General features: G+C 43.2%; 1 protein-coding gene across 1 annotated transcript; it reads right to left on the bottom strand.

The window, feature by feature from the left end:
• Positions 1-28,233: 28,233 nt before the first annotated feature.
• LEMD1 (LEM domain containing 1) lies at positions 28,234-61,955 on the bottom strand. The gene is made up of 5 exons (XM_074322282.1): positions 61,832-61,955; positions 61,118-61,240; positions 58,331-58,401; positions 29,894-29,970; positions 28,234-28,976 (listed from the first exon to the last, which is right to left on the bottom strand). The coding sequence occupies exons 1-5, from the start codon at positions 61,911-61,913 to the stop codon at positions 28,778-28,780; spliced, it is 552 nt and encodes a 183-aa protein (XP_074178383.1). The 5' UTR covers positions 61,914-61,955; the 3' UTR covers positions 28,234-28,777.
• Positions 61,956-72,089: the final 10,134 nt, after the last annotated feature.

Below are 72,089 nucleotides of genomic sequence, written 5' to 3'. Positions count from 1 at the left end.
GCGCTTTGTCTGTACCTGTGTTAGCACTTAGGACTGCCTTGCATGATAATAACCCCCACCGATATTTAGAGCACTATGCTAAATTCTTTACATGTTTTACATAATTTGAACTTCATACGAATTTAGTAATAATAATAATAGTAGTAATAGTTAACAAGTATATATGGTGATTGTGGGGACAGAGCCCCAGAAAGCAGTTTCCAGCCTCTCAGCCTCACATAGAAAGGTGCTGGCTCAGGTAGTAAATGGCCATCAACTGTGATTGGATGGCCATCAGCTGTGGCTGGTTGGCCATCAGCTGTAACCAGTGGGCCATTGGCCACTAATATAACTGCTGTGGATACGCTAGCAGGAAAATGGGGGCTAGCAAGAAGATGGTGGCTGGCAAGTGCGGATTGCAGTTAGGATGGCTGGTTGCGGACAGTGTGGCTCCTGCTTCCTGTGTCTCCAACCCAGCCGCCAGCGAGAATATAGTGGTATGACTCCCCTAGCTATGGCTCCGTGGGTGTTCCTTTTTGGCCTCACCATGTCCTGCGTTCTTATGTGGGGAGCGGGAGCTGAGACCCCGCAGGCCGCCCCGCGTGACAGTGATTATTGTGTGTCATGAACTAGTCTAAGTGTGTGTGTGTGTGTGTGTGTATTTCATCTGTAGCGTAGGCACTGAGACTTAGAAGGGTTAAGTGATCTGCTCAAGGTCACAGCCAGATTAGGCTGTGAAATCCAGCTTGCTTGACCCCAGCGTCTGCATACCCATCTGTGTAGATATTTTATCGTTCTTTCTAGATGGTAAGCATTTTGAAGGAAGGAACTTGTATGTCATTCTTGCAACCCCTTCAGAGCCAAGCAAAGCAACTTGTACACAGTTAATAGTCACAAACTGAACTGAATTCAGACCAGAAGGCAGTTCTGGATGTTGGCTGTGTGTTGGTCAGTCTGCACCTGAGACAGTGATCTTTGAAGTTAGTGATCTGGGTTCATACCTCCTGGGAAGGAACCTCTGATTGCAAAGCCAGAGAGGCCCCAGCTGAGGAAGAAAAGCACTTAGAGACCCTCCTGCCTCCCAGTCCCAGGCCAGCCCGTCTGCTCTGAACAGGCCTCCTCTCGTTACACCACTGCCTGTCTCCCTAGCAGCAGGACTAGGAAAGCCAAGGCAACACGCTGCATAGATGGATTGAAAGAAAACTTACTTGACCAAGGAAAAAGGGTCATCAGGTGATCTTCTGCCAAAAACAATGGAGGGGAGGGAGCTAGAGAGGGGAGGGCAGGGCTTGGCTGGAGGCTTCTCCTAGGGGCAGGCTGGGGGCAGTGTTGGCAGGGTCTCTTCAGCTTCCTCCACGATTGACATGAGGAGTCCACTGCTGCTGTCTCTGGCTCATGAACTGGCCTAGAGCCAGGCCCTATGCAGAGGACCTCATCCCAAATACCCGGAAGCGCATGGGCCCCTGAGCTCCAGGAGGCACAACCCCCGCCAGGAGGACCTCAGCCAGCTCGCCAGAGCCCCAGGATCCCTGCTGCCTCGGCTGTGAGAGCCTGCTCAGTAAGGAGAGAGGGTGAGGGGTGGGCACGCTTACACAGAGACAATAACTGCCATGGAAACTACCAACAAAAAGAAGATTTAGGGAGCAGATTCCTCTACCAGATGGGAGAGAACGAAGGGGGAGAGAAAGCGATGTCCTTTGCGGTGCTGTCAGGGCATTCATGCAAAGGGCAAATGTCCAATTGAGCCCCAATCCACTAATTGCAGGTTTCCCCCCTTGAGGGTGGTGGGACTATGGGTAAAAGGCAGGGGGTGGGTTAACCTTTTTGTGTTAGTGTCGTGTGGGAGACCCTGCTCGCTGCGCCATTTGTCGTGCGGGAGACCCTGCTCGCTGCGCCATTTGTCGTGTGGGGCGGCCTGCGGGGTCTGTGCTCCCACTCCCCACATAACGCAGGATATGGTGAGGCCAAAAAGGAACACCCACGGAGCCATAGGTAGGGGAGTCATATCACTATATTCTCTCTGGCGGCACTATACTCTCCCTGGAGGCTGGATCCACACTGTCCGCAAACCGCCATCCACGCTTGCCAGCCCAGCCGCCATCTTCTTGCTAGCCCCCATTCTTCCTCTCTCTCTCCTAGCACAGCCACAGCAGTTATATTAGTGGCCAATGGCTCACTGGTTACAGCTGACGGCCAACTAGCCACAGCTGATGGCCATGCAATCACAGTTGATGGCCATTTACTACCTGAGCCAGGCACCTGTCTATGTGAGGCCGAGAGCCTGGAAACTGCTTTTTGGGGTTCTGTCCCCACAGTTAGCATCTCAAATAGCCGGACCTCATACCTTTGCCTTTGTATGCACAACTAGGGCAACAGAGCTCAGAGAGGGTGAGCAGCTCCTCTGGAAACACAGCACTGCTGGCAAAGCTAGACACATTCTACCAGGTCAAGCTGAACTTTTCAGGGCTATTTGGATCACTTTGCTTGGAGAGATGGCTCGCAGAAGTTTCTTAGATGCATTTCAAGGGGTCACAAAACAAGGCTACTTCTTAAGCCCAACCGCTTCTGTCCATGAGATAGACTGTCCAAAGCTTAAAGAAAACAAGTTTGGTGGCTCAGAGATGAGATACATGTGGCTTCTTCTTTCTGTGACTTTGAGTTCTGTTTTGGGGGGATTGTCTCTCAGGAGTAAAAGAAAATCTGACTAGGGAGATATTTCTTTTTAATTCTCTGAGGAGAAGGTCCTGGTGGGGTAAGAATATAAACCGAGCATCAGAAATCCCACTCCAACTATTCAGCTGTGAGACCTTGGGCAAATTTCTTCATCTGTAAAATAGGATTAATGGTGGTGAGGAAAGGATTAAATGAGGAAATATGTGTAAAGTGTAAGGCTTGCGGCGAGATAATGAGACTGAGAGAGTCAGGCGGGTTGAGCAAAGTGAGTGCTTTATTCTGCGCCCCCGGGCAAGGTTCACCGGTCTGCAGATGGGCCGTGAAGTCGCGCCCAGGGCAGAGGGAGGGAGGCATATATGCGATTTTTGGGGGTGGGGGTTGGCTGAGTGAGGTGGCAGATGAGCAGGCACCCCCAGCGCAGATCGGGCGCGAGCGACTGCATCCGGAGCTGTTTATTGCACCAGGGTCTGCTGCCTTTTCTGGGAAACGCCAGGGGCCCCAGTTTCTATCATGCGAGGAGGGGTCTGACTTGGCAGAGGGGTATTTTTGGCTTCTGGCCGCTTTGACCATGCCCGCAGCTGCCTAACATAAAGTACTTAGAACAGTGCCTGGCCAATAGTGTTTGTCATTGCTATTGCTGTTATTATTAATCTTTCTGGTCCTCTGTTTCTTCAACTATAAAATTGAGCCAATAACACCAATCTACCTCATGGGGATTCAACGTGACATTAATTATGAGATTATACTCGATGAGGTAGTGGTTATATACATTTGTCAAAAACCGTCAAACTGTGGATTTTATTGTATGTAAATTACACCCCAATTTTTATATAAGTTTATATAACCAGGCACATCACTCCTGGTGTCTAGAACATAGGAAATATTAATTCATTCCCTTCTTATCCCTGGACTTCTCCTGAGGTAGAAAGGAAAGAGAGAGTGAATGCTAGAAGATGGGGAGGATTGCATAAAGAGGAGATGTTTGTACCGAGACCATATTGATTTCATAGGTAATGGGCCACCTATGGAGACTCAGATCTTCTAGATGCTTCCTGAGGCTTGATCATCAATGTCTTAGCTGCAGAGGCAACACCTGTGTAACTGAGCTGCCTTTATAAAACCAGGTCCTGATTCCATAACCTGGTATAAGAAAGTGAACTGCACTCCAGTTTGCTTTCTACGTCTGTTCCAAGAGCCATTTCAGCAGCACTACTCTGCCATAAAGATCCCTTTGTCTACCACACACCTCGAGCTGCACTTTGGCCCCTGAACAGGGTGGCGTGGTGACCACTGCCTGCAGGCTGTCACAAATAATGAAGCATTGGTCCGGGGAGCCAGTTGCCCACCAGAACAGCCCAAGAATGAACCGTGTGCTGCATTAGAAACGCCTGAGAAAGATTGCTACAGCCCAATTAAAAGGGAATTGTGTGCCTGCGTGCGTGCGTGTGTGTTTGTGTAAAGGGATTAGAGGGAGTGGAAAGGAGAATATAAATAAGAATCAAGTAAAACTGATCCCTGGAGACAGATTATAGACCACAAACAAACAGCTTGCCTGAACGATAGCTGCTTGAGTGATGCTGGAGATTGCAGCCATGTTGCCAAATGGCCCCAAACCGAAGGGAAGCTGGTTTGTCCCTGTTTGTCCTAGGGGGTGATGCCTATAAATAAATACATTCTGTAATCCATAACCTGAGAATAATTTTGGACTCAATCAGTGACTATCCATTCTAAGCAAACGTTTGGGGCTGCTGGCTATTCTTTGGTCATTTACTCAGCCCTGTAACCCAAACAAAACAATGTTAAGATGGCAGGGTGAAGATGCTTCATGTATGAAATTCTTTCAGGATCACTTCCCTCAGACCTCCAGACTTGTTCACATTTAGGGACCGGGAGGGAAAGAGGATGAGTTGAGATTGCAACAAGTAAACTAGCCATTAAGAGGATGGCAACCCTAAATTACGTTTCTGAGTGTGAAATCCCGGTGATGAGAAGGTCTCATTTCAGCCTGGAATCTTCCCAATGATGAGAACAAGCGCCAGCTTTTTTGGCAGTGGTCCAATATTAGGTGACGAAATAAAGCAAGCATGTTCCAGTTACAATTAGGGTCCAGGTTAAAAAGCAAATGAAGGAAGGCAGCCCAGAGGCAGCTGGGGTTTGGGGATACAAATAAGTCACAAAGCTGGGTTTATCTGCAGGTGTCAGGATTGATCAGCCCAGGGTCTATTTCCAAGGCTCTTCTCTATTCAGCTACACCCGCCCCCCACCCTCAAAAAAAGAGCCCAAGCTAAAATACAAAAAGATGCTGGATCTGAAATCCTGCCTAATTTAAGCTCTGCTCACAAAAGAGGCCACAGAGCACAGGGAGGGTGGAAATCAAGTAAGTAAATGTCAGCCCGGCGGTTGGGTAGAAGCCATTAGCCAGGCACAGCAGCCAATTAGAAGCCACTGAATTAGAGCAGTAAGAGAGGGGGCTGACATCAGAGGGCACTGCGGGGAGGGACAGCGGAATGGGCAGGAACCAGCGGTTCCACAGAGGATTACCCTAAGATGTGCAAATGGCAGGAGCAGACGCCTTGCAAATGACAGGGCCCCCAAGCCAGACACCCTTCATAAAATGCCCACACAATTCCTTTGTCCTCCCCTGAATCCTGTCTCAGGGAGCCCAGCCATCTCAGGCTGTTTTGGAAAAGATTTCTCCCTTCTGCCTGAACCCAGAGACAAAATGGGCAGCTCTCAGCCACTCCAGGATTAGAAAAACAGACAAAGGAGAGGAGCAAATCCCTTGGCAAATAGTGCCCGGAGATTTCACTTTTCTGCTTCTCAGTACAACCCTGCTCAAACAGATGCTGAAATACATGTCTGCCTGTGCACGCAAGACAAGAGAACTTTGTTCACATGGAGGCATTTTCATTTAACACTACAATAATTTTTTATTTCGTAACCAGTGGTTGCCAATGCTGAATCTTTTTCCTAAACTCTCCTTTCCTTGTGCAGAGAAGAAAAACATTAACATTTTTTTCCCTTTCTCCAAAATTGGAAGATTTCAGATTAAGCATCTGAAAAGCCACATGTGTCAGTGATGCCCATGTGCCACTGACTCCAGGATTTAAGGCAGGGGTGGTGGTGGGGGGTGGTGGAATCTACTCTGAAAATGAAAATAGAAAGTAGCTCTGATTTAGGCCAATTGAATTTCTTTTTCTTTTTTTTCATTTAACAAATTGCTAATGGGCCTATCCTCAACGGCATGCTAGATATGGTCTGTGTGCTCAGGAAGCTTCCAGGCTCCAAAGGGGTAGGGCACAGGACATACATCTCCACAGTGGAAGGAAGCATGTGTTAAGTGACACCATCAGTCTGCTTTCTGCACGTTGGGAGTGGAGAGGAAGAAGAAATCCTAATTGTACGAAGATACTGGAGGACCCCTGGGAGAGGAGGGGTTTGAGCTAGGCCTTCAAAGGGGTGTCAGATTTTGGCAAAGGGCATTCAAACAGAGACAAAGGAGATCCACATTTGTAGACTGGGGTGTCATTGAGACTGACTCTAGGGTTGCCACATAAAATACAGGATGCCCAGTTAAATTTGAATATATAGGAATACTTACACTAAACATTTTTTTTTTTTTCAGATAAATTTCATTTATCTGAAATTCTGATTTAACGGGGTGTCCTGCATTTTATTTACTAACTCTGGTAACCCTGTGATGGGAGCAAATGACCACTCTCATACCTCAAGTCCCTGCAATGTTTCAAGTGCTTAAATATGCTATTTGTAACCCATTGCAATGCCCTCTGCAAGATGGGTATCAGTATGCCCATTTCACGGGTGAAGAAACTAAGACTTATATGGTTTAAGCACTTGTGATGCTAGTCAAGAAGTTAAGAAGTGGCAGTGACAGGATTTCTAGGCCTGATTAACTCCAAAGATACTTGTGAGTACTGCAAGGTCAAGTGAGCTGGAGACTGGGTGCGCTAGAGACAGCCCTTGGTTGAATGCCAGGCTAAGGAGCTAGGCTTCTCAGAGGGCAACGGGGAGTCCTTAAAGATTTTTGAGCAAAAGAGTGAAATGATCAGAGCAGTGTTTTGTATATTAACCTGGCCGCAGACTGTAAAGTGGGTTTGGTCCAGGTGAAGAGTTTAGCGATAAGGAGATCACGCAGCCTTCCTCTCCGCAGTGGTTTGTGGAGTGTCTACTGGGTGCAGGCATCATGCTGGGCACCGAGGAGGGTGTGGTGGTGAGGAGGAAAGGCATAGCCTCTGTCTTATAGCCTAATACAGTAACAAGCAATTGATTTCAGGAAAGGGTGATGAGTTGTATGAGAGAGGATCTTGACCTACTTAGAAGATTATTGAAATACCTTACCAGTGAGGAGATGAGGGCCGAAATTAGGGTCATGGAAATGGCAACGTATGGTGCTTCTGTGAACCAAGATTTTAAAAACTATGCAGGATCTGTCCAAGTGATTTAATTTTTAATTATAAGGATAGTTGAGCAGAAGAAACACAGATCATTAAAATCTAGAGATAATTCCAAAATCTACTTACTCAGGTGTTTCACACTCCCTCCCTCCATGGGTTGTGAATGTATGTGTGTCTATTCACACACAAAACAGTAAAGCATAGTGGTTAAAAATAAAAGCTTCAAAGACCTAAATATAAGAGCTAAAACTGTATAATCTTAGAATAAAACAAAGGCATAAATCTTCCTGACCCTGGATTAGGCAATGGTTTCTTTTTTTTCAGCTTTGTTGAGCTATAATTGACATATAACATATGTAAGTTTAAGATATACAGTCATGATTTGATACCTATATATTGTAAAATGATTACCACAATAGGTTAGTTTAAGACCTTCATCACCTCATGTAATTACCCTTGTGTGTGTGTGTTGAAAACGTTTAAGATCTCTCTCAGCAACTTTCAACTATGTAATACAGTATTATTAACTATAGTCAAGCAGGGGGTATTTATATTATCTTCATATCCTTTGACTGGAATTCTATGACGATATCTTTGGTAGGCATGTGATTGACTGAAAGAAGGTATAACTAGGACCAGAACAGCAAGGAAAATTTTGACTACAATTTCTATAGCCTTTACATGTTTATTTTCTGTCACTTAAATGTAAACTGTGAAAATTAAACTCTTGTATTTATACAGGCAAGTTATGCCATGAAAGCATAAGTGCCTATGAAGTAGTAAAAAACTTGTATAACTAGTTCGATTGGAAAATAATGTAAAAAATTATATAGCAATAAAATAAATCATCTGGAGTAGCAACTTTCCCCCCCCCTTTCTTCCACCGCCCCCCACTCTAGTTTAAGCCGTTGTTTCTCAGTCTAGTTTTGTAGGACACAGCTCCCTGGCCCATGCTGCTATTATGAGCCTTGCGCTCCCCCTGGCTGAGGCAGTCGGTCGCCAGTGGTCGGTAGGCCGCTTGCAGCAGCTCAGGGCACCTCTTGCAGGCTGCCAGACTCTCACGGTGGCTGCGGGCCGCTCACAGCAGCACACAGCAGCTCACTGCCGGCCACTCATGCTGGCCACCGGCCACCCATGACAGCACATGGTAGCCCACGGCAGCGCATGGCAGCTCATGCCAACCTCCGGCTGCTCACAGCAGCCCAACTCCAGGGAGAGCCGCTGTTCACAGTTTTAGCTGTAGAGCGGCCTTCAGCATTAGGAGAACGGCGCTCCAACCGCCTGAGCTACCAGGCCGGCCCCTAGAGTAGCAACTGTAACAGTTTAAATTTCTTCTAATTCTCGTGTCCAACTTAAATGGGAAGGGCTTACAAGTGTAGAAAAGGAAACCAACCAAAAGTATCTCAACAATCTCAGTTATTAACTGCTTGTATTAATAATAACTACTTGTTTAATACCTACTATGTACAAGGTACATATTATCTACTGCACAAAACCCATGCAGGGGAGATATTTTAACTCACATTGTACAGGTGAAAAAATGGAAGGCTAGAGTTAGTTTCCCATGATCATGGAGGTAGTCGGTGGCAGCACCAGAACCTGAGCCAGAGTCTGACACCATATTCCTACAAGTTTCTTCTTCTACTACATCACTGGGGCCTTGCTAATTCTTGGCCTGATTCTCTAGTGAAGACGAATCTTAAAGTCACGCTGTTTCCTCTTCTCTGAGCTCAATTATTTGAAATCTTCTGACCTTCTTTAAGTGGTCATCACCCAAGGCAATTCATTTCCAGCCTTGGCTGCACTGATGCACCCCTCCCCTGGAGAGTCTGGTGTAATTGGTCTGGGGTACAGCCTGGGTCAGACAGCACTTAAAAGTTCCCCATGTGGTTCTAATTGGCATCCAGGTTCAGGTCCACTGGATTAGGGGACTCTGATTCTGAGACTGCAATCCAAACCTGCATCCTGAAGGACTCAGAGGCGATGCCCCATCTCCACTTAGCTTTGGCCAGATCAGATTTGCCCAGAAGCTGCTGGACCTAATGATAAAGAAGAAAAATTCTCCTTTACTAGGCCTAAAGGCAGCCCATCAAAGACTTTCATTGTAGGCTCCTGTTAGACAGATAAGAAGAACAAACTGGGCTCCAAGCCAGCGATCCCAGGGTCAGGCAGTTGTTTAACCAGTTTAATTGTTGTGGGAACAAAAGCTAGCACTGCAGCAGTTTGTGGAATTTGATCTCAGAGAGACAGCTCTCCTCCCACCCTGCCTGGTGGCCTGAACAGTAGAGACAGCTGATTAAGCAGCCTAGCTCTCTCTCATCTGGCTTCTGCCGGACCCTCCAAGAGCAAGGGAGGACTGACTGGGCCCAAAAACAGCCAGGAAGAATCTGTGTCATTTCAGGAAACAGACAAGAAAGACATCAAAGGAGAATGACAGCAGGGTGATTCGGAGCTGTTACGGGAGACAAAACACCCACATGGCTTTTCCCTCAGGTTTCTCTCTATTGTTTGCAAAACTCACAATATTAAGACACTGTGCCCATCATGGGGATCGTGGAAAAGGAAGCAGAATCTGAATCTTCTGAGGTTTAGTCATGTTAACTAAACTGAAAGGTAAAAATCATCCTCCGCATTTCCCTTTCAGTATCTTCATGCATATTAACACCTATTTTAATTTCAAAATCATTTACCCAGAGGCCTCAACTATCCAGAAAGAAAACTTATGGACTTGACTTGCATAGCAGAAGTTCATGTCTTTATTTTGAGCCTCTTTACTTACATTTTACTTTCAATCCTTATTAAAATTGTGTTCCAGCTAGCATTTATTGGATCCCTACTATCTGCTAGCATTAGGCTAAGTGTTAGAGATTGATCAATGATTAAGCTATCGTCCTTGCATTCAGTAAGAGGTCACAATCTAGTCGAGAGCTACACATCTACAACTTAGCATGTGACAAGTCGGATGGGGCCAAGAGATATAGAAGCAGCAGCAGTAGTAGTGTAATAGATTATAATAATACCCAATCGTTCTAATAAGTCTGGTTAGATGGTTTCTCTATCCTACAGCAGATTAGAGTCAGAAAGTTCAATTACTCAAGATAGCTGACAGCCTGAGAGCAGAGGAAAAAACAAATAATACCAACTCAGAAAGCACAGCACTCTGGAACGATTTAGTGTAGGGCAAGCTGTCATTTTTTCTCCCTTTAAAAAAATACTTGGGGACGGCCAGTTAGCTCAGGTAGTTAGAGCGCAGTGCTCTTAACAACAAGGCTGTCGGTGTGATCCCCACATGGGCCACTGTGAGCTGCGCCCTCCACAACTAGATTGAAACAACTACTTGACTTGGAGCTGATGGGTCCTGGAAAAAAACACTTAAATAAATAAAAATTTTAAAAATATATATTTATTTTTAGTTACAGTTGACATTTAATATTATTTTATATTAGTTTCAGGTGTATAGCATAGTGGTTAGACATTTATATAATTTATGCAGTGATCTGCCCCGGTAAGTCCAGTACCCACCTGGCACTATACATGGTTGTTGCAACACTATTGACTATATCCTCTAAACGTTACATCCCCATGACTATAACTACCAAGTTGTGTTTCTTAATCCCTTCACATTTTGCACGCAGCTCCCCAACCCTCCTCCATTCTGGCAACCATCAGTTTATTCTCTGTATCTATGAGTCTATTTCTGTTTTGTTTGCTCATTTATTGTGTTCTTTAGATTCCGTATATAAGTGAGATCATATGGTATTTGTCTTTCTCAGTCTGAAATATTTCATTTAGTATAATACCCTCTAGGTCCATCCATGTTGTTGCAAATGGTAAGATTTCGTTCTTTTTTATGGCCCAGTAATGTTCCATTGTAAATAGGTACCACATCTTTTTATCCGGTCGCCTACTAATGGGCACTTGGGTTGCTTCCATTGCTTGACTATTGCAAGTAGTGCTGCAACGAACATAGAGTATATAGCATACATCTTTTCAAATTAGTGTTTTGGATTTTTTTGGACACTCAGAAGTGGAGTTGCTGGGTTATAAGGTAGTTCTATTTTTGATTTTTTGAGGAAACTTCATACTGTTTTCTATAGTGGCTGCACAAATTTGCAACCCCACCGAGAGTGCAGGAGGATTCCCTGTTCTCCACATCGCAACCTCACCAACATTTGTGTGTTTGTTAATTTATTGATGATAGCCATCCTGACAGGTGTGACGTGGTATCTCATTGTAGTTTTAATTTCCATTTCTCTGATGATGAATGATATTGACCATCTTTTTATATGTTTATTGGCCATCTGTATGTTCTCTTTGGAGAAATGTCTATTCAGGTCCTCTGCCCATTTTTTAAATTGGATTGTTTGTGTTTTTGGTGTTGAGCTGTATGAGTTCTTTATAAATTTTGGATGTTAACCCCTTATCAGGTGCATCATTGGCAAATATCTTCTCCCATTCAGTAGGCTGTCTTTTCGTTTTATTGGCAGTTTCTTTTGTTGTGCAAAAGCTTTTTAGTTTGATGCAGTCCCATTTATTTGTTTATTTATTTATTTAATTTTTGTTTCCATTGCCTGAAGAGATAGATCAGAATAAATATTACTACGAGCAATGTCAGAGAGTTTCGGACTATGTTTTTTTCTAGGAGTTTTATATGGCTTCAGGTCTTACATTTAAGTCTTTAATCTGTTTTGAGTTTATTCTTGTATGTGGAGTAAGAAGGTGGTCCATTTTCATTTTTTTGCATGTGTCTGTCCAGTTTTCCCAACACAATTTATTTAATAGACTATCTTTACCCCATTGTATGTTCTTGTCACCTTTGTCATAGATTAAACGACCATATATGTGTCGGTTTACTTATGGGCTCTCTAGTCTGTTCCATTGATCTATGTGTCTGTTTTTATGTCAGTACCATGCAGTTTTGATTACGATAGCCTTGTAGTATAGTTTTATATTAGGTAGCATGATACCTCCAATTTTGTTCTTCTTTCTCAATATTGTTGAGGCTATTTGAGGTCTTTTGTGGTTCCATACAAATTTTAAGATTATTTGTTCTAGTTCTGTGAAAAATGCCATTGGTATTTTGATAGGGATTGCATTGAGTCTATAGATTGCTTTGGATAGAATGGACATTGTAACAATATTAAATCTTCCTATCCATGAGCATGGTATGTGCTTGCATTTATTTGTATCTGCTTCAATTTCTTTCTTTAGTGTCTTATGGTTTTCCAAGCACAGGTCTTTCACCCCCTTGGTTAAATGTATCCCTAGATATTTTATTTTATTTTATTTTTGTTCAATTGTAAACAAGATTGTTTTCTTAATTTCTCTCTCTGACTGTTCATTATTGGTATATAAAAAAGCACCTATTTCTGAATATTAATTTGTATCCTGCTACTTTTCTGAATTCATTCATCAGTCCTAATGGTTTTTTGGTGGAATATTTAGGGTTCTGTACATATAGTATCATGTCATCTGCAAATAATAGCAATTTTACTTCTTCCTTTCTGATTTGGATGCCTTTTATTTCTTTCTCTTGTCTGATTGCTGTGGCTAGGACTTCCAATACTCTGTTGAATAAAAGTGGTGAAAGTGGACATCCTTGCCATGTTCTTGATCTTAAGGAGAACATTTTAGCTTTTCCCCATTGAGTATGGTGTCAGCTGTGGGTTTGTCATATATAGTCTTTATTATGTTGAGGTATGTTCCCTCTATTCCCACTTTGCCGAGAGTTTTAATCACAAATAGATGATGGATTTTGTCAAACACTTTTTCTGCATCGATTAATATGATCATATGATTTTTATCCTTCATTTTGTTTATTTGGTGTATCACGTTACTTGATTTGGGGATATTGAACCAACCTTGCATCCTAGCAATAAATCTCACTTGGTCATGGTGTATGATCTTTTTAATGTATTAAATTCAGTTTGCTAATATTTTGTTGAGGATTTTTGCATCAATGATCATCAGGGATAGTGGCCTATACTTTTCTTTTTTTGTTATGTCTTTATCTGGTTTTGGAATCAGGGTAATGGTGGCCTTGTAAAATGAGCTTGGGAGATTTCCTTCCTCTTGAATTTTTTGGAACAGTTTGAGAAGGATAGGTGTTAAACAGTCTTCTTTGAATGTTTGATAAAATTAACCTGTGAAGCCATTCTGTCCAGGACTTTTGTTTGTTGGGAGTTTATTATTATTATTATTATTATTATTATCATTATTATTACTGATTTGATTCTGTTAGTAGTAATTGGTTGGTTCAGGTTTCTGTTTCTTCTTGACTCAGTCTTGGAAGATTGTATGTTTCTAGGAATTTATCCATTTCTTTCAGATTGCCCAATTTGTTGGCATATAATTGTAATATTTTCTCATAGCCCTTTGTATTTCTGTGGTGTCTGTCAGTTGTCACTTCGTTTTCATTTTTGATCTTGTTTATTTGGGTCTTCGCTTTTTTTTTCCTTGATGAATCTGGTTAAATGTTTATCAATTTTATTGATCTTTTCAAGGAACCTGCTCTTGATTTCATTGATTTTTTTTTTTGAAGACTCTATTTCATTTATTTCCATTTTGATCTTTATTATCTCCTTCCTCCTACTCACTTTGGGCTTTGTTTGCTTTTCTTTTTCTAGTTCCTTTAAGTATAAGGTTAGATTGTTTATTTGAGATTTTTCTTGTTTCTTGAGGTAGGCCTTTAATGCTATGAATTTGCTTCTTAAAATTGCTTTTGCTGTGTCTCATAGATTTTGGGTCATTGTGTTTTCATTTTTTGTTTGTCTCCAGGTATCTATTGATTCTTTTCTTGATCTTGTGGTTGACACATTCATTATTTAGTTATTTAGCCTTCTTGTGTTTCTGTGTTTTTCAGTTTTTTCTTGTAATTGATTTCTAAAAAAATCAGGTTTTTAAAAAGATTTTTATTAGGGAAGGGGAACAGGGCTTTATTGGGAACAGTGTGTACTTCCAGGACTTTTCCAAGTCAAGTTGTTGTCCTTTCAATCTTGGTTGGTTATGGAGGGCACAGCTCAGCTCCAGGTCCAGTTGCCATTGCTAGTTGCAGGGGGCACAGCCCACCATCCCTTGCGGGAGTCGAACCAGCAACCCTGTGGTTGAGAGGACGCGCTCTAACCAACTGAGCCATCTGGGAACTTAGCTGTAGCTCAGCTCAAGGTGCCATGTTCAAGCTTATTTACGGGGGTCACAGCCCACCACCCCTTCCAGAAATCTAACCGGCAGTCCCATTGCCCAGAGCTCATGCTCTAGCCAACTGAGCCACCCATCCGCCCCTTGTAATTGATTTCTAGTTTCAGCCTATTGTGGTCAGAGAAGACACTTGATATGATTCTAATTTTCTTATATTTAACAAGACTTGTTTTTTGTCCTAACACATGGTTTATGTTGGAAAATGTTCCACATGCACATGTAAAGAATGTATATTCTACTGGTTTGGGGTGAAATGCTCTAAAAATATCAATTAAATCCATCTGGCCTTTTAAGGCTGCTGTGTCATTTAAGGCTGCTGTTTCCTTTTTTGGTTTTCTCTCTGGAAAATCTGTCCATCGGAGTCAATGGGGTGTTTAAGTCCCCTACTGTGATTGTATTACTGTCTGTCTCTCCCTTTATGTTGGTCAATATTTGCTTATATATTTAGGTGCTCCTATGTTGGGTGCATAAATATTTAAAGGGTTGTATCCACTTATTGGATTGATGCCTTTATCATTATGTAATGTCCCTCTTTATGTCTTATTATAGCCTTTGTTTTAAAGTCATTTTGTCTTATATAAATGTTGCTAGCCAGCTTTTTTTTTTTTCATTTCAATTTGTGTGAATTATCTTTTTCCATCCCTTTACTTTCAGTCTCTGTGTGTCTTTCGATCTGAAGTGGGTCTCTTGTAGACAGCATATGCATGAGTCTTGTTTTTATCCATTTGGCTACCGTATATCATTATATTGGAGCACTTAATCCATTTACATTTAAAGTGATTATTGATAGATACATAGTTATTACAATTTTATTATTCATGTTTATGTTCACACACACACACACACATACTACTTTCTTCTTTTTAAAGAAGTCCCTTTAACATTTCTTGTAATACTGGTTCGATGGCGATGAAATCCTTTAGCTTTTTCTTGTCTGGAGAAAACTTTATCTCACCTTCAATTTTAAATGATAGCCTTGCTGGGTAGAGTAGTTTTAGTTGTTGGTGCTTACTTTTCATCACTATGACTATTTTGTGCCAATGCCTTTTTGTCTGCAAAGTTTCTGTTGAATAATCAGCTGACAATCTTATGGGAGTTCTCTTGTATGCAACTAGTTGCCTTTCTCTTGTTGCTTTTAGGATTCTCTCTTTGTCTTTAACCTTTGCCATTTTAATTATAATGTGTCTTGATGTGGGCCTGTTTGGGTTCATCTTGTTTGGGACTCTGTGCTTCCTGGACTTGTATGTCTATTTCCTGCACCAGGTTAGGGAAGTTTTCAGTCATTGTTTCTTCAAATAGGTTCTCAATCACTTGCTTTTTCTCTCTTCTTGTTCTGGTACCCCTGTGATGCGAATATTGTTACTCTTGATGTTGTCCTGGAGGTCTCTTAAATTATCCTCATTTTTTTCTCTTCCAATTAGGTGTTTTCTGCTATCTTGTCTTCCAAATCACTGATCCAGTCCTCTGCTTCATCTAGTCTGCTGATTCCTTCTAATGCATTCTTCATTTCAATTATTGTAGTCTTCATTACCGACTGGTTCTTTTTTATGGTTTCTATGTCATTTTTAATGCATGCTATATATTTTTTTAACTTTTTAAAATTTATTTTAAGCATGTTTTTCCAGGACTCATCCGCACCAAGTCAAGTAGTTGTTTCAATCTAGTTGTGGAGGGCACAGCTCACACTGGCCCGTGCGGGGATCGAACTGGTGTTACAAGCATCACACTCTGACCAACTGAGCTAATTTGCTGCCCCTAATGCGTGCTATCTTTTTGTTGAAGCTCTCACTAAGTTCCTTGAGCATCCTTATAACCATTATTTTGAACTCAGCATCAGGTAGGTTGATAACCTCCATTTCATTTAGTTATTTTTCTGGAGTTTTCTCCTGTTCTTTCATTTGGGACATATTTCTTTGTTTTCTCATTTTGGCTATCTTTCTCTGTTTGTTTCTCTGTATTAGGTAGATCTGCTATATCTCCCAGCCTTGGCCACGTGGCCTTATGTAGTAAGTGCCCTGTGGTGCCCAGTCACAGTCTCCCTGGTCACCTGCACTGGGTGCTCCAGAAATGTCCCTTGTATGGGTTGTGTGTGTCTTCCTGTTATAGTTGAGCCTTGATTGCTATTGGCACATGAGTGGAAGGAATTGGCCCTTGGACTGAGTGGCTGTGAGGTTTGGCCACATCCACAGCTTCTGAGCTGCTGTTGGGGGGTGGGGGTGACACTGTGGAGCAGCATCTGCCCCAGCAGGCACTGGTGCCCACTGAGACAAGTCTGTGCATGTGCTGCTTGTGGGGCTAACTGGGTGGTGCTGTGCTGTGGTCTGAAGCTCACCTCCAGGTTTGTTGTTTCTGGGGCCTCAGGGGAGGTGCTCCAGTGCAGGCCCAGGTCAGCCACTGTTTGTGACCATCCAGGGACTATCTGGTAGGAGCTATAAAGCAATTCCCAGTTGGTCACTGCCTATTCTAGACATGGAGGAGCGTTGGAGAGGCCACGCTGTGAACCGAGGATAGCTGCCTCCAGTACTGGGCCTGGAGTAGCTCTGCAAATAGCCCAGGACACCTGGATGCCTGCTGCCGCCTGCCGGCTCCTGTAAGCCTCAGACATTGATAGAACCTGTGGGGTACATGAGTTGGGTGAGATAAGGTCTGAGGGAGTCATCAAGGAGGGTAAGTGGTGTTCACCAGGTTAATGTAGATTCTGGTTGGGTAGCAGTGCAGAGCCTGGAGCTTCTCAGCAAAAGTCTCAGAGCTCACCAGGACCAGGTGCTGCACACCAGGGGCCCAAGAGTTTTCCAAGAAAGAGTGCAACATTGGCAGGGCTGGCTGTTGGCCTAGAAAGTCCCTCTGGTGTTGCTTGAGTTGGGTGGGGTGGGTCCCACGGAGTCACAGGGTAGAGCAAGCAGAGTTCATCAGGCCAATGTAGATTCTGATTTGGCCATGTGGGGCAGGGCTCAACACAGGAAACATGGTGCCCACCTGCCAGCTGCACAGGAGAAGGACTCTACACAGGAAAAATGGCGACTGTCCCTCCAGTCCCCTCCCTGAAGCCACATAACTCAGTTTCTCCCTGTATGTATCTGATGCCTCCTGAGCTGCACTCCCTCTTCGGAGCCCAGGTTGAGTGCCTGCAAGCGAGTGTGGCTACCCAAGGTGGGTATAACTGACCAGGAGAAGCAGTTGCCGTCAGATGAGGGCAATTCTGAGAAGGACAGGGGCACCTATAAGGCTTTAGCAGCCAAGCCATACAGCAGGAGTGGGTACACTGGCTCAGGGTCGGGTATCTGAGCAGAGCACCAAAACAGCATCCACTCACACACTCTGGACAATTTATAATCCTTTGCTTATGTCTCTGCTTCCCCCATTAGATCGTGAACTTCATTGTATCCCAGCTCCTAGCACAGGACCTAGCACATAGTAGGCTCTCCATAAATGTGAGCAGAATGATACACAGGAAGGAAATTGCCATCACTCTCAAAGAGCCAAGCTGTAGTTATCTGGAAAAAATTGCCAGCTGAATGTGGTATCACTGGGCATAAGGCCATGCTGGACCGCTGGAGTAGATAGACTCCCTGAATACAGGGCCACAAACTTCTCATCACCACCAGCGTTTGCTGAGAGTGCAGATCTGTTCCTCTAAGCAATACTTTTGCTTCCCCACTTTGGGAGAGCCTACCACATCAAAAAGAAGCTTTTGATGGCTTCTCACAAGCAGGAGACATCTGTGCTGTCACTGAGAATTAATTGTAGAAAGGCTAGCCTAAGGAAACGACCAAATTTCTCTTTTTTTTTCCCTTTCTACCAGATTTGATATGAGCAAGCAGCAGCCTGGCAGGTGATTAGTGATGTGCTCCCCAAACGGCCTACTTTTCCAAGCACCGTCCTACCTTTAAGTAAAGCTGCTAGCAAATGCAGAAAGCTGCCTATTGTTCTTTTGCCAAGTTGCAGTATTGGGCTTATAAGGGAAATACAGTACAGGTGACCTCTAGAATCTGCATGGTTGTTACTATTCCAATAAACTAAAATCCCTGTACCCTGAGACTTCATGTACTGGGATATATTTTCCACACATGTCAAAAATCAAGAAAGACGCATGATATCATCTGACTTCTGAATATGGTCATGAGAATGGACATCAGACACAGTGAGGAAGTTGATTGAGTTTAAAACAGAAATCAAGAGATGAATGGCATCGAGTGTGATGGGAGAGTTAAAGATCATCTCACTATGTCTCCATTAAAATAAGAAGAAGGAGAAGGAGAAGGAGAAGAAATAGTGGAGTTTGGGGCTATAACATGGACATAAGGGCCCCTACGTCTCTGATGGGCTGTGTTAGAACCACCACAATGTTGATGCCAGCACACCTGGTACCTAGGAGTATACCCTGCCTGTTCTGGCATGTTCTGGTTGGGTTCCCATGGGCACACAGTGTGGAAAGTCAGTGGGCTTATTCAGGTACAACTTGTCTTGGTCACAAGCTGTTGTTGAGGGAAAAGTGTGGGGGTGCAATCCTGACAAAGGAAGAAGGAAAGGGAACCAGATGGTACAGATCAGCTATCTACACAGAGGGCGGGAACTAGAGGCCTGCAAGAAGAATCTAAGTTATGGATGTACCTTTTTTGGCCCACAGTTTTTTGTTGTTGTTTTTTTTAATTTTGATTTAGTTAGGGGTGGCTGAATGGCTTAGTTGGTTGGAGCGAGAGCTCTGGACAACAGGGTTGCTGGTTTAAGTCCCATGTGGGCCGGTGAGCTGTGCCCTCCGCAACTGGATTGAGGACGGCGAGCTGCCGCTGAGCTTCAGTAGTGGCAGGTGGATGGCTCAGTTGGTTATAGCGTGAGCTCTCAGCAACAAGGTTGCTGGTTCAATTCCTTCATGCAATGGTGGGCTGCGACCCCTGCAACTAAGATTGAGGGTGGCAACTGGACTTGGAGCTGAGCTGCACCCTCCACAGCTGGATTGAAGGACAACGACTTGGAGCTGATGGGCCCTGGAGAGGTACACTGTTCCCCAATATTCCCCAATAGAAAAATTTTTTAAAAACGAGTTCATCTTTAAAAGAAGTTTTTGAATTAGTTGCCAATTTGAAAGGATTCAGGGATTTCACCTAAATATCCAGAACTTTCACTTTCTGGAAAGCTACCCACATTCCTACATGGCAAGTCTCGGCTTGGCTAGGGAACCCCTGACCCTCCTGTGTAATGCCATCCTGCAAGTCACTGGGCTCACATTTATTGACACAACTTGTTTGTCCCCTGTGGATATTTGAGTTTGAGACCCCTGACATTGTGAGCTAATGCTGTGGGTAATTGCTTTGCTACTTTTTTAAAGTTGTGGTAAAATACATATAACATAAAATTCACCATTTTAACTATTTTTAACTGTACAATTCAGAGATACTAAGCACACCCCCACTACTGTGCAACCATCACCACCATCCATCTCCAGAACGTCTTTCATCCTCCAAAACTAAAACCCTAGACCCATTAAAAAACAACTTTCCATTCTCTGCTCCCTCTAGCCCCTGGCACCCACCATTCTACTTTCTGTCTCTTTGAATTGGACTCCTATAGGTCCCTCATGTAAATGGAGTCATACAGTATTTGTCCTTTTGTGACTGGCTTATTTCACTGAGCACAATGTCGTTAAGGTTTGCTGTCCTTGTCACAGGCAACCTATCATTGCTTAGGTTTTGACTCAGAATTCTGGTGCCCATTGTACAAAGGAGGAAGCTGAGACTCCAGGAAAGCCCTTAATTCTCACAAGTAGCCAGGAGCAGACTTCGGATTGGAACCTGGATCCCCTGATTCCCTGCTCGGCACTTTTCCCCTTGTTGCCTTTTTTTTTTTTTTTTTTTTTAAGATTTTATTGGGGAAGGGGAACACGACTTCATTGAGGAACAGTGTGTACTTCCAGGTCTTTTTTCCATCTTAGGGGTGGAGGGTGCCGTTCAGCTTCAAGTTGTTGTCCTTTCAGTCTTAGCTGTGGAGGGCGCAGCTCAGCTCCAGGTCCAGTTGCCGTTGCTAGTTGCAGGGGGCGCAGCCCACCATCCCTTGTGGGAGTCGAACCGGCAACCTTGTGGTTAAGAACCCACTGGCCCATGTGGGAATCGAACTGACAGCCTTCGGAGATAGGAGCAAGGAGCTCTAACCGCCTGAGCCACCGGGCCGGCCCCCCTTGTTGCCCTTCTTAGACCAGGTTTCAACTCCCCAGTAATGTAAGTAGGAAAGATGTGCTCTTCATAGCGGCAGAGCCAACCTTATTCATCTAGGTTGTGACCTTGACCTTCTCCTGCTTGCCCATCGGAGGGGTTGCCCGACATCAGTCTTGTGAAAGGGAACAGAGCTGCCCTCTAGTCAGAACAGTAATGGACCCCTTCTCTGAAGGGCCAAAAAAAAAAAGACAAACTCATCCTGTCCCCTCCACATAGTGTTAGCTAATCCTTGAACTCCAAGGAAGATTTTAACAACAGCTCTTTAGGAACTGTAGTTGTCACACCGTTCCCTCGTTGCCAAGAAATGAGAGACGTCCTCATTCACATCTGCAGTGTACCCAGAGCAGCCCCCTTCCTGCTCACCAGAGATTGATTCATTAGGCAGCGTTGTGTTTCGGTTACACCCACACATGAGAACATTCATAGGAGCCCTCATTTTTCAATGACTGTGGTCCTGTCATGCGGGAGCTCATTGTAACGGTGCTGATTGGCGCGTAGCTCTAACACCTGCACAGAATTTTTCCCTGCTCTTCACTCACCTACTTTGCCAAAGTGAACTGGAAAGAAGCGTGACCAGGCTGCGCACCAAGGCATCAGGGAAACTCTGGATGACAGTCACGCTTGCCTTCGAGGACCCGCTTAACGGGCTCATTTCTTTTTGAGCAAGCTTGTTAAAAGCTAGTGTGGCTTGCCACGCTAATTGGCTTCCCTTTCGTTTTCTGCCATCCAAGTTTCTACCGGGAATCTTCCCCAGAATCAAATGCTGAGTTGGTTAGGCACTTCCTTATTTTAGTCTTGAAATAAGTTTTTGCTTCAGGAAAGAGTAAAGTTCTATTTAAATTCAAAGATCAGCACCTTCCGGCCGGCCCAGTGGCTCAGGTGGTTGGAGCTCCATGCTCCTAACTCCGCAGGCTGCTGGTTTGATTCCCACATGGGCCAGTGGGCTCTCAACCACAAGGTTGCTGGTTGGACTCCCACAAAGGATGGTGGGCTGCACCCCCTGCAACTAATAACAGCAACTGGACCTGGAGCTGAGCTGCGCCCTCCACAACTAAGATTGAAAGGACAACAACTTGACTTGGAAAAAAAAGTCCTGGAAGTGCACACTTGCAATATCCTGGACACAGCCAGGCTCTCTGGGCACAGCCAGTGTTTCTCAGGGCACCACCAGTCCTTCTGGGCACAGCCAGACTTCCTGGGCTTCGGGTACTACCAGTCTCCCCAGGCATAGTCAAGCCCTCTCAGGGCACTACTACTCTCTCTGGGCTCAGCCAGACTCCCTGGACTCAGCCAGGGCTCTCAGGGCACTGCCACTCTTTTTGGGCACAGCCAGACTTTCTCACATATTCTCCACGGCAACTGATCAAGACACAAAAGCAAACATCTGCCAGTTCCACTGCATGGTGGTAGGTTCCCAAGCAAACAGTCAAGCGGTCCATTAAATTAGGGATGGAGCCCATTCCCTATAGTCCATAGTCATTCACCAGGGCTGTGCATTGGCCCCACAACGTGTGCCCTCTCCGCAGGGCTAGGGCTCCAAGTCCTCCCCAACTGGGGGTGAGGGTGTGGGGACAGAGCCCCAGAAAGTAGTTTCCAGGCTCTCAGCCTCACGTGGAGGAGTGCTGGTTCGGGTAGTAGATGGCCGTCAGCTGTAGCCAGTTAGCCAATTAGCCGCTAATATAACTGCTGCGGCTACGGAGGAGAGAAGAGAGAGGAAGAATGGGGGCTAGCAAGAAGATGGCGGCTGGGCTGGCAAGCGTGGATGGCGGTTTGCGGACAGTGTGGATCCAGCCTCCATTGAGAGTATAGTGCCGCCAGCGAGAATATAGTGGTATGACTCCCCTACCTATGGCTCCGTGGGTGTTCCTTTTTGGCCTCACCATATCCTGCGTTCTTGTGTGGGGAGCGGGAGCAGAGACCTCGCAGGCCGCCCTGCACGACAGAGGGCCTCAGCAAGCACTTCCCAGCCCACAGGGCCACAACAACCTTAGCTTTCTCCGGCCTATGCTGGTTGGGGAACCGTCCACATCTTCCCACCCTTCCACGGGGGTCCAGCTCTCCGGCAGCTGCTCCTCCTGGTCTTCCTGAGACTGAGTGTTCATACGCACAAACTGCTCTACTGCCCTTCGGAGAGCTTTGGCCGGCACCGTGCCCTGCTCGCTGTGCCATTTGTCATGCGGGGCAGCCTGCGGGGTCTCAGCTCCCACTCCCCACATAAGAATGCAGGATGTGGCTAGGCCAGAAAGGAACACCCACGGAGCATAGGTGGGGGAGTCATATCACTATAGTCTCACTGGAGGCTGGATTCACACAATGTGCGAACTGCCGTCCGCTTTTCTGCCAATTGACCAACCCTATTCGCTAACTGCAGTCGCCCTTGCTAGCCCCCATTTTCTTGCTAGCCCCCATTTCCTGCTAGTGTAGCCACAGCAGTTATATTAGTGGCCAATGGCTCACTGGTTACAGCTGACGGCCAACTAGCCACAGCTGATGGCCATCCAATGACAGTTGATGGCCATTTACTACTCAAGTGAGCACCTTTCCACGTGAGGCTGAGAGCCTACAACACTGTTCCCCAATGAAGTCCTGTTCCCCATCCCCAACACAATATTAAAAAAAAAAAAAAAAAGATCAGCGCCTTCATGTTACTTTTTTTGACTGGGTATAGGGATGAGGTTTGGGGAGAGAAGCTGAAAAAAGCAAGAAAAGACACCTCTCCAAACATCAGTTCTCCTTTTTCTTGTATGTAAGAGTTATCATCAGCTACTATAGATATGAATAATGTGGTCTAGCGCTTCTTTATTTATGACTGTGGCAATGAAAATAACTTGGTACTTTACCAATTATTTTTAAGAAGTGGTAGCACAGTGTTTCTTTGAATGTCAAAAACCAGAAATAGAGTCTTTAAGAATTTCTTCCATCTGCCAGCCTGAATGTTGGCTGGGTAGAGATTTAAACGGTACATGTGTGATGGAATAGGCCTCATTGCCCCATATGTAGAACACAAGCCCGTGAAATCCACCCGCCCTGTGTGACACGCAATTAGCTGGATTCTGTTCCAGCCAGCACTCCACTTAACTGGTTGGCAATCAGAGGGAGAACACCCTTTCTGGGCGGCAGGTCAGATAAATAGTGACATTTACAGAAACAAGCACTACCAGCACTACCGGGGCCCTGGGAATGACAGCCTGTTAAAAGGATAAACACTGCATAATGAGATTGATTGGGAACGCCTTTCAGCAGCAGTTTGCTCATTTTAGGAACTTCTCACAGGAATAAATAGGAGGCAAAATCTGGGGTATTGGTTTTGTGGTTTCAAATGTCTGTTTGGGTTGGAAATGATTGGAAATGGCTTGAAAAGGAAGTGGGCTCGTTCTGGGGGAAGTGAACACTTCACTTTGAGAGGAGATCCAGAAATGATTAAGATACAGTCAGTCCCCAGTCCAAGGAGATCCAAGATTTGCACGGGAGGCAGATGAGTAGTTAGAAGTGGAAAATAAATCTCTATACCAATTCCTTTTCTATTACCGAGACTAGCTGGGGAGAGACGGTGCCTGGGAATTTGATTTGGCCCAAGGTCAAGAAAAGCTCAATGGCATGGCTTCTGTTGGATCAAGGTAGCATAAAGTGGGGTGGAGGTGGGTAGATGACTTGTTGTTGGGAAAGGCACCAAGGCAGGCCCAGGTTTTTCCTCCCCACATTTTAGCTTCCTCGTTATTTCTAAAATGTCAGAAAAGCCTGTTATACATACCACTGGCGTTATTGTATTATGGAGAATTTAGAGACAGGGCCACAATGGGAGAAGGGGCCTTCCCTGTCTCAGCCCTCTGCTGAGGTCAGCTTGGTGGCAACAGTTTCATATCAATGAAGGACAGTGGTCCTGGGACGACAACCAGCCCCACTCCCCATGTACACTTTCCCTGGATTACCTGGGGCAGGTGAGCCTTAAAGAGAAAGTCACGAAATACTTGGATCACATCACAAATATTCACAAAATGGAGCCAGTACAATTGTAGAGTTCTCTAGGCAGAGGTTTTTTTTTAATTGGGGAATATTGGGGAACAGTGTGTGTGGGTACAGAGTCCCAGAAAGCAGTTTCCAGGCTCTCGGCCTCATGTGGAAAGGTGCTGGCTCGGGTAGTAGATGGCCGTCGGCTGTTACTGGTTAGCCATTAGCCACTAATATAACTGCCATGGCTAAGCCAGCAAGTGCGGATTGCAGTTAACAAGTGAGGTTGGTTGGCAGAGAAACGGACGGCAGGCTGCAGATCGTGTGGCTCCTGCTTCCTGTGTCTCCAACTCAGCCGCCAGCGAGAATATAGTGGTCTGACTCCCCCATCTATTACTCCGTGGGTGTTCCTTTTTGGCCTCACCATATCCTGCATTCTTATGCAGGGAGCGGGAGCCGAGACCCCGCATGACACCCTCGTAACACTGTGTTTCTCCAGGGCCCATCAGCTCCAAGTCTGTGTCCTTCAATCTAGTTGTGGAGGGCGCAGCTCACTGACCCATGTGGAAATTGAACTGGCAACCCTGCTGTTCAGAGCTCGTGCCCTAACCAACTGAGCCATCCGGCTGCCCCTGCAGAGGGGTTTTAACGGTCCTCCTCAGCACTCCCCCCCAACCCCATCTGTGCCCTCCTCCTCTCCCTAGGAGTGCCTGGAAAGTACCCATGTCTGCTCACCAATACAAGTGTCTCAGCCACCGGTAGCATTTCCTGATGTCTCCTCTGTTTCCCCGTGTCGTGCGGGGAGTCATGTGGGGTCTCAGCTCCCACTCCCTGCACAAGAACACAGGTGTCGTGCGGGGCGGCCTGCAGGGTCTCTGGTCCCGCTCCCCATATAAGAACGCAGGATGTGGCCAGGCCCAAAAAGGAACAACCACGGAGTCATAGGTAGGGGAGTCATACCACTATATTCTTGCTGGCGGCTGGGCTGGAGAAACAGGAAGCAGGAGACACACAATTCGCAACCCTCACTACGCAGCTTGCTAGCCCCGCCACCATCCTCTTGCTAGCCCCCATTTTTTTTTCTGCTAGCGTAGCCACAGCAGTTATATTAGTGGCAAATGGCTCACTGGTTATAGCTGACGGCCAACTAGCCACAGCTGATGGCCATCCAATCACAGTTGATGGCCATTTACTACCTGAGCCAGCACCTTTCTATGTGAGGCTGAGAGCCTGGAAACTGCTTTCTGGGGCTCTGTCCCCATACCCCGACTCTTGCAGCATTGTCACATTTGCTGTCCTTGTCGTGGGCACACCCTTGACATGCATGTCAAAAAGTGTGCTGTTCCCACAGTGCTGGGCTGCCCACTGCTTTGGCTGCCAGCGCCCAGCACTTTAAGAACTGACCTGTGCTCCCAATGTCCCTCAGGGGTTTCAGCAAACAGCTCCTTTGGTTTGCTGAAGTCTGAAGTCTGGTTTAGAAGTCTCTGTCCCTAGTTTTCAGGGGAAGCCAGGGAAGCTGTGGAGACTGACATGGAAACTGCCAGTGGAAGACAACCAGGGGGACAGGGATTGTTAGAAGAGTTTCTTTTCTCAAGCATTGGCCTCAGGATTAAAGTTCAAACTCCTCAGTACGGTCCCCCAAATTGTCTATGACATAATCTGAATCCTGCCTTCTTTTCCAGCCTCATCTGCTACCACCTCCTTCTGTTTTCCTGTGGTCCCCACACTTGCCTGCTGTCTCTCATACTAGCCTCGTACATACTATTATCTCACCTGAAGACCATTCCTTTAGCCTTACCCACTTTTCTGAATTACACTCATCCTGCTGGGTTCAGTTATGACACCACTTTTTCTAGGAAGCTACCCATGTCCACTCCCAAAGCCTGAGAAAGTTGTCCTCTTATGTGCTCCCAGGACACCCTGTCTTGCCATCAATCATCAACACTGTAATGTCTGTTGTTTTTCCATCTCCCCTCCACACTGTAGGCTCCTTGAGAGCAGGGATTGTATCTTATATTGATTTTATTTGTCATTCTATTGACAGTACACAGTAGGTGCTAAGTAGTTAAATGAATGAATAGTGAAACAGTACCTGGGATCAAATTTGTATGCCTGAGACAAGTTTTTCCCGAAGGAGGAACCAGTCCCATCGTAACAGGCTCCTGGTGAGCCGATCCCACTCGTCCTCTGGCCTGACTCTTAGGTCAGCTGGGCTTAGGCTTGAGCTAGGTCTCCTCCTGCAGAAGCATCTGATGGGGACGGACCACAGCAGTGCTTCTCAAGCTTTAAAGTGTTAGAAGTCCTGGGATCCTGTTAAAATGCAGATTCCAGTGAGGGTGGGGCCTGAAATGCTGGTTGGGGACCCATACCTTGGCTAAATGTCTTGTGTCGTCTCTTTAAACTGATTACAGGATTCTGGTTTATAAGAATGAATAGGCAAAAGTTCGAAGGGTGAAAAAGCCTTTCTAGGAGAGGTTTATTTATTTTTTTATAATGCTTGATCATATTAAGAACAGAAGCATCCTTTTTAAACATTTTTAAAATATTTATTTTTATTTTTCAATTACAGTTGCACAAGTGTCATTTTTAAAGAACATGTGCCCATCACTGTGGGTTGCGTCCTCCTATTCTTATTCCTGATCCTCTTCTCTCTTCTCTGTCTAGTACAGAGGCTGCTAAAGCTCAAATGCTCTCTCCCAGCCTTCCTCATTGTTCTGGGTGAACAGAATAGTCACAGAATAGCTGCTGTTCAGTAAGTTCAAGCATCTCTTAATATCACTGATTTTCTAGTCAGTTTCAAATTTTCTTGATCGTACTTCTTTCCACAGTTGGTTCATTTGAATCAGAATCATATTAAATTTGTTGTTTTTAACAATAATATATACTTTAAGCTCCAAATTTCTTTTTATGAGAGAAAAACAAATTCCTATTTGTTTAAGCTGGCCTTACTAGAGTTTTATGTTCCTTGCCTCCAAACTGTAATACCGTATGCAATTTCTAAAAATTAAAACTTATTTTCTCTCATTAGCAAATTAACACACACTACTTATAGAAATATTAAAAAATATAGAAAAGAACTTAAAAAAAGAAAATCAGAGTCCCATCACTGAAGTACTGGTAACATTTTGACATGTTTTCTTCCAGTGTTTTTTGTACAGTTGTGATAACAGTCCTAACAAATTTGTGTCTTTTTTTGTCTATCATTACAAAAATGCATTGTAGGAATGATGAAAATATTCTAAAATTGATTGTGGTGATTGTTGTACAACTGTATGAATATACCAAAAATCATCGAATTGTATGTACACTTTAAATAGGTGAATTGTATAACATGTGAATTATATTTCAATAAGGCTGTTATAAAAATTTTTTAAATAAGCATTTTCTTTTATGATAAACTTAATATTTTTAATTATTGCAGAATCAAAGGCTATACTTCAATTTACTAAACTATTCCCCAACTGTTGGATATTTGTGTTGTTTCCACATTTGGCTACCATAAAAATTGCTGCAGTCAACCTCTTAGTACTTACAACTTCTCTGTATCTAAAATTAGCTCCTCCCAGAAGTAGAATTATGTGCCAAAGTGTAAGATTGCTTAAACATTTATTGAGCATTTCTTGGGGGCTTACTATCAGTCAGTATACCTGACTGATAGTAAGTACTAAGTACTTTGCATGCATTATTTCTTCAAATTCTTCATGACCCTAACAGATCTATTTTATCACTACTTTTAGAAGTTGAAACTGAAGCTAGGAGAAGAGAACTGTCTCACCCAAGGTCACAGAGCCGATATACAGAGGAGTCAGGTACCTACCCAGGTTTGTCTGCTTCCAAAGGCCATGGTCATTACATTCCCTCATCAGGCCTTATTTTTTTCAAACCTTGCTAAGTTTCAGTGCTGCAAATGCTATCATGTTCTAAATGGTTTTCTTTTGTTGCTGATGATGGATATATCCTTGAGTTTGCTGAATCAGACACACTCTTTGTTTGTTTATTACCTGTTGTGGCCTTTCCCATAGTTGACTATACAATTTGAAGCGTGAATAAAATGTGATCAATGGTTTGTCACTATTGTTAAAAAGAAAAACACGCAGTTTCCTTATTAGAAGTGCGCTCTAACGTGGAAACACCTTTAATGATGACCAGCAGGACTCGGAGAATTCCCTACGATCCAGCTCTCTGACACAAGTGCCTGGTTCTCCCCGTCATTCCTCCCACCTGGCTGAGCCTGGCGACAGACCCTCACTGCACGGGAAGACTCCCTGGGCACGGGGCTGGCCCTCCGCCTTCAGGGAGTCCTTCTTTCTTAAAGCAGGAGGGCTTGGAGCAATCATTGCTCTGCTCCTAAAGCACTTAGCTAAAGAGCGACTTCTTTTCCACAGTTATGTAGACAAACACCACAATGATAAAGATGCCGAACACAGCCAGCTTCAAGGCCACTGGAAACCTTTCTGGGTTCTCACTCCCAACACTCCTGTTTACTGCGCAGCAGTCTTTATCTTCGGTATTGCTACCTGTTTTGAATCTGGTGTTTGGTGCTCTTGAGGCAGACCTGTGAAAACATTAGTGGCTCTTAGGATTGTATACATCTAGGCGCTGAGCACACCCTGAAAGTGTGTGGGCCTTGGGGTGCAAGGAAGCAACACCAGTGGGGCTTTAGGGAGCATCCCTCTATTACTGAAAACCTATGCTAATTTCAACAGGGTATCAGGAGGATGTGAGCTTGAGAAAATCCCACCAAGCATTTTCTTATTACCCACTTGTGCGACGTCTTTGAATGCTGGCACAAGGCCTGACTCAGGGCCTTGCAGGTCCCTTGGTCTCACTGAGGATTCGTAAGAGTGGATGGGGCATCAGTATACAAGCCCTCTTCTTTCTTTCTTCACAGGTATAAACTCCACATTTCAGGTTGGAGAAGGGAAGGGCTTTTGAAATCTGCTTACTTTGCATTTAAAAGGGCAAGAGGAGACTTTCCGAAGGATCTTCTTTTAGAGAGAGTCTTATGTTCCCATTAGTCTAATCCTGAAAATTGGCTGAGAAAAGCTAATTCTGAAAAAAGTTTATTCAGAAGTTAGGGAACTTTCCAAAAAGCTTTACTTTCTCACTAATAAAATGGCCTGTTTTGAGCATTTATTTCCACTACCTTCTTTTTTTCCCCCCTCCATTTTCCAAGACACAAATAGGAATATGTCTCCAAATGACTACAGATCAGGGATCTTGGGTTCTGGTCTCAGTTCATGGTGACTTTTGGCATCCCCCTCAATCTCTCTGGCTTGTTTTTATCTTTACACATAAGTGATAAACTAGAGATTATGTAAATCCCTTTCAGCTTTGAAATTATGAGTCATTACAAATCTTCTTTCTTTACAGATTCTCTTTTAGACTCAAACCGTTCACAAAAATCAGAATAAGAAATTTTTTTCCAGGAGTTACATAGTCAGTAATATCTCTTCATGTGCTAAATATTACCTTGTCTTCTTAGAACACTTATAATCCACACAGTAGATATCTGGGGCTTTTGGTTTAGTTCTGGAAGCCTTGGGTCTCTAATGGAAAGGAAGAAAATATCAAGAATTAATTTATGAAGAAGATAATATCAAATTATCAAAAAGAGGCCTCATGGTACAGTTTCTAATGTCTTATACAAAGGACCTTATTTTTCATTCTAGAAAAAATCATATAAGCTGAGGACTGATAAGGAGCTTAGTACATCAGGTAGTCAGTACTTCATAACACAAACTTTGTTTGTCTTTATTTGATATTAGCAAAAACCTCCAAGTTCTGTGGAGTAATATTGCACCTCAATGACTCACACATGAACACTAAACACACCAGTGATGCAACCAGCATTCTGTGCTTAAATATCATTTCCCTATTTTGCTCTTTTTGTACTTTTATTGCTTGGAACTTTTTTTTATGAACATGTGTCTTTTTTATATGAAGAATAAAGTTATTTTAAAAAATCAAGTCGGCTCTGAACAATAACCAGAAAATAATTTAGGAAAATGAAAATGTTCAGTATGAGGGACAATCATGCTTTCGTTTTTTCTTTTTCCAAACATTTCTTTCATGTTGTTTTTTTCTAAAAAGTGAAAAGGCATAGCTCCCTCTGCCTTTGTTTCCTCTCTGTGAAATAAAGCTATAAAGATTAAGTGGCTTAATCCATGCAAAATAATTAACACATCTCTTGGCATATAGGAAGCACTTAATAAATGTTATAATGATTATAATACTGATAATTACTGTTAATTTTGTGTTGCTGTTTTTCCTTATATGCCTGGTTTTCCTTGATTGTCTATTCTTATTTAATATTCAGGCCTTATCATCCTCAAGTGTCCCTAATGTCCAGAAATGTGAAGATGTGGTGTCAGGTGACATTGCTAACTACCATTTATTGAGTTCCAGGCCCCACTGACCCATTAACTCACTGAGGCCTCCTAGACCACCCTACCCTCATCTGGTGGCACTATCATTGTTTTGTTTTGGATATGATGAGTCTTGAGGCATAGAAAGTTTAAGTAACCAGCCTAAGGTCAGTATCATCAATGGAGCTACGTGCTGGAACCGCTACACTAGACTCCTCTCTACCTTTCAGTTTCTAAAATAATTTCCATCCTGCAAGAAGTCTTCTTCATTACTCTCATTCACTCAGATCAGTTGTGTGGTCTGTATTTCTTTAGCCCGAATACACACATTCTGTATTTTATTTATTCATTCAACAAACATTTGTAGTGTGCTGTTGAGTGCTAAGCCCTATGCAACTGTGAGGATTTCTGAAGGGACCATCACACCATCCCTGCCCTAAAGAGCTCACCACTGAGCATGGTTATTTGTAAGTATTCTGCCCTGACTTCCTTCATCCCTAATCAGACCATCTGCTGTTGGATCTCATAGAGCTGTATTCTACCACCCGAGATCATTGGTTAACGTGGCATCTACTAGATGAAAGAGGGGTTGGGGGATGGGAGAGAAGGGCTCCAAGACCCCTGAACATGAAAGGAGCTTTCTGACACCTACCGTGCTGCCAGAGGCCTCACTATACAGTAGGCTATGAACAAGGGAGTCAGGAAGTGGAGAGTTCTCCAAAATATGAGAGGAAGATGGGACTCACCTCTGATAGGCAAAGGACTAATCAACACCAGGACAGAATAAGAACCAGAAGAAAAGTCAAAAGGAGATATTTTGCCAGCAGTACTGAGATAGTTGGGACTAGGGTGTAATGGAAGGTGGGACATGAGACACATGGGCACTCATGTGAGTCCTAGTTACCAGGATAAAGGACAGCCTTGGATGGCCTTAGCAACTGTGTTGTCAGAATACTCCAACAGAGCACATAACCCTAGTGAGTCTGGAATATCACCTACAGGGTGAGCTGTGTCAGCAGGTCTGATGGTCTCAGACAAAGATGGGTGGGGAGAGCATGGCCTGCTGTATGTTCATTTACTGCCGGTCATCCCCCGTCCCAGGAAAGGCCACCAATGATGAAAGAGCTTTGGTCTCCACCCCTCTTCCTGTACTCCCTACCCCACCTTCTTAAAGAAGATGTTCTCAACAGCAGTTTAGTGATGGTGGGACGCTGTGCATGACACAAGAGCACCAAGGGAGCACCACTCCCAGTGTAGACATTGAAGATGTACAAACCACTACAACAATTTCCTGGAAGAGGGAAGCAAAGGCCCTTGAGGAAAAAGGACTTTAAAAATTCTCACTAAGAGGGCCGGCCGGGTGGCTCAGGCGGTTGGAGCTCCGTGCTCCTAACACCAAAGGCTGCCAGGTCAATTCCCACATGGGCCAGTGGGCTCTCAATCACAAGGTTGCTGGTTCGATTCCTCAACTCCAGCAAGGGATGGCGGGCTCCGCCTCCTGCAACTAAGATTGGAAGGACAACAACTTGACTTGAAAAAAGTTCTGGAAGTACAGACTGTTCCCTAATAAAGTCCTGTTCCCCTTCCCCAATAAAATCTTAAAAAAAAAAATTCTCACTAAGACACAACCAAGATGGCGCAGCAGTAGGTAAGTGCTGTGTTTACTTTCTCTCACAACCACATCAAAATTACAACTAGGTTGTAGCCCTCCAATGTGCAGGACCAGTCTAATTTATGGTTTTTCAGTCTCCTCACAGTGGCTAATGGTTAGGGCAGATAAGGGAAGAATTTGAGAGGCCTCCAGGAGGTGCTCCCCATAGATTGTGTTGGACGTGCAAGAATGCAGAGACCCCGTTACCTGTCTCTAACTGCCTGACTTATTTCTCCTGAGAGATGTGATCCCCATAAATCTCTGTGGGAAGTTGAGGAACGGGAGGTCTCCTCTTCTGTATCTGCTTCAAGCTGAGAAGGGGGTAGAGCTGTCCCTACCCAATAGGGATTCATGAAACTCTCGCCCTATCTAATGTTAAATAAAAAGAGGAGTCTCATATCTGCCTTGGTTGGGGTGCACTGGAAGCCTTGCTGGGACATCATGCGTATCCTGAAGGCCCCTAGATGAGGACAGACAGACGTTAGTTAATAAATTAAAAACGCTGGCTCCAGGAGTAGGACTTGAAGCCTAATTACGTTAACTTTACCCAGGGGTTAGGTATGGACTGGCCTGGAGGAGTATTAAGACCCATTTGGTTTCTGGGATGGCGTTTGTTTATCCAAGAGTTAGGTCTGGAATGGCTTGGGAGAATGTTAGGCTACAATGATTATATCTCACAGGCTTTTAAGTAGTTATTCGGCAAGGGTGAGAGACATTCTGTGATTTAGGCTAGGAGCAGTCTTTAGTTTAGGACTCAGAAACTGATTAAAAGAGTGATTAAAACCAGGGACTAAGGAGCTAAGAAACTAGGCAAAAGGAGACTTAAAATTTCTATAGAGAGGGAGGCTTAAAACTTTTATAGTGAGGGAGCTCTCCCATGTCATTTTCTTGACCTGGGAGTAGGCAAAGTTTTCTTAGGACACAGAAAACAATAACCATGAAATAGAAAATTGATAAATTAGATTTGATCAAAACTGAATGTGCTTCTTGATCTTCAAGAAACATCATTAAGTTAAAGAAAATGTTAGCCACAGTGTTTTAGAAACTATTTGCAAAACATACAGCTGGCAAAGATTTTATATCCAGAATACACAAGACTCCTTCAACTCAGTAATAAAATAGTGGGAAGAGATACATTATAAAAGATATACAAATGGCCAATACACTCACACACACACAAAACAACACTGAACATTACTTGTCATCAGGGAAACACAAATTAAAACCACAATGAAATACCATGACACGCCCACCAAAATGGTTAAGATGAAAAAGGCTGAAACCACAAATGTTGGTGAGGGTGTGGAGCAACAGAAATTCTCATACCCTGTTGGTGGAATGTGATGGTACGATCACTTTGGCTGTTTTCTATACAGCTCAACTATTTTAATCCTATAAATTGATCCAACAATTCCACCCCTAGGTGCAGTCGTGGGCCGCATAATGACATTTTGGTTAACAACAGACCACATATGACAGTGGTCCCATAAGAAAAAAAAAATTACAACTAATCTACAAAACAACCATTATTGAGAATCACCTAAAATCAAGCTGAACTGAAGCCTTTCAACTAAGGACGTGCAGAAGAAGCCACCTCCAGATTGGTAGGAAGGTCAGAGATGCAGAATGGGCTGGTCTCACACCCGTGTATGACCATTAAAGATCAGGAGGGATATTTTGGCTGTGAGGGTCCCCCCATCCCTTAGAGGAGTGGGAGATCCCAGCCCCACCCCAGCCCAGGGTTCCAGTGCCGGGGAGAGAAGTCCTCCTAATTTTTGGTTGTGAAAACCAGCGGAGATTGTGACTGAGATTGAGTGCAGTTGCACTCACAGGCGCTCCTCTTAAAGGGACCATGCGTGCGGACTTACCCACCAATGGAATGACTCTTTCTGAGTTCCAGCACTGGAGCAGCAGCTGGAGAGGTGGCAAGGACATATGGTGGGGAACTGAGTTGCTTGGCTTGGGACGGGGGCTGGAGAGGGGGTTTTCTCCTGGACGTGGGAACCAGTGGAGACTGATGCTTCTTTGTTGAGCCCTCCCCTTTCCCGGCATGCCAGCACAAACAGCCACCATGTCTGAGTCTCTGCTATTTGCCACACCCTGGTGATTTGAAGCTGTCCTGTCCAACTTTCAGGTACACCCAGGCTGCTTTCAGTGGCTTTTTCATGCAGATCACCTGCTTTGGCTCAAGCTGCAGACTTTCCTAGGGTCTCTCAAAGGTTTGCAGAACGCAGACAAGCAGCATCTGGCTTGAGCATGTCCTGTACCTCTGGCTGAGCAGCCCTAAGCACAGCACTAGCGGCAGCTGGCCTTGGTCTCTCAAGGTGTTTTCAAGCACAGCACGGGTGGCAGCCATCTGCAGATTTCTTTGTGGCTCCTGCTGGGTGGCCCTGGCTGTGGCTGGGGTAGACCTACAGTGGATCCCCTCCAATGTGGTCCTGGGGGTGATGCCCCCATTGGCCAGCTTCAAAACGAGCTGGAGCATCACCCAGCTGTCTCCAAGTACCACACACTCATGGGGTGGATTGGGCAGACACCAGAGTCCTCTGAGGCAGATCCTGCTCCATAGGCTCAGCCCTTGCACAACAACTCTTCCACTGTAGTCAAGGCCAGTCCTCACAACCAGTGAGCCCAAGGGTCAGTCCCTCACACTGATGTACAATTATCAACCAAGGCTCAACTACAAGAGGAGGGCACACACAACCCACACAAGGGACACACCTGGAGCACATGGCTCAGGTGACCAGAAAGACTGCACCACTGAACCCCAGAGCACACCTACCACATAAGGCCACTCTACTAAGACCAGAAGACATAGCAGCCCTACCTAATACATAGAAACAAACACAGGGAGGCAACCAAAATGGGGAGACAAAGAAACATGTCCCAAATAAAATAACAGAACAAAGCTCCAGAAAAAGAACTAAGCAAAATGGAGATAAGCAATCTATCAGATGCAGAGTTCTAAACACTGGTTATAAGAATGCTCAGTGATCTCAGGGAGAACTTCAACAGAGAGATAGGAAGCACGACAATGGAGATGGAAACCGTGAAAAAGAACCAGTCAGAAATAAAGGATACAATAATGGAAATGAAGACTATATTACAGGAAATCAACAGTAGCTTAGATGAAGCACAGGACCCAACCAGCGATATAGAAGATATGGTAGCAGAAAACACCTAACCAGAACAGCAAAAAGAATCCAAAAAATTGAGGACAGTTGAAGGGGCTTCCCGGACAATATCAAGCATACCAACATTTGCATTATAGGGGTACCAGAAGGAGAAGAGAGAAAGGAATTGAAAACATATTTGAAGAAATAATGACAGAAAACTTCCCTAACTTGGTGAAGGAAATAGACATACAAGCCCAGGAAGCACAAAGAGTCCCAAATAAGTTAAACCCAAATAGGCCAACACCAAGACACATCATAATTAAAATGCCTGTGGGGACAGAGCCAGGAGTGCAGTTTCCAGGCTCTCGGCCTCACGTGGAAAGGTGCTGGCTCAGGTAGTAAATGGCCATCAACTGTGATTGGATGGCCATCAGCTGTGGCTAGTTGGCCGTCAGCTGTAACCAGTGAGCCATTGGCCACTAATATAACTGCCATGGCTAAGCTAGCAGAGAATGGGGGCTAGCAAGAAGATGGTGGCTGAGCTAGCAAGAGCAGATTGCAGTTAGCAAGTCGGGTTGGTTGTTTGGCAGAGTAGTGGATGTAAGGTTGAGGATTGAGTGGCTCTTGCTTCCTGTGTCTCCAACCCAGCCACCAGCGAGACTACAGAGATATGACTCTCCTATCTATGGCTCCGTGGTGGTCCTTTTTGTCCTATGTTCTTATGTGGGGAATGGGACCAGAGACCCCCACATGACACCCTGCACGACAATGCCAACGGTTAAATACAGAGAGAATCTTAAAAGCAGCAAGAGAAAGCAGTTAGTTCCCTACAAGGGAACCCCCATAAGACTGTCAGCTGATTTCTCAACAGAAACTTTGCAGGCAAGAAGAGAGTGGCAGGAAATATTCCAAGTAATGAAAAACAATGATATACAACCAAGATTGCTCTACCCAGAAAGGTTGTCATTTAGAATTGAAGGACAGATAAGGAGCTTCCCAGATAAGAAAAAGCTGAAGAAGTTCATTACCACCAAACTAGTATTACAAGGAATCTTAGAGGGACTTCTTTAAGATGGGAGGGAAGTTAAGGATGGGTGAAAGGGGAAGGGATTAAGAAGTACAATTGGGGCGGATGGGTGACTCAGTTGGTAGAGCGCGAGCTCTGGGCAAAGGGTCTGCTGTGCCGGTTCGATTCCCACATGGGCCCTCTGCACCTAGAATGTGCCCTCTGCACCTAGAATGTGCCCTCTGCACCTAGAATGAAGTCAATGAGCTGCCGCTCAGCTCCCGGGTGGCCAGGTGGCTCATTTGGTTGGAGTGCAGGCTCTCAACCACAAGGTTGCCAGTTCGACTCCTCGACTCCCACAAGGGATGGTGGTCTGCACCCCCTGCAACTAATCACGGCAACTGGACCTGGAGCTGAGCTGCGCCCTCCACTGCTACGATTGAAGGGACAACAGCTTGGCTTGGGAGGAGTCCTGGAGGTGCACACTGTTCCCCAGTGAAATCCTGTTCCCCTTCCCCAATAAAATCTTTAAAAAAAGTACAAATTGGTTGTTATACAGTAGTCATGGGGAAGTAGGGTATAGCATAAGGAATATGGTCAATATTATTGTAATAACTAGGTATGGTGCCAAATAGGTACTAGATCTATCAGGGTGATAGATGGAATGGGGTTGGGGGCAGGGTGAAAAAGCTGAAGGCATTAAGAAATATAAATTGGTAATTAATACAGCATGGGGGTATATAATCAACAATGTTGTAAAGATCATGTAAGGTGGTACCAGAAGGGCACTGGACTTATCAGGGGGATCACGTCATAGACTGTGCAGATGCCTGACCAACGCGCTATACACCTGAAGCTGAAGTAGAATAATATTGAGTGTCAACTATTACTAAATATATACGTATATATAGTCATGGAGTGTGGAGCACAACATACGGAAGAGAGTCGATGGTATTGTAACAGCTGTATAAGATGTCAGAGGGGTAGCAGATTGGGGGGTGAGTTATCACTTTATGAGGGGTTTAAATGTCTAACTAGTACGTTGCTTTGTGCACCTGAAACTAATTTTTTAAAAAATCTAAAAAACTTCTCACCAAGGTGTCACATGGGCTAGTGGTGGTCTGCTCACTAAGAGATACTTAAAACTAGTTCCAAAAATGTTAGAAAAAATTTTTATAAGCACATCCTTTTTTAAAAATCTTTTTAATTACAGAAAGTTTTAAACATACATAAAAGCAGACAATGGTATAATGAACCTCCATGTACCAGTTACATGCAACTTCTTTTTAATTCTCTTAAATTTAAAAATAGAAATTTTAAATAAAGCATTTGGGGTAGAAGTCTGTTGTGAAATCAAATTATAGGATTTCATGGCTCTTAGGCAAACAAATACTCTCTCCCCTCTCTTTCCTCCTGCCATAGGAGGTTTAGGTCTTTGATTTCCTTTTCTTTTATAATATATTTCCTTTACTATCATTCAAATGTAGAGTTCTACAGTATGTAAAATGTGAACGGTTTGATTTTCAAAAAAAGGAGTAATTATGGCCTATCAACTTGACTGTGCCATCATCAATAAATATAATAATTATAAAAACTATATAACAGGGAAAAGGGATAGTGAGTAATATTAAAGACAGGAAGCAGCATAGAATTGCACATACACAGTGGCAGCAGCTGTGTGAAAACATGCTGTATATGCACATTAACAAAAACTAGAGGGAAATCAAAGACTAAAATTAGTTTTTGTGTCAGGTGGCATTGTGGGGACAGGGCCCCAGAAAGCAGTTTCCAGGCTCTCGGCCTCACATAGACAGGTGCTGGCTCAGGTAGTAAATGGCCATCAATGTGATTGGATGGCCATCAGCTGTGGCTAGTTGGCCGTCAGCTGTAACCAGTGAGCCATTTGCCACTAATATAACTGCTGTGGCTACGCTAGCAGGAAATGGGGGCTAGCAAGAAGATGGTGGCTGGGCTGGCAAGTGTGGATGGCGGTTTGCGGACAGTGTGAACCCAGCCTCCAGTGAGACCATAGTGGTATGCCTCCCCTACCTATGGCTCCGTGGGTGTTCCTTTTTCGCCTCACCATATCCTGCGTTCTTGTATGGGGAGCGGGAGCAGAGACCCCGCAGGGTCTCCCGCATGACAGGCATGTTTGTAGTTGATTTATTTTTCATCTTTAGAACATTCCTTTAATGCGGTTATGGTTTTCACTATAAACACCATATACAATGGAATGTAAAAATGTTGGTGTTGATTAAAACCCATGGCTTAGTGATGGTAAGTGGCACCATGGAGAAATGTAGTATCTTTGCTCCTTTCTCTCTATTCCCAGAGCTAGAATTTGCAAAGACGGCTGTTTGGACAAAGCATTCACAACTGAGAGTGGGGAACGCGTGGTCTCCTCTACTTCATCCACTTCACTGCACCCCTAGCATTGAAGTCAGAAAATTACACTCAGCTAATTTTACTAATCACAGCCATATTTAAAAATGTAATAATTCCGAGAGATGGCAATATAATGAGTGTCTCATTACAATACTAGCCAACATGTATAGGAGGTTGGACAATTAAGTTTGCAAACTCATCCTAGAAAAAGTGCTCCACACCTCATTGCTGAATTTCACTGTGGTCACCTTCAAAGTGCTCCCCTTGGGAAGCTATGCACTGACGCCAGTGCCTAGTCCACCCTTCAAAACAATTTTGGAACTCTTTTTCTGGAATGGCCATCAGAGCTGTCATCGTATTACCCTCGATGTCCTGAATGTCATCAAAATATCTTCCTTTCAATATTTCCTTTATCTTTGGGTAAAGAAAGAAGTCACTGGGGGCCAGGTCAGGTGAGTAGGGAGGGTGTTCTAATACAGTTACATGTTTGCTGGCTAAAAACTCCCTCACAGACAGTGCCGTGTGGGCTGGTATATTGTCGTGATGCAAGAGCCATGAATTGTTGGCGAAAAGTTCAGGTCGTTTTTGTCTTTTTCACACAGCCTTTTCAGCACTTCCAAACAGTAAACTTAGTTAACTGTCCAGTTAGTACAAATTCGTAATGAATAATCCCTCTGATATCAAAATAGGTTAGCAACGTCATTGAACAAGTTCACGAACATAATTGTCAGACCTCGTAGAGCATTTCCTGTGTACCAGGTACCCTTCTCTAAGCATTTGACATGAATAAAATAATTTGATCTTCAATACCACCCTATCAGGAAGGTGCTTTTATTGTGCCTATTTTATGGATGAGAAAACTGAGGCATGGCAAGTTTAAGGAGCTTGCCCACTTTCATACAGCTGTTGAGATGGTGGAGCCAGGAGTCCCTGGCAGTAAAGCCTCTGAGTCCCTGATCATAATCACCAAGCTGCACTGCAGAATGACAGTACTGCTTTGCTCGAAATGCATTAGAATACCACACTGTGAATGTCTATTGTCTTGGGCATTCAACATGCTTCATTTCATTTAATCTTTGTATGTTTCTCCAAAATAAGACCGTGTCTTATATTAAGTTTTGCTCCAAAAGACGTATTAGGGTTTATGTTCAAGGGATGTCATCCTGAAAAATCATGCTAGGGCTTATTTTCCGGTTAGGTCTTATTTTCAGGGAAACATGGTAACAGCTCTAGGAGTTAACCATTATAGTCACCATTTTATAGATGAGAAAACAGAGGATTACAGAGCTAAAGTATTTGCCCCAGGTCACACAATTAATAAAAGGCAGAGCTATAATTTAAGCCCAAATATTCTGGCTTCAGTGAGTATGGTTTTTGTTTTGTAATATTTCTATTGAGGGAATTCATTGAAAATATATAAAAAATATTTCATGGGGCCGGCCTGGTGGCTCAGACGGTTAGAGATCCATGCCCCTAACTCCGAAGGCTGCCGGTTCGATTCCCACATGGGCCAGTGGGCTCTCAACCACAAGGTTGCCAGTTCAATTCCTCGAGTCCCGGAAGGGATGGTGGGCAGCGCCCCCTGCAACTAAGATTGAATACAGCACCTTGAGCTGAGCTGCCGCTGAGCTCCCGGATGGCTCAGTTGATTGGAGTACCTCCTCTCAATCAGAAGGTTGCCAGTTCGAGTCCCACAAGGGATGGTGTGCTGTGCCCCCTGCAATTATCAGTGGCAACTGGACCTGGAGCTAAGCTGCGCCCTCCACAACTAAGACTGAAAGGACAACAACTTGAAGCTGAACGGCACCCTCCACAACTAAGATTGAAAGGACAACAAGTTGACTTGGAAAAAAGGCCTGGAAAAACACTCTGTTCCCCAATAAAGTCCTGTTCCCCTCCACCAATGAAATCTTTTAAAAAAATTTCATTAATTAATAAGTTATCAAATCATTAGTTAATTTCCTGTGGAAGTAACAATTGTAACAATTGTAGCCATCAGATGTCTTCTTGAATATTTCAGATGAATTGACTTTTAAAGATTTTTTCCAGGTAGACTATTTTGTGCTAATTCTTATTGCCTACCTATGAATCACATTGAATCTAAGAGTGAATTGTGTAAGAGATATTGTGTCATGCTATATTATAGTTAACTACACTCTGGGGTAATATTCAGAGTGAGAAAGAACAATAATCATTTTGTATTCTAATTAAATCATTACTCATCAAAAATGTATTTTGCTTTTGAAAAATGATCTACTTTGACTAAATGATTAATATTTGTCCATAAAGAAATACAAGTTTGTTAGCATTTAGACTAGATGTGTATTTCACAATGTAGATCCAATCCTAGCCCAAAATGTCATAAACTGACACATACAATTATGGGCAATTAAAGAAGGGGTGCTGAGTGCTGAGATTCCCCACCCCTTCTTTCTCTTTTTCTTCCAGGACTTCTTACTGTAGGACTTTGGGGAGTCAGGAGGCAGATACTCCTAGGGGTGGGGATGAAATTCTTTCCTAACTGAAATGTGTTACATTTTCCAATCACTCCACTCATACAATTTTTTTTTTCAAAAAGGCATGTATATATATCTCCAGACATTTTTACAAATGACTTGACAAATTGGCAGTTGTGACCTGCTTACAGGCAGAAAAACTCTTGATTTAGAGCCCTTTAGTATTGAGTTGATTGACTAAATTCCTTTATTGACTAAAATGATTAAGTTAATAAAAGATCTTGTAATAATTTCAGACTCTTACTTTATTGGTTTTACCTCAATCTCAATTTAATTAAGCTCTCATTTAAAACATTGTGTTCTTTTAACCTAAATAATGATTTTAAATTAATTAAAAGCCTTTTAAAATAATCTGCACCACATTAACAAAAGAAAAGTGAAAACTTGTGATCATCTCCACTCCCACTTTAAAAAATCTAGCAAATCATGAATAGAGTTGGAAATTCCTAAACTTGGTAAAAGTCGTCTTCCAACACCTACACCAAAAATCATACTCAAAGGTAAAATGTTAAAAGCATTTTCTCTAAAATCAGAACCAAAGAAAGCGTTCCTACTATTATCAGTCTTATTTAATATTATAATAAAGAGGTCTTAGCTAGCATAGCTAAACAAAAAAATTTAAAGGTACATAAATTACACTAAAAAGAATCTGCAGAAAAATTATTATAATTGCAAAGAGTTCATTATTATAAGACAAGTTATTGACAAAAGTCAATTGCATTTCTACATACCAGCAAAAACCATTTAAAACATAATTTAAAAAACATAATATTCCTGACAAAATTTGGCAACAAAAATCAAAAGCCTACCTAGTAATAAAGCTAACAAAAGATGACCATGGCCTTTAGTGAGAAAATTATAAAATCTCGCTGAAGGACATTGAAGAAAGTTTCAATAAATGTAAAGATCTAACATGTTCATGAACAGGGAGACTCAACAGAGTAAAGATTCAGCTCTTTCCAAATTAATTTATAAAGTCAACAAAATTTCAATCTAAATTACAATCTGAATTTTTCATAGAACTTGATAAGATTATTTTAAAATTTAGATGGAAGAACAAAGGGACAAGTGAAAAAAAAAGACGCTGTTCTGAAACAACGAGGTGGGGGTGGGGGGGTTGCTATGATAATGAAAACATTCTGCTATGAGCACAAGCTACATAAATTGACCAGAGTAGAGACCTCATTGTATTAATCATGCTTTTTACTTTCTGTATTTTATGGTGCTTTGACATCTTGGGGCCTTGCTGATCCTGGAGAGACTTCCTCTTCCAGAGCCAGCTAATTCCTAAACAGTGTCAGATGGGCACTAAGTGTCTTATTAGGGAGACCACTTTAGGGACAGTGTGATGCCTGACCCTTGCGCTGTACACCTGAGGCTGAAGCTGAATAACAATGAAGGTCAACTATAATTATATATATATATGGTCACAGGATGCGGAGTACAGCATAGGGAATAGAGTCAGTAGAATTGTAACAGCATATACGATGTCAGAGGGGTAGTAGATTGGGGGAGGGGTTATCACTTTGTGAGAGGTGTAAATGTCTAACTATTACATTGTTTTATACACCTGAAACTAATAAAAAAAGAAAGGAAGGAAAGAAGGAAGGAAGGAAAGAAGAAAGAAAAAGACTTTCCTGTGATGAAGCCTTTCATATGCAAGCCAACCAGTTCAAAACCTATACTCCCTACCTTCTCCTTTATCCAGCTCTCACACACCAAGCCAGTATTTCCTCTGCCCTACATTAGCCTAGGGCCAGATACTGGACAACTATGTAGGATCCACCCCTATAGCTCAGAACCTGCCGAAATTAGTCAAACTAGCCAATCCTAAAATGCTAACTTTGTCTCACCCATTCCTTCCTGCAAAAACCACAATAAAGGGGCTGGCCCGGTGGCTCAGGCAGTTAGAGCTCCGTGCTCCTAACTGCAAAGGCTGCCGGTTCGATTCCCACATGGGCCAGTGGGCTCTCAACCACAAGGTTGCCAGTTCAACTCCTCGAGTCCTGCAAGGGATGGTGGGCTGTGCCCCCTGCAACTAAAATTGAACACGGCACCTTGAGCTGAGCTGCCTCCCGGATGGCTCAGTTGGTTGGAGCACGTCCTCTCAACCACAAGGTTGCCGGGAGTTCGAGCTGCGCCCTCCACAACTAAGACTGAAAGGACAACAACTTGAAGCTGAACAGAACCCTCCACAACTAAGATTGAAAGGACAACAACTTGACTTGGAAAAAAGTCCTGAAGTACACACTGTTCCCCAATAAAGGCCTGTTCCCCTTCCCCAATAAAATCTTCAAAAAACAAACAAACACCACAATAAAGCCCTGTGCCCATGCCTTCCCCTCACTCCTGCCTCCTGACTGACCCTGGCACTTCTCCATATGGCTCTGCATGGCACAATGCGCCCAATCTTTTTGGGAAGTATAGGTAATAAACTCCTTTCAAAGGCAGTTGTCTCTGTGTCTCTCACCTTACCAATCCCGATTAAAACAAATCCTGGGTATATTTTAAAACTCCCATGTATGTATGGAAACTTGACATATGACAAGAGCTAATGATGTAGATCGGAGAGAGGACAGACTGCTAAAAGATGGTATTGGGAACAAGATGAGGTAGGTGTACTCCAAATTTCTTCTGCTGAATATAACCAAAACCCTGGACACTGTATATAAAGCGAACAGACTCTGAAAAGGTAGAGAAAAGCAGATGGGCTAGGGAACGCAGGCCATTGTAATGACATGTGGTGAATACCCTGGGTTTTCTATTTACATCACATATCTTGGACTACATGGTAGAGAAGCTGGCAACCTGGAAATACCAATGGGTGTAAATAAAAAAAAAAACACCTCCAGAAAGCCAAAGGACAAGAAAAGGGGAAGGAGCAGCCTAACAAGACAGAAAACTTTGGGGGTGGCTGAATGACTCAGTTGGTTAGAGCGCAAGCTCTTAACAACAAGGTTGCCGGTTCAATTCCCGCATGGGATGGTGGGCTGCACCCCCTGCAATAAAGATTGAAAATAGCAACTGGACTTGGAGCTGAGCTGTGCCCTCCACAACTAGATTGAAGGACAACAACTTGGAGTTGATGGGCCCTGGAGAAACACACTGTTCCCCAATATTATCCAATAAAAAAATTTAAAAAAACAAAAAAATCCAGAAAACTTTCGACAGGAACTACCCTATTCCAGCCAAACAGTCCACTTCCACCCTCACCAGCCAAGGCACATGGGAAGCATGGACTTCACCCCCGTGTGTTGGACCCTCACCTTCTCCACTGGGCTGGTGTCTGGGAACAGTGGAGGCCACGTGGAAGCCCCCCATCGCCTGCAGCCCCAGCAGCCCAGCAATAACGAGGAACCAACAAACACACAACAGGCTGTCAATAGAGGACCAGTGGGGGACCTGGACTTCTACTCCACCCACCCAACAGCAAAGAGCTGGTGCCTTTCTTCCCCTACCAGCATAAAGCCTGAGGAGGGTGCTAAAATAGAGTATTTTAATAAGATCCAGAGTCTTCCATAAGTTGAGTGAGAAAAGACCGTAACAGATGTCAACACCAAGATAATACAATATTGGAATTATCCAACCAGGATTTTAGAGTAGCTATCATAAAATGTTTCAAGGAACAACATGAACACATTTGAAACAAGTGCAAAATATTAACTCTTTGCAGATAAGTAGAATACTAGTTCTGACAATTAAGTTCGCAGACTTGCCACCGTGCACTTACATGGGCAGTGCTGTACAAACAGCTCAGTAAGGTTTCATAACCTTCGTATATCAGTGTCTCACAGCTGTGTTCATGTTGACATGTGGTGGTGTCTTGCTGAGTAGTGTTTATTATTGTTGTAGTGTGTTTTTGCATACTGTTGTGAGAATGTCTGAGCTTGAATTAGAGCAATGGACAAACATTCAATTTCTTGTTAAACTTGGCAAGAGTGGAAGAGAAATCAGGGACATGTTAGTCCAAGTTTATGGAGATAATGCTATGAAGAAAACGACAGTGTACAAACGGGTTAAACATTTTTTGGAGGGGTGAGAATGCGTCACTGATGAATAGAGGTCAGGGAGGCCAGTAACAAGCAGAACTGATGAAAACATTGCAAAAATTCATCAAATTGTGTGTCAAGATCATCGGCTGATCATGAGAAGCAAAGCAGACCAAGTAAACATCAATAGAGAAACAGGAAAATCTTAACTGAAAATCTTGGCATGTGAAAGGTGTGTGCCAAAATGGTCCCGAAGGAGCTCACTGATGAACAAAACCAAAGGAGAGTCGAAGTTTGCCAGGACCTTTTGGAGAGGCAAGACAATGTTTTGGGCCATGTTATCACTGGTGATGAATCATGGGTGTACCAATATGACCCTGAAACAAAGCATCAAAGTGCACAATGGAAGTCAGCTCATTCTCCATGACAAAAAAGTTCTGTCGGTCCAAATCAAGAGTCAAAATGATGTTGCTAACATTTTTTTTGATATCAGAAGGATTATTCATTATGAATTTGTACCAACTGGACAAACAGTTAATTAAGTTTACTATTTGGAAGTGCTGAAAAGGCAGTGTGAAAAAGTTAGATGAAAACGACCTGTACTTTTCACCAACAATTCATGGTTCTTGCATCATGACAATGTACCAGCTCACACGGCACTGCCTGTGAGGGGATTTTTAGCCAGTAAACAAATAACTGTATTGGAACACTCTCCCTACTCACCTGACCTGGCCCCCAATGACTTCTTTCTTTACCCGAAGTTAAAGAAAATATTGAAAGGAAGATATTTTGATGACATTCAGGACATCAAGGATAATACGATGACAGCTCTGATGGCAATTCCAAGAAAAGAGTTCCAAAATTGCTTTGAAGGGAGGACCAGATGTTGGCGTCAGTGTATAGCTTTCCAAGGGGAGTTCTTCAAAGGAGACTGTGGTGATATTCAGCAATGAGGTATGTAGCACCTTATCTAGGTTGAGTTCGTGAATGTAATTGTCAGATCTCATATATAAAGAACCAAGTGTAAATTTTAGAATAAAAAAAAATTAAATAACTGAAGTAAAAATAAACTCACAAGATGGGTTTGACAACAGAATGGAGAAAACAGAGGAAAGCATCAATAAACTTGAAGATAGTACTGTATAAAGCACTCAAACTGAACAGCAGAGAGAAAAATAGGCCAAAAAACTCCCAAAACAAAAACCCAGAGTCTCAGGACCTTATGGGATTATAATAGAAGATCTAATATTTGTGTCATCATAATCCTTGAAGAAGAGGAGAATGAATGAGGTGGAGATGAAAAAGATATTTGAAGAAATAATGGCTGAAAATGTCTCAAATTTGCAAGACATAAATCTACAGATTCAAAAAGCTGAGTGAATTCCAAACAGGATAAACCCAAAGAAATCCACGTTAAAGAAACATCTTAAGCAAGCTTTTATAAACTGTTGTGCATCAAAGGACATTATGACGGAAGAGAAAAGGCAACCCTTGGAATGAGAAAAAAAAATTGCTAATCAATATTAGATGACAGTCTAGCATTCAAAATATATAAAGAACTCTTACAACTTAACAACACAAAAACAAACAACCCAATTAAAAAATGACAAATTACTTGAGTGGTTATATCTCCAAAGAATATGTTCAAATAAACATATGAAAAGATTCTCAACATCATTAATCATTAGGAAAATGCAAATCAAAAGCATAATGAGCCACCACTTCATATACACTAGGATGACTACTTTAAAAAGTTGGGGTGCAATAACAAGTCCTTACATGGAGAATTGAAACCTTCACACATTAGTGGTGGGAAGTAAAATGGAGCAGTCATTGTGGAAAACAGTTTTGCCATTACTAAAAAAAATAGTTAAACATAGAATTACCATATGACCCAAAAATTCTACTCCTAGGTATATGAGATGTGAACAAAAACTATGGTGAATGCTGCTGCCGAATGCCATCCAAAAGACAGGCAGAGATCTTCAATACAGGAATTGGCGCATTGAACCTTAGTAACAGTGTGTGACAAGTTTCAACTTGTTCAGTGCTGTCAGTCGGGTATGAGCTATGGTTGAGAGGTGTGTTTTAAAGTGTGCGATGAACAAGGCATTAACATGAAATTTTATTTCAAACTGCAAAAAAGTGCTAAAGAAACACACAGAATGTTAAAATTAGTTTATGGTGATGCTGCAGTAGCCATGAAGATGGTTTACAAGTGGTTCCAGTGATTTTGTAATGGTTGTGAATCAATTGAAGACAAGGAGAGATTGGGATGTCCTTCCACATAAAAAACCCAAGAGAATGGGTTTTTGAAAGAGTAAGCAAAATGATTCAATCAAACACATGTGATGATTATTAGGGAAATTTTTGAGGATCTGAACCTCTCTTATGGTTCCATTCAAAGCATTTTAACAACAGATTTGAATATGAGGCGAGTGAGTGTGAAATTTGTTTCATGCATTTTGACTGTCGAACAAAAGCAACAGTATTTGTCAATTTCGATGGAGTTTCGCGATCGTGCTCATCATGGGAGATGAAACTTGGGTCTATGGTTATGATCCTGAGACCAAGTTTCAGAGTTCTCAGTGGAAATCATCCAGTTCTCCTTGTGCGAAAAAAGCATGTCAATCAAGATCTACGAGTAACATCAGGTGATGCTAAATTTTTTTTTGACCTTGATGGAATTGTGCTGGCTGAGGAACACTAAGATGAACTCTGAATATTATAAGGGCTTATTAGAGTGTTGAAGAAATGATGTGCATAGAAAATGGCCTGAGAAACGGGCAAATGGTTTTATCCTCCATCATGCCAACACTCCATGTCACACATCGCTTCTGGTACGGCAATTTCTGTCAAATGAAAACAACAGGGTATGTCCTCATTCACTTGATTTACCAGATCTGGCACCATGCGACTTTTGGCTCTTTTCCAAAGTCAAAATGACCATGAAAGGTAAATGTTTTTAATCGATTCAGGACATGGAGGCAGCCGTGACACAGCAACTAAAGACAGTCACGAAAGAAGACTTCTAGGGCCGGCCCCATGGCTCAGGGGGTTAGAGCTCCGTGCTCCTAACTCCAAAGGCTGCCGGTTCGATTCCCACATGGGCCAGTGGGCTCTCAACCCCAAGGTTGCCAGTCCAATTCTTCGAGTCCCGCAAGGGATGGTGGACTCCGCCCCCTGCCACTAAGATTGAACATGGCACCTTGAACTGAGCTGCTGCTGAGCTCCCAGATGGCTCAGTTGGTTGGAGCGCGTCCTCTCAACCACAAGATTGCTGGTTTGACTCCCGCAAGGGATGGTGGGCTGTGCCCCCTGCAACTAGAAACGGCAACTGGACCTGGAGCTGAGCTGCGCCCTCCACAACTAAGATTGAAAGGACAACAACTTGACTTAGAAAAAGTCCTGGAAGTACACACTGTTCCCCAATAAAAAGTCCTGTTCCCCTCCCCCAATAAAAAAAAGAAGACTTCCAGAACTGCTTCAGAGAGTGGCAAGAATGATGGGATAAGTGTGTTCAAAGCAAGGAGGAGTATTTTGGGGGGGGATTAATGGCCATGTGTCTTTTACTGTAATAATTTTTTTTTATTGGGGAACAGTGTGTTTTTCCAGGATGTCAAGTTGTTGTTTTTCAATCTAGTTGTGGGGGGCGCAGCTCAGCTCCAAGTCAAGTCATTTTTTCAATCTAGTTGTGGAGGGCACAGCTCACTGGCCCATGTGGGACTCGAAAAGGAGACTCTTGTGTTATGAGCACCTCACTCCAACCACTGAGCCAACTGGCTGCCCACCAGTGGCCCAGCTCCAAGCTCAAGCCGTTGCTTCTCATTGGTCCATGTGGGACTCAAACCGGCGACCTTGATATTATGAGCACCGTGCTCTAACCACTGAGCAAACCAGTCGCCCATAAATTTTAAAAATTTAAACATTCACTGTATTGTTTGATCACACCTCAGATATCCAAAAGAATTGAAAACAGGTACTCAAATATGTATACATGAAAGTTCAAAGTAGCATTAGTTCCGATAGCCAAGAGGTATAAATAATCCAAATATCTGTAGTAAATAAATGAATAAACACATTGTAGTATATCCATACAATAGAATATTATTCAGTTATATAAAAGATGATGTTCTGATACAGATACATGCTACAACATGGATGAACCTTGAAAACCTAATGTTAAGTGAAAAAAGTCAGTCACAAAACATCACACATCGAATGATTCTATTTATATGAAATATACAGAAGGTAAAATCCATTGAAACAGAAAGAAGATTAGTAGATGCCAGGAGGGGGTTGTGGAATAACTGTTTAATGGGTACTGAGTTTTATTTTGGGGTGATAAAATGTTTTGAAATTAGATAAAGGTGGCATTATAAATGCCATATATGCCATTAAGTCATGCAATTTAAAATGGTATAGTACATTTTATGTTCTGTGACTTTAATACAGTAAAACATTTCTGATTCTCATCATTGTTGTGGGAATATCCCTATGTCTTTAGTCTAAAGAAATATATACTGAAGTTTTCATGAGAAAGTAAAAGATATCTACATGATGTCTACAATTTAGTTCAAGAAAAAATAATAAATAGATAAAATTATAAAACAAATGTGGTAAAATGTTAACAATTGGTAAATCTGGGTGAAGGCCATACAGGAATTCTTTGCTGGAAATTTTCTGTAAGTTTGAAAATATTTTTTGATTACATTTTAAAAAAGAAACCAAGAGAGGCCGGCCCAGTGGCTCAGGCTCCTAATGCCGAAGGCTGCCAGTTCGATTCCCACATGGGCCAGTGTCAGATAGCTCAGTTGGTTGGAGCACGGGGCTCTCAGCCACAAGGTTGCTGGTTCGACTTCCGCAAGGGATGATGGTCTGTGCCCCCTGCAACTAACAACGGCAACTGGACTTGGAGCTGGACTGCGCTGTCCACAACTAAGATTGAAAGGACAACAACTTGACTTGGAAAAAGTCCTGGAAGTACACACTGTTCCCCAATAAAAGGTCTTGTTCACCTTCCCCCAAAATAAAAAAAATTAAAAACTCAAATGTTTAAAAAAAAAACAAAAGGCACCAAGAAAACTATGAAAATACAAGCCCACTGGTAGAAGATGTTAGCAATGAGGGAGACTCTGCATGTGGGGGTGGGGGTGGGGGCGGGAGCGGGGGGTATTTGGGAATCTCTGTACCTTCCTCTCAATTTTGCTTTGAATCTAAAACTGCTGCAAAAAAAATACAAGCCCAAACTATTAATATGAGAAGATACGTGCTACACTTATGGCTGACAAAGGATTAGTACCCAAAATACATAAAGAGCTCCTATAAATTAACAGGAAAAAGATAAACAACCTAATAGAAAAATGGGCAAAACACATGAACAGGCATTTCACAGATGAGAAAACATAAATGAACAACAAACGTGAGAAGATGTTCAGCCTTATTAGTAATAAGAGAAATACAAACTACAATTATAATGAAATACAATCTTACACCCTTTACATTGACAAAAATTGAATCTGGTAATATTAAATTTTGAAGATTTAGAACAATGGAGCTCTCAATATATTAATGTATTGCTGGTAGGAATGTAAAATGGTGCAGCCACTCTGTAGAGCAATTTAACATGACCTCTTAAGCTGAAGAGGTATATATATCCTTTAAGTCAGCAGTTCCACTCCTAGGTATATTCAATCAGAAAAAAATTCTTGCACTGTACACAATGGGTCATGTGCCACAATGTTTGTAGCAACATTGCTTATATTGGGAAAACTTGAAAACAATCCAAATGTTTCATAAATACAGAATGGATAAATGTATTTTCCAATAATTATATAGCAATGAAAATGAATGAATGAGAGCTACAAATATTGGATGAAGCTCAGAACATGATGGTGGATGCTAGAGGGAAGTTACAGAATAATACTTACACTATGATACCATTTAAATAAAATCCAAAATCATGAGAAATTGAACTAAAGTTTGTGGAAACTGTAAAGAAATGGAAAACTATGGTAAGTAGAAAATTCAGGATCGTGGTTATCTTGGGGAAATGAAGGAAGGGGAATATGATCAAGGAGGAATACACTGGGGTCTTCAAGTGAATTAGCAATAATTTAATTTTTAATCTCTAGGCTGAGAATCTAACTACTCATTACATTATTCTTTATACCTTTATAGATGCATATGTTATAATGAAATGTCAAAAAAAGTTTTCAGGTTTGAATTTTCTTCTGTCTACTTGGGTAAATTCCAGGTTAATTGTGTTATGTGTTATATGTGTAATTCACATAAGTCCGCCCATTTAAACTGTGCTGATCTCTGTACCATGGCTTTAATGTGCAGATGGAAGGGTCACCAAGATATGCGTCGTATGGACTCCCATGGCAGAGCAATCACCAGAAAGAAATCCTTTACTTCCACAGGTGAAGAGATGTCCTGGAGCCCTTCTGGTATACCATGAAAAGAGACACTGGAGGGAGCTATTTCACTACTCAGGTGCCTGATTGTTTTTCCTCTTCCTTTGGCAGCTGGATAGAATGGAAATTAGACGACTGGAATTCCATTTCCAAATTTTCTTCTAACTCTGTGTGGTCTTAGGCAAGTCATATCCCCTCTCTGGTTTCTGCATGTGTAAGATGAACATATAGCCTCTCCAAGAAGCCTTTCAGATAGGAAATGTTATGCTCAATAATTATAATAAATCATGCCTGGCCTCATGCATTGTGATGAATAGTGCCTGGTACTCAGGAAGCCCTAACAAGTCCCAAGAGATCAAAACAACTCAGGAGTGCTCATGGGGTTGGTACAACAGGAAATTCCTCTCCTTAAAATGGATACATATAGATCTATACCCATAATGCAAATTATAAAATAATAAAGTCAGTTTTGTTATATCCTTAGATGAAGGGAAAGAAAAGCTGAGTTTTCTAAACAAATTCATATTTTTCCTATGGAAGGAGACTGATCATAATTAAGTTTTATGAAAATAAATAAGTTTACCTTTATTATCATCTTAGAATCATTGTAATAAAAGTTTGGTTTCACTATCTCTTCCTGCTGCTCTTGTATTTAAAAAACTGGGTTCTATTACACAGAAAGAATCAGCATGTAATCAATAAGATAAAGCCACATTGATCATTAAGCATATTTAAGCGTATCTACCAGAAGGTCAGTATTTTTACAGGAAAAATGTTAAATTACATTCCCTGTAAAGATGGCATTTAGCTCCCATTAGCACAAGTCAAAGGTAAGAACTAAGGGCTTATTAAGTAATTATTGAATATGTAATTTACTCTTCACTTTGCCCCAACTGGAATATACAACTACTATTGGGAATAAGGATGTTTTTCAATTAATTAATTATAGAGATGTTTAACATCAGGTATCCTAAAACCTTTACATGCAACTCAGACCACACACTTAATGATAGTCCTTTAATATATATTCCTTTGGTTCATTGGGCCTTCTGATTGCAGCATTTGGGTTAGGCTCCACACATGCTGACTATAGGCCTACAAGGTATCTTATCAGCAACAACAGCAACTGAGACACAAGGAGTAAAAATCCTATTTAAGTTTTGGCACAAAGACATTGAAACAGACCTCAGAATTAGAAGGAAAAACAACAACAACATGAAGCTTTCTTTCCCTTCTTTTTCCCTCCCTGGGATATCAGTGTGTCCTGCACAGAAAATGGGGCAGAGGGAACATGAATGCAGAGTGTCAGCATGTGTGGAAGCCAAAGAAATGCGGGACCATATAGATTGGGGTTCCTGATAGTTGAAGGCAGACAGCATGGAAGCATTAGCATGTCCTGTGTCCAGGGAAGAGAGACAATGATGGGAGGGCCACATGGAGGCATTGGCCTGTTCAGTGGTCAAGGAGGAGGTGAGGATGGTTATGCAGAGAAGGAGGTGGCTATTATGACTGGGAGACTGGTTACTCTGAGGAAATTAGAAAGCGAAGCAAAATGTAAACATATTGAGGAAAATGGAAGCCAGGTTTCTCAATGTCACAGAAATGACTTACAAACATAGAAAGTGGAAAGGTTAGGAAGAACACTAAAATATTGGACTGTATTTGGAGATCGAGATGAACTCATGATTTTTAAATGTATGTGTAGACAGATATAAACATAGTTGTAAATGCATATGTGCATGTGTACTTATATGCACACGTTTATTTTCCAGCTCTAGCCACTGGGAGGTCCAGAAACAATGATTCCCCAATAGAAATGAGCTCACTGAAGGCCTAGATCTTGGCTTCTAAACACAATCCTGGTAAAAGGAACAAAGGCTCCTGGGGCAAGAAAAGTACAAGATAGGTCTGAAATATGTTTTTGTGCCAGAAACTAAGGAAATGCTCAAGGAATAACGAGGACATGTCAAAAAGACAGTCTCCATCTTGAAGGGGCTCCCACTGGAACAATCTGAGCATTAAAATAAATAATGATATCAATGAATACAGCCCATCGAATTAGAAAGAATCAATGAGTCCATACTAATATGAATGAATGAATGAATAAAACAAAGAATAAACAAGTAAGTAAGTGGGGGAGGAGGGAAGTTCTTCCTTATAGTAGAATACAGACTAATAAATGCAGAGGGAGTAACAGAAACGGAAAGTCTTAATAGGCCATCATTACAAGGGAAGTTACCAGGCAGCCATCTATGGGAGCTACGGCTAATGAACGAGCTTTGAATAGGAAGACTATGCTGGTGTCATTTCAGTACTCCCCACAAAGCACTGCTCAATTACAAATGGGAAAATGACGGTTTTATGGAGAAACTTTACAGACACCGACTTTTCCAGGTGAATAAGGTTAACATCACCAGCAGTGGTACAGGATGACATTGTTCCCCAGTGTGATGCACTGAGAAGAGCACAGCTACATTTCTGAGGAAGTCCTGCCCAGAAGGCATGGCCTGTATGAATACATAAAGGTATGTCTAAGTGACAAAAGAGATGATACAGGATAGGGAGTCAGAAAAAGAAAGGTTATTGATATCATTACAGGGCAAAGGCTCCTTTCAGTTCACTGATAACTCCCCTCCCTCCATGTGCCTGGCATTGAATTAAATGCAGAGGGCTCAAGACATAGGTTTGCCATCAACATTTTACAACACAGAGCAAAAGCTCTTGGGCAGAGGTGGGGGAATGGGGACTGATGGAAAAGGCAGATTCCAAGGCCCAGGCCCAAAGAACACAGTTTGAGAAACTCCTAGGAGAATGTGTTCTCCAGGCTGGGAGAACAGAATGAACAGAGATTCTGGCAGGAAAGAGCATTTTGTGTTTGAGGGAGAATAAGGAATCACCCAGATGGGGCCAGGGACGCTCAGGAGCACACCTGCAGGGCAGTCGCCCTCTGAGTGTTGGATGCAGCAGCCCTCCGCAGACTGGTGTGCGTGTACAAACATCCCAAACCCAGGTGACCACATGTCCTGATTTGCCGGGACGGTCCAGCTTTACTCCTGTTGTTCCAGCATTCCTTCTGGTTAGTGTTCCCTTTAATTCTCGAAAGCATCCTGTTTGGAGTGATAAATTATATGGCTGCCCTATCAAACCGCACTTTATGCAGCCTGACATTGAAGATTGTCCTGCCTCCCAGCCATCCCCAAATCTCATTTCCCCTCTCGAGTAGAAGAGGTTTTAGATCCCAAGTTACACACATTGGCTTCACGCCCTACTCCATCAGTGGAAGCTTAAGCTGTGTCTAGAGTCTATCTGATGAGAAAATCCCCAATTAAAAAAATATTGACCGGGGACCGGCCCAGTGGCTCAGGTGGTTGGAGCTCCGTGCTCCTAACTCCGAAGGCTGCTAGTTCGATTCCCACATGGGCTAGTGGGCTCTCAACCACAAGGTTGCCAGTTTCCATTTCCCACAAGGGATGGTGGGCAGCGCCCCCTGCAACTAATGATTGAACATGGCACCTTGAGCTGAGCTGCCACTGAGCTCCGGGATGGCTCAGTTGGTTGGAGCGCGTCCTCTCAACCACAAGGTTGCTGGTTCGACTCCTGCAAGGGATGGTGGGCTGCGCCCCCTGCAACTAGCAAGGGCAACTGGACCTGGAGCTGAGCTGCACCCTCCACAACTAAGACTGAAAGGACAACAACTTGAAGCTGAATGGCACTTTCCACAACTAGGATTGAAAGGACAACAACTTGGAAAAAATCCTGGAAAAATACACACTGTTCCCCAATAAAGTCCTGTTCCCCTTCCCCAATAAAATCTTTAAAAAAAAAAAAAAATATATATATATATATTGACCTAGCTTTCTAAGTGGTCTTAATCAAATCACCAAATCAAATGGCCTGCGTGTGTAATTTGATAAAACACACATATACAGTTGTTAAAAATTGTCCAGAAATTGACATAATCCAAATCTCAAAGTGGTTTGTATTCCATTAGAAACCTACTAAAATGAGAGGAAAGTCTGTGTTCATTGGTGTTTCAAATACTTAAAGGACGGTTAGGTACAGACCACTGCTCTTAAGTAATTAAAGTCTATGGTGTTAGACAAGTGTCTCAATAAACACACTTTCTACTATCTTTTACATGGAAATTTAAATGCTTATTTACATTTACTTTCAGATTTAAAGTTGAACAGCTGTCTTGAGGCCCTTTTGAGAATCAAAATGGCTTATACAAATCCCTCAGATCAAAACATTTTATGCCATCACAAACTTTCTATTTAATTCTATTGCCAATTCAAAATATTGATGTGGTTTTATTTCAGGTTTATGTAAAGCAAAGCCTGAAGGACATTGGACCCACCTGATGCGTTTTATATAGTCAGGTTGCTTTTTTTCCTGTGAATGTCTGCAGGAACCATACAAAAGGGTTTTCTGTGGAAACGAGGTTTACTGAATAGAAAGGACTCCTTTGATGAGCCATTTGAAAGATTTTAAAAATCCTTTTAGAAAATTTGGTATCAGAGTTACTTCATCAAATTCGAGTTATGTTTTGATGGGAAGCTAAAGTTACAGCTTACTGCAGGAATGTCTGCCTGAGGTTTTCTTTTCATTTATTTAAACTCAGCAAGTAGCTTAAATACTAGACCACATTTGCAAAGTAACCTATGTGTCACTAGAGCTGTTTGGTAGATTTGAGGACGTGATCTTTGGGCTCCTTCAAGTGCTAGACACTGTGACAGCTACTGAAGGGGATAAAATGCAATTTTAAAGGGATGCACAGAAGGGCCTTTGTGGCGTTCCTTAAATGAGCACAGGATTTTAACAGGAAGAAGAATGGGGTGGGGGTGGAAAGAATGGAAAGAAATGCAGGTATACAGAATAGTTGAGGCAAAGGTGCATGGGAAGAGGTGTGAGAGGGGCAGAAACAGGATAGGTATTGGTTGGGTTTGATGGTGAGGGAGATAACTTTACAGGAGATATTGGAGTTTCTTCATGGTAGGTAGTAAGCTTGCATCTTGTTTTGAAAGTTTCTGGGCAAAAAATGATATGATTCAATCTCTGTAGATCTGGACTGCAGTTGGTAAAGGCTGAGGCAGGGACCAGTTAGGAAGGTATTGCAATTGTTCAAATTAAAAATAATAATAAAAATAAGTAACATGAGTACAAGCTGGGATAGCAGCAGTGGGAAGAGAAAGGAAGGATCGATTTTTTTAAATCATAATTCAAATCCATAGGACATGGCAACTGTTTATATGTGAGGAGCTGTGGGGAGTAAGTGTTCCAAGGTAACTGTGATTTTGAGTCTGCACAGTGGGAAGGTAGAACCATCAAGACAGAAAGAGGCCTTGAACACAAGTGGTCCTGGATATCCTGAGTGTAAGGTGCTGAGAATAACCATGGGAGAAGTATGAACACCTCTGTATAACCTATGAAATGCTCATGGTCATAAATAACCATTTGTTCAGTGAATGCAAGAAAGAGGGAAGGAGCTTCCTAAGCCGTCAAGGCTATGCAGGCCTGTGGCTCCAGAGAGAGGTCCTGCGTGAGGGTTAGATGTGCAGTCATGATACAGAAGTGGTAAGTGAGTGAGATGGCCAAGGGACGCACGGTGCAGAGCAGGAAGAGAAGGGGGCTGAAGACGTAGATCTCAGGCACAAGATACGTTTAGGGGCCCAGAAGACAGAGTCAGAATGAAAACAGTCAGAGGGAAAATCAAGAACCGAGAGAGAGCACAGAGTTGCCAAAATCCCAGGAGGCAGGCGCCTCTAAATAAAGAGGGACCGAGGTCAAAAGACTCGGTCACTAGCATTGGTATCTCGGAGTCCATCATGTAAATGAATGACGTGCTGTGTTCTGTGCTAAGGGCTTTGCCAGCCTTGCTCTTCACACCCACCGTCTGAGGTAGGAACTGCTATTAAAGTGCACAAGGGGTTCAGATCTGTTAAGTGACTTCTCCAGAGTCACACAACTGGCAAGTGGAAGGGCACGGACTCTAAACCATCTGGCCTCACCCCAAAACCTCTTACTCACACACTTGGCCAAGTGCTCCAATATGGCGGTGAGGGTAGAAGCCAGGCCTCAGTGTCTGGGGACGAGGAAGGTGCAGGAGGCCCTGTGCTCCCTGTGGGTCTAGAACAGTGCTCAATGCTATATGTGAATGTAGACTACAGTTGGTGAAAGGCCAGAGGGGATGACAGCTGCAGGGGACAGCAGGCTGGCTGCTCTTTCAGGGGGTGCCTGAGGACCCTTTTACTCTGGGTCCTGTGCTAGAACACGATAATAGTTTCACAAAACTATTACATAAAACAAGAACCTGAATTAAAATGAGCTTCTTTAAACTAGGATTTTCCCACTATAGCAGAATGTATTGACTTGCTATTTCCTTTCTTAGTACCATGAAAAGTGCTATTTCCTATACTTAATATATGTGTAAAAGGATTCATGCATTAGAATTGTACATACTTTTTTGGGTCCCTTGTTTTTTTCTGATGAGAGTATGATATTTCCTTTCAAAATGATAGTGGCATTAAGCTCTGGATCATGGGAAACAAAAGGAAAATAGGCCATGAGAACATACTAGCTAGCCAAGGAAATAAGAACCGAGCATCAGGGTGAATTCTACCAATTGTAGGGCAGATTTTTGTGAGAAAGGTGTAGGGTATGTGGTGGAAAGAGCACTATTATGAGAGTTCAGATGCACTTTGCCCTTCTGAGAGAAATGAACGTTTCTGCAGTGGCCTTTGTGGAACACTCTTAGGCCTTCTCCTGGGAACACCGAGAGGGCTCCTAACAGGGAGGCTGGCCTGTTTCTATGCCTCTGAGAACAATACATTGCAGAGCTGAGCCTCTGCTCATCTGGGGGGCTATTTGCAGTCTACTCATTGCCCCTTCGAGCCAGATGTAAGCCTCGTGCATCTCTGAATGTCAAGATAGGGCAGGAGAATTTTCTCCTTCTGTATCCAAAGAAGCACCCAGGGGAAAGAAGGCCAGACCTGTGCTAAAAGGGCTTTAAAACCAGGGGAACAGCCAGGGCAGAAAAGGTTGCTGTTGGTCAGCCCTGGCCTTCAGTCTGGGAAGAAGCATTTTGATAAACTTGGGGCAGTTGTGTATTCTTGCACGTCAGCAGAGCTTTTAACAGGAGAGATTTTAAATGAGCTCCCCAAGGCAAAAATATTTGGGAAGTTTGAAAACAGGGTAGATCACTAAAGCTATGTCCAACCAGTGCCAAAACAATCAGTAAAAATGAGAAAAATTGCATCTACCCATTGTTTAGATGACCTAATGCCCAGCCTCAGGTCTGGAACTGCCCCTCGGCCCCTCCCTACCACAACCCCATCCTAGGAGTAGGTTTTCCTGTAAAAGGCTCAACGCTGAATCTCCATAGGACCCCATCAGTTCCATGTCAACCCCTCTATTCTAATGGCACCAGAGTCTATGAAGCTCCTCCAATGAGCAAATTCAAATGTCTGAGTCAGACCTCACCTGGAGAAGCAGCTTTCCTACTTGTACCCACCACAGGCCATTGACATCACAGAATTGCATTACAAGGGTAGGGCTGAACCAGAGCTTCCCCCTCTGACTCGATGGCCCATGGTTGACTAGCCTCAGATGGACACAATGTAAAGCAATGGCAAAGCTTACAAACCAAAAGACCAATTTTCTCCTAGCCCAGCGTAAATGCACCTTAGCGGGGTGCCGCGTGGAGGGCTGCATGCTCGGAACCAGGGCCTCTTGGCCTGAGACCGTGACAGCTTGACTTTGCAGCTTTGACCTGCAGTCCTCGGCAGTCATGAGCAGTGACATTTTCTTTCTGTAATCTTCAAGCCTGGCACTGCATTTCATTAGAAGTCTGATCTAGTCCCTTCAGCTCCTTCCCAGGGCAGGAAACAGAGGCAGCCCCAGGTCTGGAACAGGATTGAACACATCCGACATCCAGAAAGGGGTAGCCACTTGCCCTGATGTACCCCCACACTAACTGTCCTGCTCAGGGGCCCATCCCCCAAACCCTGCTGCCCACTTTACACGAGGCCAGCCAAGCCACACTCTTGGGAAAGCTCTCAGCACTTGTGCCACCTTCAATATCAGGCGTTACAGGGGACTTTTCAGAGGACCCAAGGCACTTATATTGTTTATTAAACTATTAATTTGAACTATATGAAATTGTCATTATTTTTTGTAGGTCAAACATGGTCAAAAATGTAATGTGTTTATCCTCACAGTAGAAATTGTGATGAAAGTGCAGGGCATGTGGTGGAAAGAGCACAATTATGAGAGTTCAAATCTGGGTTCAAATCTCAGTTCTATGTCACTTTCATCCAACAAACATACGCTGAACTCCTGCTGTGGGCCTGGTCTTGCTCTAAGAGCTGGACATGTAGTGGTGATGAAGACAGATGGGCCTTGCTCTTCATGCACATTCTAATAGATGCTTGTCTTCTGGGGCCACTTACCAGCTATATGATGCTGGGCCTGTCAGTTGGCCTGTCTGAACTCCCGCTAATGTTATGCGGCTTAAATGAGCTAATGTAAGTTAGGCAGGACACGCACTGGTGGCCTTCAATCAATGGTACTTCTTGTTATTTTACTGTGGCTCATAGAGAAGTCCTAATAAATGTTCATTGAATTAAGGAACCTTGGAATGTACTGTGGGAATCTTTAAGCCTACCCCCTAAGAGCCCAAACCCCTGCAGAATGGTATTCCTAGGCAGAGGCCACTGTAAGGGAAGCCTTCAGATCCCAGAGACCACCACTCCCCACCCATCTGGGACCTACAAGAGTCCAGCTGTGGTCAGCTCCCATTAAGTCAGGGGGGCAGTAGGCCAAGGGAGGTACAATCTGGTTCATCTTCTGAATGGATGTGAAATCATGTAATCCAAAGAAAATAATTGTCACATTTATTGATTGAAGCAAAACAAAGGCTGAGACCTCAAAGGAGATCTGGAAATTACCTGTAGGAACTTCTGGTTTTAGAAATCAAACACAGATTTGTCTTTGGTTGGCAAAAGGACATGCAAATTGACCAATCCTTGCCCCCACTTTCCACCCAATTGACTCACTGCATGGATATAAACATGGAGTTGAACATTCCTTTTGCAGCCCAGAGGCCTATTTTCCAGGCTCTGTGTGCAAACAGGCCATATGGCTATTTCACAGGTCACCCTGCATGCCATTTAAAGCTGCATAAGTCATGCTGGCCAAGGTATTAATAAGTACAAAGTTGCTATCAAGCAGTACAGCTTCTGATGGTACCTTTACTGTCTTCATAGTCCTGAGCTCTGTTCAGCGTTTTGGGTCCATTCATCACAGGTGATGTACAGGGAGGTGAGACCAACAATTGCTTTAATTTTTTTTCATACACTTTTCTGGTGGAAGCTGGGGGGAAATGTGCAGAACAGATTAAATTGTTCTGTTTGCATATGGGACGCTAATGGATTCAAGGTATTTCACAACTCTGACGCTTATTCTTGCACCTTACTTTATTTAATTGTGGTTTTTACAATGAGATGGACCCCACAGCTACCCAACTCCTTCCCTTCCTTAGGTGAGGTCTCTGTGAGTTAGCCAGAGAGTCAGGCATTGGACACATCTGAGAACAAGGCTGACAAAGTCGTAATCCTATCTATGGGGAATGTGGACAATAAATACATAAATAGTTAACATAGGACATATGCTAAAAATAAAGAAAGAAACAATCTAGGGTGATATAATCAAGAGTAACGTGTTTTTCACTGTGGGGGAAAAAAGGATTTTTTCTGTCTGGCACCATACTTACTAATCTGTAAGTAGGGTCTACGTGTATTTATCTCCTCTTCCCTCATTATGGTTTTGTAGTTTTTTTATTGTCCTATTTCTATTTTAATGATTCTTGTTGCATGTGTTTCTTCCACTGTAAATAATTTTAAATCTTTGGACATAGTTTATAAGTAATAAGTGATTAGTCTTTAATATTTGTTGCATACATACATAGTATTGGCCCAGGTGAAAATCCAAGCTTATGAAGTTCATTCTGTAATTCAGAGTTACTCAGACACTTCACGTCCACCATGGTGATAGAAGTTTGGTCTCTTTTCTGGCAGTGAAATCTTTGAAATAGTAAAACATTAAATTCATAAAGACAACCTTACAAATAAGAACTAAAACTTTACCAGTCCACAGAAATGTTTACAACCCTATCTCCCCAGTCTTGGAGGTACACAAGCAATAAAGAAAAAAAAAAATCACCATTTTCTGCTGTTTTCTGCCATAAATTTCTTTCCAGCTTTCGTTGCCTTGATGCAAAGCTTGGATGGGTGTCACTTTCCCCCACTGTCCTTGGGGTTCAATTATTTCTAAGTTTTTTACTCAACGAATGTGAGAAAAACCTTCTGCACAAAATGAACAAATATTTCTATTATTGCTTAGGAACTCTGAGTAAGACTCAAGCTCTGAGAAGAAAGAAGTTAATTAAATATGAAAGAGCTGAGAGAGATTTTTTAGTGAGTTAAATGAAAGTTATTTATCCCTGTCCTCCTTTTGATGAGAGTACAGAGAGTATGGAGCATTCAGTTACTGCAAACAGTAGTAGTTTTCACACTTGTAATTCAACTCTGAATCTAATGAGATGGTAGTTTTTAATTAACCGCCAGCAGTCTTTGTAATTGCTGAATTGGCATTTGAAAAAAGTCAGCTGTTCATTCTCTGGCACACAAATTGATTTATATAGATTTACGCAAGTCTTAATATGGCTTTCCAAACCTGCACAGCCTCAAGTTCAATCAGTTTAATCAGTTGATCCCTCTATTCCCCCAAACTGACCCCTCTACCTACTTAACAAAATCCTGAAAAAGACAGACCCATTTGTCAAACCTTTTAACAGAGATTTTTAATTTAGGGGCTTATTTATTGTACTTCATTTCCATCATGTTTCCAGGCTTTTTAATATCACAGTGAAAACGACTACAAGACAATTACTCAGCATTGGAGGATCTGAACCAATTTTAAGTAATGATTGCTTTTACTGGTGATCAGTCAATGTCTAATTAGGAAGAACATTGTACACAAGCTGGAAAAAGCTGTGAATTGTCATGTATAACAGGGTTGTTTGAGAACACCTAGTTTAGCAGTTCTCTACTTTTAAAGCTGTGCTTCCACCAGAGTCACATTTCGATGCACAGTAGGTGCTTAGTACATGTACGTTTCCTTCTTTTCTACATGTTTGGGAAGCTGAGTTAACATTTTCAGGTCACTAGTGAACAACCTAATGTTTGGAAGGAAAAGGACAATGCATTTCCAATTTTATTTTTACGGAAGCTAGCTTAGATGGATCCTGTGATATTTCTTCCCGAGAACAGCTGTCTGTTGTTTCACCACCTTCCCAAAAATAACCTCCAAAAGTGCCCTCATCAATTTCAAGTGACACTAGACAATTGCCTGGAGGGAACACACATATGGAAGAAAAATATTCAAATTGAATCCAACTGTATGATTAATCCACTTACCCCTTTACATGGTTGTCTGAAGTCTTGCCGTTGGGTTGGTTACTAAAGCTGGGTGAGTTTCACCCAAGGGTTCCCGCTAGCAACCAATCCCTTTTGCCTGTTAAATGTTATGCTGATCATAATACTGACAGTGTGACATCAGTAACCTCATAGCAACGGACTGATGTGAAAGTCAGATGATTAATTTAACCTAAGTTCAAACAGAAGAAGGCATTAGTCGACTTCATAGGCTGACTGCCGTGGTAAAATGTCAAGGGATGCAGAGAACTTATCATGCACAGGAAGCGAGGAGAAAGCACTGCTACCAAACCAAATGGTGCCAAGAAACTAGGGAGATAAAGGAGAAATCAAACAAACTCAAGCGTCTAGGCCATCATCAAAAGACCCACAGGAGTAGATGGGTAGTTTGGACATAGCTCTACGGAAAATGAGAAAGTGGAAGAAAACTCTATTAACTTATTAAGTAATTGCTCATTTAAAAATAAGACTCAGGATAGGGGCGCCCAGATGGCTCAGTTGGTTAGAGTGTGAGCTCTTAACAACAAGGCTGCTGGTTTGATTCCCACGTGGGCCAGTGAACTGTGCCCTCTACAACCAGATTGAAAACAACGGCTTGAGCTTGGAGCTGAGCCGCCGCTGGCCAGCCAGTTTGTTCAGTGGTTGGAGCACGGTGCTCATAACACTAAGGTCACAGGTTCGATTCCCACATGGATCAGTGGGCTTGAGCTCAGAGCTGGGCCGCTGCTGGGTAGCCGGTTGCCTCAGGGGTTAGAGCGAGGTGCTCACAACACCAAGGTCACTGGTTTGAGTCCCACATGGGCCAGTGAGCTGCGCCCTCCACAACTAGATTGAAAAACAACGACTTGACATCCTGGAAAAAAGCACACTGTTCCTCAATAAAAAATTAAAAAATTAAAAAATAAGAATCAGGATAGAGTACAGGTAAATAATAATACATTGCAGAATTTTGATGGTTTCAGCCTTTTCAAAGCACTTTCATATCATCACATTTCATCCTCTGCACACTCCTGTAAGACCTCCGGGACAGATAGTGTCATCGGTGTTGCAGGAGGCCAGCTTTTGTTGTTGTCGCTTTATTTTGTTTAAGGAAAGATCCCTTAGACTATTCGCTTCAGTCTTTCAGAAGAGACTGATGAGACAATTAGGCAAGACAAATTATGCTGAAACAATTATGCAAGACAAAATGTAACTTTAGGAAAACGCAATGCTTTAATTAAAAACCAAGGATAAGAGGGAGTCACCTGAAAGGGGTTAAGGGGCCAGTGGAGCCAGCTTGGCTGGAGTCACATCCCAGCTCTCTCTTGCCATCTGGGTGGCGTCTGGTGGGGAAAGTTACTAACCTTGCTTGGACTCTTTTTCTTCGTCTGTAATGGTGGTAACAATGGTACCTACCTCACAGGTCTGTTATGAGCATTCAATGAGTTAGAATACACAGTAAGCATTATGTGAGTGTTTTCCATTATCTAATTATTCATGAGCCCTATCCTCAGAGAGTTTCCACATCTTTTCCTCAGGAAGCTCCATCCTATTTACACTTGCCCATGGGACCCTATCACTGCAATACTTTCCAAGTGCTGGGAAGGACAGAGCACCTTGGGTGCCTGGTCAGGGAGGCTCATTGAGTGATCCCTAGCTGTGGTTCCAAGGCCTAAGGCTCCAGAGTTTGTGAATAGAGCATCAGTTTCCAAACAAACATATAATACACATATTTGCCAACATCTAAACATTGGGTGCACCAGACAAAGACTTTGAAAATTGATGCGTTTGTTTCAATCAAAGCAAATAAATGATAGGCTTGGGTTATTAGGATGCACAAACATTTGTTTACGTTTCCCAGAATTGCTTTCCACAAAAAAAAGCAGACAGCAGGTGGAATTGCTATCATTTAAGCAGTTAAATTATTGGGATGACATTTCTAAAATATTTTCTTGGTCAGACCTCTGGGGTTTAAAACAAGCTAAGTTGACAAAGAATTCAATCAGATGACCTGATTGGGTTGAGCCCCCTATTATGTGCAAACTATTCTGTCTGAGGTTATTCTCTTAAAGATCCCACCAGCATATTCATGATTCTACTCTCAGCATTATTCTGTTTAAGAATTTCTGTACTCTGCAGTATCCTGAAATATTTGGTTTTGATGTTCACAGCACCCATTTCCTTGGGTTTTATCTGTGAAGTCTTGGGCACTAGCTTGTTTTGTTTTTTATTCCCTCCAAGGCTGCAAAGATAGTTCATTCTATTTCTTGAGGGAAGCAAGTTTTAATTGCCAATCGACTAGGTATTCAACATGATAAGGTATTTAAACCCTGAGAGCTTCCTCCTTTCATTAAAATGTAGATCCAATTTCTTTTCCCTAATGCCACATGCTGTTATTAAACTGAAATAACGGAAATAGTAAAAGCCAGATGTCACTTCAGCCTCAGGTTTGACATGGGGCACAATTTCCTCTCCTCAAGTTTAATCTGCTGTTATTTACTAACCCCATCCTTTGGAAGAATGCACAATTTAAATGTAAATGCAATTTACATAGGGGAGCAGATAGTAGATTTGCAGTTTCTATTGCCAATGAACCATTTGCAAAGGGGGAAATCAACTAAAGCGAAGATCTGCAGCTGCCAGGCTGCAGTCTGCGTCACTTGCCTTTCTCCTGCGACTTTCCTCCTGAAGCCACCTGCCTCTGAGCTCCAGGTAGGCAGCAAAAGGGAGTGGAGAACTGAGGCATTTTCCCAGATATTTCAAGCTGCATTGACTTTTTTTTAAGCTGCATTGACTATTGACTAGAGAAAAAAAGAAGTTTAGGTTTCAGTGAGCTACTCCTGTGGTATCGCTGTTGAAATCATTAACTGACCAATTTCTTTCAACAAATATTGATCAATCAGCTGCTATGAGGCAGACATTACGCTTGGCCTAACTTAGGGAGAAATGGAAGAGAACACAAAGATGCGAAAGCTACAGTCCTTCTCTTAAGGAGCTCATTGTCTCCCTAAAGAGAAAAGAAAACAAACAATTACAAAACCAGAAAATATGATAAGCTGTTAGCCAAGTGCTACAGGAGTCTAGACTTGGAAGCCCCCAAGGATTGAAATTTTCATTTAGGTTGACAGGTCCAGAATTGGCAATAGTTGTAATATAGGGAAGGGGCATGAGGACTTCTTTTTATAAAGAAGGAAATAATAGGTTGGATTCCAAGCCTGCTGCCTACATGCTCCAAGACCCAGAACTCAGGCCAACGTTAATCAGTGACACAGAGCAGTCTCTCCAAAAGACTAAGATTCCGTTAGGACCCTCCCTGCAGTGAAGCCCACGGAAAGAAAACACAGGTTGTGCTTTACAAGAGTTAAAGACAAACCTGCCCCTATTCTTCTTGCATCTTACTGAAGTTAAAGTTAAACTTACCATTGTTCTAGGCTCCTTTCTCCCCACACCAATGAATTTTTCATGGAAGCAGGAAACACATATAAACCCTACCCCGGGGGATGGAGGGAGTCTCTCTTCCACTAGTCATTGGAGCTTTCTGTTTACGGAGTGGAGTTCATTTTCTTACTCTCTGCTAAATAAACTTACTTTTACTTTAAACTCTATATTATAGACTCACATTTGAATTCTTTCCTACATGAAGGCAAGGACACACTTTTCCTGTAAGAGTTGGGCCCATAACGGGGGACTGGGGACAACCATTGTAGGAGTCTGGTGACAGAGTAGGGAAATGAGCCAGGTGGGTAGATTGGGGCCAGTTTGTGAAGGATCTTGTGGGCTACACTAAGGGGTTGACCCTTCACCTCTAGGCTCACTTGGAAGTTTGTGAGACATGGCATGATTAAATTTATGTTTGACACTGGGTGGAGAATTATGTGTTTTTGCATTTGAAACAATTTAGGTTTTATTCTGAGTGGAGAATGAGTTGGTAGGAAAGAGTCTGGAGGTAAGTTGGGGGCATTATCACTTTAGTCCAAAAAAATTGATTCAGACTTGGACTAGCCCATTTGGGGGAAGGCTGGAGATGAAGACACGTGATTCATGAGTGACTTGGGAGCTGGAATAGCCAGGGCGGGATATCTGATTGGATGGTTCCTCTTTACTTCATTTACATAGGCCCCACCTCAGTCTAAATCTTTTGTTTCAGCCCCGAGCCCCCTTACCTAGGGAACCATATGGACTTTGGTCTGCACAGCACTGACGCTTAAAAAATGATTCTGTCCTTGTCTAGTCAGCCTTTGATTATGCACATTACGTGGAGGCAGCAGCAATGCAGATAATCCATAATGCTCTTCTATTTGGCTCTGGAATTAATTACACCTTTTAGAGCAAATTTGCCTTCCTAATTAATCTTTCTTAATATTCTAACTAATATTCTCTGAGCCCATGACAGCTGGGCAGGAGAAGCGGGGTGCAGGCGAGGGAGCAGCCGGGTCAAGTCAGTCCACATCCAGTTCAGCGTGGGTCACCCACAGAGGCCACTAGCTGGCGTTGGCTCACTGAGACTTGGCCATGTAACTAGAGACTCAGAACCCTTGGGAGTTCAGTTACTGAGCACCTACTATGTACCGAGCATCCTGGTCAGGCTGAAGGGGAGACATTGAATAAAGCAGAGTGTCTGCACTCAAGGAGACACCCATTTAATGGGGACAAGAGAAGAGTGAAGGGATCGTTTAATCAAATGCAGCAAGGTCTCTGGCAGAAGCTTCTCCTCAGGAGAATAAGGCATGAACTAGGTTAATGGAGAAAAAAACAAAAACAAAATTGTAGGAAACCAAGGGGGGAAAGTCAGTTAATTGCCATTTTATAAGCACAACAAAAAATATGCTTTTAATAAAATGAATGCATATAGTTTCTTCTCTCAGTAACCCAGTAATTCAGTAAATTCTTATGTCAAGTAAGCTGTGATCTTCCCTAGTGGTTTCCCAAGATTTCCTCCGAGCTGCCGTAGAGAGGTGAGGGCTCAGGCAGCCCTGCTCTGGGCAGCCAGAACGCCACCCCCACCTGCCTTTGTTGAATGTGCTCCTGTGAAGATTGCCTTTAAAGGAAGAATTTCACTGCTACACAAAGTTAGGAAGCTACCCACCTACCCTATTTTCTGTGCTGCTTCTTAAAACCGAAGTGGGTCTAGCCTCTAGTCCTGTTATGAAGACAAACCAAACCTTAGATGCTTACAAATTATGATTTTGAGGGCTCCCTTCTTGGTGTCCAGTAGGTCCTGCTCACAGAGATTAATGTGCGTAAACCATAGGCAAGAGCTTTTGGATAATCTGTGGATGACAGAAACACATCTAAAATGTGGTCTCTGTCCTAAAAGGGATTACATTCTAGATGGAGAAACGAGCCATAAACACACAAGGGAAAAGGTAAGAAGTCAAAATTCATGATCAAATACCAAAATCATGTACCCATAAATGGCACGGAAGCTCAGAAGCAGAGAAAAAAAATCACCACTGATTGGGGGCTGGAGGTGTTCAGGGAAAGCTTCCTGGAGGAGGTGAAGCTCAGAGTGGGACCTAAAGGTAATGTCTGAATAGGCAGGAAGCAGGAGGATGGGCATTCTAGGCAAGGGCACACCATGAACAAAAGCTCGGAGTGGGAGGAACAGAGACGAGACCAGTCATTAGCAAAGGATTTGCTTTAGGGAAGTGGATGGATAGGGTTGAACACGCGAGCCTTAGAATTGCCTGTTAAGGTGTAGGCTCCCAGGTCCCTTCTGTCTCCAGGAGCCTCCCATTCTGTGGCCCTCTGATGCCAATGATGGATTGTCTCCTGTCTGAGGCCTCTGACAGAGGGTGCTCAGGGATGACAGCGAGGGCACCAGGAAGACTAATCTGACTGTGCAGGGCAAGATATATTGGGGGAAGAGACACCAGCAGGGAGGGAGATATGGTGGGTCGGTCCTTTGCCCTCATCTCCCTGTGAGACAATCATGAACAGCAGTGGAGGGAGTACAGGGAGGCTTTGGATAGCCAGGGTCTCAACCAGGAGCTCAGAACCCCTCAGAGGCCCTTGAGAGGTGAATGCAGGATGGTTAGGAGCACAGACTCTGGGGCCAGACAGACTGCCTCCATTTGTATCCTGGACCTGCCACTTACTATAAGCTGTTACCCTGGGCCCTCACATCTGTAAAAGGGGAAAATAATAATAATAATAATAATAATAATAATAATAATACATTCTTCCTTGAGTTATTAAGGACTGAGTTAATGTATCTCAAGTATTTAAAATGCGATTTTCAGTAAGTGCCCATGGTAAATGCTCACAGTGTGAGCTGTGATAAAGCTCCATGGCAATGCCGTGGCACTAGGGTTCTATCCTAAGGTTCTTAGTGGGGAGGGGACACAGGTGTGATAGGGACACCTCCCCACTGCATTTAGTATTGTAGCCCACATTTCTCTGTGAGCTCAGGGAAACTGAGAGGGGCTTGCCCTCCTATAAAGACCAGTCAGGGACCTGCTTTTCCTCGAACATTTGAGAGAGAAAGTACTGGAGGGAGTGGGCTTTCACATTGTAATAAGAGGACAGTGTTGCTCAGTAAAAGGCGCAACTAAATTTAATGACAGACTAGACAGACGAAGACGAGACAGCATGGCGGGACACCCATTCCTGTCCTTAGACCAGGAGAGGTGAATTCCCGTGGCTTAAAGCAGATGCTGCACCCACAAGGGTTTGTGGACAGCCACAGAACATAACCAAAGTGGAGGCAAAAGAAGAAAGAAAAAGAGGGAGCATGAAATGGAGCCAAGAACGAAGCAGAGAGAGATGGAAACCCTGATGGCTTATATATGTGTTTACTGTACTTGCAGGAGGGTCTCCAATGTGACATAGCTTTCCAGCAGCCACATTCCATCCTCATACAATCAAAACCAAACAATTGTTCCGGAGAATTCTAACTGTTCCTGGTATTAAGAAGACGTGTGGATGATTCCTGGGGATCCTCTGAGTGTGTAAAGCAATGGGGTGAATGGCGAGGGGCGGGGGCCAGTCAGTGAAGGACCTGGAAGCATGAGAAGCAGCCCTCAGGCTTTATCCTGAAGACGGTGGGAGCTACTGGAGGTTTGTGGTGTTTTTTTGTTTGTTTCCATACATTTTAAACTCAATTTATTTTAAACAGTTTTAAGCTGAAGTAAATTATAGGCAAACAAAGTGAAAGTATAATGAAACCCACACATATCCGTCATTCTGCTTCAACAGTTGTCAGCATTTTGCCTGTCACCAAAGGGCTTTGAACAGGGGGTGACAGGACATTTGTGTTTGAGAAAGATGCGTTTAGAATAGATGCTATGGAGAGAAGGAGAGGAGTGGCTCACGACTGGGTACACGGGTGTCATTAGGTTGTAGCAAACCATTCATTCGTCCGTTCACTCACTCACTCATTCATTCAACAAATATTCCCTGAGTCCTATCACATGCCTGGCACTGTTCTTAATGCTGCGGATTTAACAGTAAATAAAGCAGGTGGGGTTCCTGCCTTCCTCGAGCTTCCATCCTTGGAGGAGAACGCAGACAAACAAGAAAATGAAGGGAACGAGAAAATTTCAAAATGTGGTAACGTGACAGAAAGGACTTGGGAGGCAGGCGTCTCATTTAGATTGGGCCGTCAGGGGTGGTCATGCTTGTGTTTTTGGAACAAGGAAGTCAGGACGGCTGGAGCAACATGAGTGAGAAGGTGGTAGAGACGACACTGGAGAGGAAAGCTGAGAGAATGTGCTGGCTTGGACTAAGGCGGCGGCAGCAGAGACAGAGATCAGTAGATATGAGATTTAGGAGGGAGACCCAACAGTGCTTAGTGATGGATCAGACATGGGATGGAAAGTGTGGGGGTGAGTCTCTGGCTTGAATTGAAGGATGATTATCTAGGTGGACACGGGAGCCCATCACTGAGTCAGGAAGGAGAGGGGATGAGAAAAGCCCAAGCCCTTAGGTGGCCCCTCACAGCCTTTCAAAGTGAGGGCCTGGCAAAGTGAAGCCACTTCAATCACCATGCCCAGTCCAGAAACCAACTGTCCATGCAGCTTATGGATCAGACAGTTGCCCTGGGCAATTCCAGGTTATCATCACCACTGCCCCTAGCCTTCCAAAGCTGGCACCACCCCACTGCCACCTGCAGTCATGTAGACCAGGGGTGTCCAAACATTTTTCAACGTTTTTCACCAAGGGCCATATGCGGTAAAATACACAAACAGCCGGGCCACTCACTCGAGGTGAAGTACGTATTGCCTCACCTGGTTTATTTAAATATATTTTTGGAATTTGCTGCGTGCCAATTAAAAATGGATCGCGGGCCGCAGTTGGCCCATGGGCCGCAGTTTGGACACCCCTGATGTAGACAGTACATAAGGCCACTTGTGGGTCCAGCTGGAGGAGATAAAGGAGATGCCAAACTATTTAACACAGCCTTTGGGGAAGGGAGGAATCACTGAACTGAATCAGAGGAATATGGTATCCATGGTGATGTTTTGATCATGATAGCAGGGGTCCTCTGAAGCCATGTCGATGTCTCATGCCATTTTGGGGCTTGGCTCACCTCAATGCCCCTTTGTCTCAGGTGGATAGGAGGGCTGAGATTTAAAAGGAACAGGATTTTGCTGAGATGCAATACACAGGCCCAGCTAGAGGGAAATCTGGACTTAGAATGCTGTTCTACCCTCATCCTCTGACTTTTGCATGGTGCATAGATTTATTAGGAGAGACATAAAAGGCGGCCTGTGAAGATAGCTGGGGTGGGGAGGAGGAAGGTGCCC

Source organism: Rhinolophus sinicus, linkage group LG17 (genome assembly GCF_036562045.2).
Source record: "Rhinolophus sinicus isolate RSC01 linkage group LG17, ASM3656204v1, whole genome shotgun sequence".
Taxonomy (NCBI): domain Eukaryota; kingdom Metazoa; phylum Chordata; class Mammalia; order Chiroptera; family Rhinolophidae; genus Rhinolophus; species Rhinolophus sinicus.
Note: the sequence above shows the minus strand (reverse complement) of the source record. Positions and strands in the feature narration are given on the sequence as shown.

Coding starts and splice junctions, on each gene's coding strand:
- LEMD1 (XM_074322282.1), bottom strand. CDS start 61,913: ATGGTGGACGTGAAGTGTCTGAGTAACTCTGAATTACAGAATGAACTT. Junction 61,241..61,831: donor TTCACCTGGGCCAATACTAT/GTATGTATGCAA, acceptor ATTTCCCCCCAG/CTTCCACCAGAAAAGTGTAT. Junction 29,971..58,330: donor AAAACAAGGGACCCAAAAAA/GTATGTACAATT, acceptor CCTTTCCATTAG/AGACCCAAGGCTTCCAGAAC.